This window comes from Lampris incognitus, chromosome 4 (genome assembly GCF_029633865.1).
Source record: "Lampris incognitus isolate fLamInc1 chromosome 4, fLamInc1.hap2, whole genome shotgun sequence".
Taxonomy (NCBI): Eukaryota; Metazoa; Chordata; class Actinopteri; order Lampriformes; family Lampridae; genus Lampris; species Lampris incognitus.
In genome coordinates, this window is record NC_079214.1 from 6741221 (window position 1) to 6813309 (window position 72089).

General features: G+C 45.7%; 1 protein-coding gene across 1 annotated transcript; it reads left to right on the top strand.

Annotated features, from left to right (window-relative positions):
- Positions 1 to 15405: 15405 nt before the first annotated feature.
- On the top strand, positions 15406 to 57364 carry nedd4a (NEDD4 E3 ubiquitin protein ligase a). Its single transcript, XM_056279435.1, has 29 exons — positions 15406 to 15674; positions 17502 to 17575; positions 19427 to 19505; positions 19957 to 19995; positions 20639 to 20692; positions 45515 to 45565; positions 46018 to 46079; positions 46248 to 46350; positions 47110 to 47273; positions 47711 to 47828; positions 48271 to 48435; positions 48805 to 48885; positions 49098 to 49217; positions 49708 to 49917; positions 50588 to 50665; positions 51725 to 51779; positions 51864 to 51922; positions 52070 to 52135; positions 52256 to 52485; positions 52934 to 53055; positions 53653 to 53723; positions 53844 to 53939; positions 54099 to 54172; positions 54258 to 54318; positions 54416 to 54475; positions 54579 to 54686; positions 54812 to 54908; positions 55864 to 55936; positions 56064 to 57364. The coding sequence occupies exons 1-29, from the start codon at positions 15630 to 15632 to the stop codon at positions 56164 to 56166; spliced, it is 2718 nt and encodes a 905-aa protein (XP_056135410.1). The 5' UTR covers positions 15406 to 15629; the 3' UTR covers positions 56167 to 57364.
- Positions 57365 to 72089: the final 14725 nt, after the last annotated feature.

Genomic DNA, 72089 nt, shown 5'->3' on the forward strand with positions numbered 1-72089 from the left:
TTTAATATTTTCCTTTAAGTTCGATTTAATCGTGATGCAAACAATTAGGGAAAAAAGGTTTCCAAAGAGGACCATGGATCATGTCATCCAATATTTGGAATTTCTATCCTGGTAAATAATTTGATGAGAATAATTTGCAGCATCTGTAGCACTTATAGCGTTATTTGCCTGTATTAATGTGTCTGTAACTCCTTCAGGTGGTATTTTACAGCGCAACGAGCTGGAGAAAGGGGCAAACTTGAAGGGGATTTAAATTTAAAGAATGCACTACTTTCCCCGTTATCATGAGTCATAAGTAGAAGAGACAGACTGACGAGGGGATTCTGCCGTCTAACAATTCAGCCAGGAATGAACACCAAAGGTGTCATTTAAACTGATATGTAGTACAGAGACACGCACAACCCCAACCAACACATAGTTATTAAAATAACAGGAATGTTGCCTACCAACACAGGGATCGCCGGTTTGAATCCCTGTGTTGCCTCCGGCTTGGTGGGGTGTCCCTACAGACGCAATGGGGCAGCGTCCGAGTGACGTCGCAGCATCACTGTCGCTATGGAGGCGTCACAGGAAGTCAGACATGCGGAGCACGTTGGACAGTACAGCATGGCTGTGTTTACAACACCAGCTCACGTATGTGCTGGCGGATATCTCATGATATTAAATTATGCAAAAAACGAAGAGCTTAATTCTAATGTAGTCTAGTGCAGTGGTTCTCAACCTTTTTGGGGTCTTGGACCCCCCTGCGTATTTTTGATCTACCCTGAGGACCCCTCCACCTGATCTTGGGGGAGGGGGGTTGCAATTTGATAGAAACAGTAGAAACTGCATTTTAAATTGCATTATAGCATTTATTCACTCTTTGAGGCAAAAATAAGAGCTTTCAGTTGTAACTTAGATATAGTTAACAAAACAGAATTCTTATGCAGTAACTTTCAGATATATGTAACAAAACAGAATATGTATTCAGTTACTTTCAGATATATGTAACAACACAGAATATGTATTCAGTAACTTTCAGATATATGTAACAAAACAGAATATGTATTCAGTAACTTTCAGATATATGTAACAAAACAGAATATGTATTCAGTAACTTTTAACAATGCAAACGGGAGCGAGATCTCTTATTAAAATCCAATAAATTACACTTGTGAAACAGATGTAATTAGAGAAAAAAGTCCTGTTACCCTTTATAGTTTAGGTAGATAAAGGTCTCAGTCACATCTGAGTAAAATAATCCTATTTCTATAAATGTCACAGGGTCTTTTTTTTTAAAGATATTTTATTTTCACGGACCCCTTGCAATTACACCACGGACCACTAGGGGTCCGCGGACCCCCGGTTGAGAAACACTGGTCTTGTGCATCCGATGTCTGACTTCCGTTTGCTGCGAAGCTTCCGCTTCCGCTCGGGAAGGGCTAAAAATGGCTCATGGACGCTGCCCCGTTGGCCGTGTCTGCAGGCGGGGAAGCCGGATGTGGGTAGGTGTCCTGGTCGCTGCACTAGCGCCTCCTCTGGTCGGTCGGGGCGCCTGTTCAGGGGGGAGCGGGAACTGGGGGGGGAATAGCGTGATCCTCCCACGCGCTACGTCCCCCTGGTGAAACTCCTCACTGTCAGGTGAGAAGAAGCGGCTGGCGACTCCACACGTAAGGGAGGAGGCATGTGGTAGTCTGCAGCCCTCCCCGGATCAGCAGAGGGGGTGGAGCAGAGACCGGCTCGGAAGAGTGGGGTAATTGGCCGGGTACGACTGGGGAGAAAAACAGGGGGGGGGGGGTAATAACAGGAACGTCAAGACAGTCCCATTGTGTTTTCTTCGTGACACGGTAGCAACGTAAATATCTTGATCAGCTTTTCTAACATTTACGGTAAATGGAGGGGCTAGTGTTATACATTTTTCAGTTTTTTTATTCTTTAAATAAAACTACACGAGAGGAGAGAAAGAAAAAAAGCCTAACCAGCTCATAAGATGGATGCACTAGATGGTCTCATGGCCTCACATGTACATTTGTGTGTTTTTTGCTTTTTAATTTCTTCAACGTTGACTTGACCCACTGCGTCTACTGGCAGCTGACTTTATGAATGAGTGACGGAGACGAGTGGAAGTTAAACTAAACCGCTGCTTTTACAGCCAGTCAGGTTTCATCCACAGTGTTGTCACCCTGTGACCCCAGATAGCAAATTTGCTGTGGCCCGGACCCGTCCCACACCCGACACTTCATCCGGCCCACATACCGCGTGGAATGACGGCACTTGGGCGGTCCGCTCCTGTTTGCCAGATCTGGGCCAGAACCAAGCCATAGCAATGTGTGCCACGTATTTGCCAAAGGTGGCCCATATTTGTTTTGTGATATTTGGGCCATATTCACCATTTACCACACGGGCCACTTCAGGGTCACATCCAGATCACATGCTGCCCAGAGCACCGCATCTTTGCCATAAAAGGCCCACATCTGATTTGGCACATTTGGGCCATATTTGTTGTTATACATGTGGGCCACTTCAGGCTGCCATCCAGTTTGTCAGGGCCAGAAGAAGGCCAGCAGTGCCGCATCACTGCCTGAAGTGGCCCACATCCGGATGCTATCTGGGACTAGACTGGAAATTCAAAAGGTACAATGTGCGCCTGATTAAATTGTCACTTTAAATGCTGTATTTACTTGCAGTGCTCGTCATACACCCGTTTTTTTTTTTTTTTAAAGCTTGTAAGCGATTTTAACTTTTGTTGTGCAGTATTTAAAGGTTTTGAGCCGAATTCATCGCTGGTGGTCATGTCAGGCATGTTACGCTACCTATTTATCGTATTTATTAGTTTTATTAATGACATGTTTCACCACCAGCAAGCAAATGTTTATCAACCAGTCAGCAGCTGAGTTGTGGACAGGAGGCGTCTGTCCGCCAGAAAACAAAACTCGGGGGACTGAAAGCGTCCTGTGTGGATCCACGTGTCCCTTGTGTTTATCGATGCACTTCCTTCTATAAGTGGTTTTCTATCCTTTGTAGAAGTCAATAAAAAGTATCATAGGGAAAAAGTGGGATGAAAGAATCGGACTTGGGGTGAAATCCGGCCATGTGGACCTGCGGGCAGCGGTGTCGTAGTGGGGGGGGGGACCTACCAGGGCCCAGAAGGGGGGAGGGCCTTGGGGAGCCTGGAATTAAAAGTGTTTTGGTTTGCAAATTTCTAACTAATTAGTGTCATAACTTCAGTTTAAATTTGGCGCAAGCCTGAGGCCCCTCTCACCCCTTACAAAAGGTGCAAAATGGTTTAGTCCGCCCCTCTCTCTCTCAATGCAGCTCATCTAGCCCTGTCGCGAGTGACTGCTGATACGAGCACAGAGTCACGTCTTTCCAAAGGAAAGCAAAATCTGGGCTCCGGTAAAGAAAAGAACAAAGGAAAGGGAGGGAAGGCAAAATGAGGGAGAACCACTGCTGAGTAATTTCTTCCAAAAGAAAGGAGCGCTAGGAGCTTTTAAAAGAAAGGTGGCTAGCTAACTCCTACTACCACAGCTAGGTAGCAGCTAGCTAGCTTACTCTTTACTCCTACTACCTCAACACAGTAGGCGTTAGCTAGCTAGCTAGTACTGGAACACATGCAGTGTCATACATTTATCAGCATTATAGCTACAAAGTCATATGAAATTACAAGGCAAAATGAGGGAGAACCACTGCTGAGTAATTTCTTCCAAAAGAAAGGAGAGCTAGGAGCTTTTAAAAGAAAGGTGGCTAGCTAACTCCTACTACCACAGCTAGGTAGCAGCTAGCTAGCTAACTCTTTACTCCTACTACCTCAACACAGTAGGCGTTAGCTAGCTAGCTAGTACTGGAACAGATGCAGTATCATACATTTATCAGCATTATAGCTACAAAGTCATATGAAATTACATCTATGGACATTACCTAGCTTAACATGGAACACATAATATTCAGTATGCTAGAACTCAAAAAAGTGATGCGTGAGAGACAAAAGAGGGAAGGGGCCCACAGAGACTGCTTATGTGTATGGCCCAGAATTTTGCGCTGCACCCCTGCCCGCGGGACACGGGAAAGGAGAGGGGGATGTAGAAGAGAGACGGCCAGTCACATGGCGGTCTGTTTCCTCTAGCTCGGAAGAAATGTAACTTGAGTTTTGAAATATGCAAAAGACTTGCTTATAGACAGCTTGCACTTCAGTTTAGCTTTTGGGGAAAAAAACTGTGTTGTTTCTTTGTCACTTGAAGGCATAAACCTTTATCTGAAAACTGGTGAGGATGACCAACAGAAATGCACTGATGTGGATGAATGAAACAGGGAGGGTTTCATCCCTTCAGCTACAGCTGCAGTCTTTTGGGGGGGGGGGTTGTTGTAGATAGGATCCTCTGTTTCTCTGATTAGCTTAGCACTCACAAACTATGCACTTCTCCCACAACGTAGCTCAGAAGTAGCAAAAAGGAGGAAAAGTGGAGAAAGATGTCAAGATCTTTATTAAATTATATGCAGAATATTAATATATCAACGATAAACACTCAAGGGGGGTCTGCAAACAAAAAAAGACAATCAAGAAGCTGTTGAAAGAGATTTTTCTCAGTCTTGTTAGAAACCTGACCTGTGAAAGCGGATTATTTAGCGTTAGCTTTCTGTAATTTAATCAAGGAACAAAGAAGTAAACTTACTAGTAAGTCGGCCGTCACGTTTCGGTTAGAATCTGTGATGCAGACCGTGTCTCTGTGTCTTTATGTCCTCGTGTCTTTATGTTCTGTGAATCTGTACAACGCTGACTCGTAATGGGTTTGGGTGACGGGTGTGGGATGAAGCTGAAGTCATTAAGAGCGGGCGAAGCCTTGTTTTTCCCCCGTGTGGAGGCCTGAACACTCGGAGGGATGTGGACTTGGTGTTTGGTGGACTTCACGGTTCGTTAGCTTCACCTGCCCGAACCTTGTGCCCATACCAGAGCAGCACACGCAGGATTTTAGATCCGACCAGTGGATTCCCTGTTGGACAGGATAAGGATTACATTTGCTGATTTGGGGCCGTGAGTTCTCTGGAGGATCGCGTGGAAACCTCTTTACTGTGATGCAAAGCGGGTCCCGACAGCCCTGCAGAACAATGCTAACCTGCAAACAGTCAGAAGTGTTTCGTTAAGTAATAATCTGATGCAGATCAAATGGATTAAACAGGGGTTAGGAGGCCCGAGGAGAAGCCTGCATTAAAAGCATTTAGGTCGCTCAGTGCTCTGGTGTCACTTCCTGTGTGTTAGTTTGGTTTTCTATCTTTTCCTTGTCCCTTTTCGGGTAGCGTGTCTTGTTTGTACGGAGGATCCGGTGAAATCCTCCGAGCCGTGAAAGGTCCAGCTGGGTTTTCACACCCTTACGCCCGGTAGCGGGTTTGTTTCCGGGCCAGCGTCACCAGGCGACACGGCTTTACCCGACGGACGCTCTGTGATGGATGGGGAATATTTAGGTGGAAGTCTGAATATCCGTCTCGTGACCCAAAAACCTGTTGTGGACTGTAACTCCGGCACACCCCGGACAGCCTCGGGTGAACTCAAACCTGCTGCACGCCACGCACGAGCCACCGCGCCGGTTCGGGAACGTGGAATCGTGACAGACGGGCGAGATCGTGTATGAAGGATGCACGGGTCATTGTGATGAATTATAATTCTCCGCTGTGGCGTCAGGTTGGCCGGCACCTGGCGCAGTCTGGAGGGAGGCGACACACACGAGCCTGACGGTGTGAGTCCTGCTGAGGTTTTGTGCAGAGTCCAGCGTGCAACAGACGTGAATGGACGGCTGCAGTTTGTGGTTCACTCGTCAGTTTTGGTGTTTTGTGTCTAACGGCTGAGATGCGGAGGAGAGGCCTCCGGAGGACGTGCTCCCTGTGTCCGTGCTCGTAGGCGACACGGTGGACTTACCGAACGAACCTCCAGGCCATAAGGGCTCTTTCTGTGTGTGTGTGTGTGTGTGTGCGTGCATCATTTTGTCTCTCGCTTTGTTTTTATTTTGGGGGATTTGTATTTGTAATTACAGAAAAATGATTTTATAATTGGAAGCTCTCGTTGATACTGATTTTTAAAGTGGTACTAAAAGCAATAAACTTTTTAACTACTTCAGGATCGTGGAGTCGGATGTTTCTTACCCGCTCAGCCACCGAGCAAAATACTGCCAAGGGTCAGCTGATATATTTTACCCGCTGTACCGGGGAATGAACGCCACGCATTTCCCTTTTCATGTCCCGTTTCAATTGCAAATAATGCATGCTCAATACTCATATATATATATATATATATATATATATATATATATATATATATATATATACACACACACACACACACATACACACACACACACACACACACATATATACATACATACATACATACATATATATACACACACACACACACACACATATATATATATATATATAATTATTATATTATACTAGAAGAGCCCCGCTACAATGTAGCGGTTTGGTTCTCCACCCGTCTAAATCTCCCTCCTCTTCATCCTGCCAGCTAACCGCCTTCCCCCTGCCCCTAAACCCCCCCCCCCACTCCAACTTCCTCCCCCCAAATTCTCAGAATCATCTGAAATGCCGAGAAAAGTTGTTTTTAAGCCATTTTTAGATAAATACATATTTTGCATATTTATGCATAATTATGCATAATTTTAATTTTCTGGGATTTTTCCCCTTACTCTCTGAGACAATACCTGCCACCTCCAAAAAGAATTAGGATCATAAGTGCTTTAGTTTTCGGTCCCGCTATCTACACTAACTAACACACACACACACACACACACACACACACACACACACACACACACACACACACACACACACACACACACACACACACACTAACACCACACACACACACATTACGAAAATATATGAGTAGATATCCATCCATTCATTACCCAAGCTGCTTATACCAACCGGGGTTGTGGGGATGCTGGAGCCTATCCCAGCAGTCATTGGGCGGCAGGCGGGGAGACACCGTGGACAGGCTGCCAGTCCATCACAGGGCCCAATACAATAATATAATATGATATAGGCCCTGTGATGGCCTGGCGGCCTGTCCGGGGTGTCTCCCCGCCTGCCGCCCAATGACTGCTGGGATAGGCTCCAGCATCCCTGCGACCCTGAGAGCAGCATAAGCGGCTTGGATAATGGATGGATGGACGGATGAATATGTAAATATGTTGAAAGTATACAGAAAAACTTGGATGGCTTAATTTCTTATGCAGCATAAAGACCCCTTCAAAGGTCAGCATCACTGTGGCTGTTCTAAGAATTCAAATGTCATTATGAAGGAGCAGGTGAGATGCCCCCCATGGTGCAGAAGAACACATGTCAACATGACTAGAGGTCAAACCTGCCATATGGCTGGACCACAGGTGGCCACTTTGTTACAGGGACAGTCAGTGGTAGTGTCTAAAACACGAATTCCTGGATATCAAATGCCCATCTGCAATTCTCTGTAGTGGTTCCAGTAATATGTGTTGTTAAAGTGTACTGAAGTAGCATGTCACATGACATGGTTAAGCTATGTTCGAGTAAAAAAAGTAAAGGTTATAAATGCGGTTGCAAGAGCAATACTTTCCACTTGTATCTTGGGAGGTCCATTCATTTCACTCATTCATCCTCAGCCGCTTCTCCGGGGTCGGGTCGCGGTGGCAGCAAGCTGAGTAGGGCACTCCAGACCTCCCTCTCCCCAGCAACGCCCTCCAGCTCCTCCTGGGGGATCCCAAGGCGTTCCCAGGCCAGACTGGACATGTAGTCCCTCCAGCGAGTTCTGGGTCTACCGCGGGGTCTCCTCCCAGTTGGCCGTGCCCAGAAAACCTCCAAAGGAAGGTGCCCAGGAGGCATCCTGATCAGATGCCCGAACCACATCAACCTGCTCCTTTCAACACGAAGGAGCAGCGGCTCTACTCCGTTCTCCCTCCGGATGTCCGAGCTCCTCACCCTGTCTCTAAGGCTGAGCCCAGACACCCTACAGAGGAAACTCATCTCAGCTGCTTTCACTACCCAACACTGATGAACATAGGTGAGGGACCTTGGGATGCTGAGAACTTAATTTAATGGTAAGTATACCCATTCTAATTATCTGTTAACTCCCCCTCCTCTTTCATCTGTTTCTATCTCCGGATGGATGTCTCTCATTTTTCCAAGACTCACTCTGTATTGACAGGCGAATTCACAAAGAATGGATTGCAGCCGCCGATAGCGCAATGAATTGCACATCACTTGCAACCGCTACCTGCCCCGTCTCAAGGTCCAATTCACAAAATATATTGTGCTAATGATATTACAGCACAAACACACCCATAAAGTTCTGCAGCTGAGAGTAATTTGCCCTTGTTTTGCATCCGATTACAATTATCCATGTGGCAAAGTATAAATGGTGGCTACCAAGAACACTGTAGGTAGGTTCAATGTCACCCCTGATGTCATCAATATAGCAAGAACAGTTAGACCTGGCAACCTGCACTGAAAAAGGGGCTCATCTCTGTTTGAACTTGGCAACAAAGACTAAGGCCAGCTGGGCTAGGGGTTAGAGTGCTACGCAAATATTCATAGAACTGGAGTTACTACATCCATCTCTATGTCGTACTTGTTCCATCCTCTAACGGGCTTCACTATTGAGTCACGCCTATGGCAAAGGCCATTAGGGATGAATATACTCCCAGCTTGACCCTACTGGAACTGGTCAGACACCCACCAACATAGCACCCCACACAGCAGCAGCCCAATGGTTGAGTACAGCCCCCTCTGAGGGTCTCGTACCACGCTGCCCCACCTGAGGGTCTCATACTAGACTGCAACGAACTGCCGAGAGCTTGACGCAGCCAACTTGTCAGCCGACTGAAGACGAGGCCCCCCTTGACCTTGCCCCAAGCACCGCATGGGATGCCGAGTCAGCAGTCATATCTCTGAGCTATGACTGCACAAAGGACAAAGTGGAGGACCAGGGAGCCGCCAAGCAGATTTCCCACTGATACGCGAGACAGTACATGTGGCGCAATGTGCAGTTTCCAGCGAGCTTCAGCTCAGCCAAAGTGGCTGTACTGATTGTTGTTCTTTGCACTGAACAGAGTGAAAAACAGAGCTAAGCATGAAACTTAATACGGGCCAAAGTCCAGAGAGAGGGCTATCCTTCAATTTTACAAGACTTCCAATGTCAGCTGGGCTCATGGCCTAACCGTGGTTTTAATAGGTGAAATTTGACCTCATGCGTCACTCATAATCCTTTTAGTTTACGCAGCAGCCTTCTTCTTCTTCTGTCAGCTTGTTCCCTGTTTCTCAGGGGTCGCCGCAGCGGTTAGTTTACGCAACAGTATTGTTATTAATTACTTATTGCTTTTTTTTTTGGTAAACAGGGGATGCTGCAGTGGGAGGTGGACCTTCCTCATTAGGGGCCGAACAGCAAAGCTGCGTAGGCACCCATTGCCATGTTTCTATCCCTTCTTCCTATTAAGCCCCTTCTTCCTCTGGCTGGGCTGTCTGTGGCAGCCCATATAGCCCTGTGGTCAAACCGTCTCAGATTTGGAACACTGACTGGGGACAGTCTCATGAGTCTTTTTCCAGTGGTTTTTTGGGGGGGGGGTGCTGACCATTAAAACCTCCTTAGTGTACTTTTAAACCTTTATTACCACTCTTAACTTACCTTGGTACAGTTCACCATGAGTTCAATTTTTCTCCTTTGACAACAGATGATGCTAGACAGTACCGTCCAGCCGGCCCGGCAGCATCCGATTCGGAGTCAGATGAAGAGTTTGACGTTGGCAGCAAATGAAGCATCACTGCATACCTGAGGGAGTACACTGGGAAAGGCCTTTTTACAACACTGTCTATGCGTACTAGTGATTCTTAAGATGCTAAATCGTAATGTGACGTTATAAAAAAAATAACGTGTAGTTACTTGTGAGGAATTCTGTTGTCAAGTTAAGGGTTACTGGGGTTCCTTTTGTGTCTTTCTCTTCACCATTTCACCTCCATCCAATGAGCTTTGTAATTGGGCTAAATTCTGGGTTGGCTGGGTTCTTCTCCCCCAGCACCTCGACGTGAAAGTCAAGAGGGTCAGCTTGCCAACAGCCGTGTCCTGCTTTGAGACTTTACACTTGCCTGGGCACTACACCTCCTCCAGCAAGTTCAAAATTGATCTCCAGCCAGCTGTGTCTACAGCTGACAGTGGCTTGGGACTTGTTTAGCCATTTAACCGTCTCAACTGGGTGTGTTTCTGGCTGCCAAGCAGCAAAGCTGCATAGCCACTTGTTGTGTTTCCACCTTTCTGCCCAGTGTCTTTCCACCTTTTGTACCCTGTTATTACTCATCATCTTTGTCTTCTTCTGGCATTCACAGAAGCTATCATGGATTTTTTTTAAAGCGTTCATCGGCTACAGTGAGGTCACATGTCAGCAAATCTTTGGCGAATTGTCGGGTCAACTTTTTGTGGGTGCTTACGGCAAATGGAAGATGTGGAATCACAATAATAAACAACGACGACAGAAATTCCTGGTTTAATCAGGAATCAGGAACACTTCATTTGTCGTTTCATTTCGTGTGCGCAAGTGCACACAAAATGAAACGAAACAAAGTTTCCCTCAGCCCGCAGCAGCGCAACACAAAGACGCACACCCAAAAACTACAACAACTACAAGAACACATATAACCAAACTAAAACATATATCCAAACCAAAAAAATATATATCTAAACAAAAAAAAAAAAATCACTGTCCAGGTGAACGAACGCCAGCCAGGATGACTGCATGGGCTAGCAGTTAGCTTAGCCTGCCATGTTTCCTCTTCGGGCGCAGCTCCGGGCAGGCCCGTGGTCCCTGGGCCCACCAGACGCAGCAGACCAGGCTCCCCCAGCCGATCCAACATCAGCTCGCCCTCGGTGTTATCGGAACTGCCGGTCTACATGGGCTAGCAGTTAGCTTAGCCTGCCATGTTTTCTCTTCGGGTGCAGCTCTGGGCAGGCCCGTGGTCCCTGGGCCCACCAGACGCGGCAGACCAGGCTCCCCCAGCCGATCGAACACCAGCTCGCCCTCGGTGTTATTGGAACTGCCGGTCTACATGGGCTAGCAGTTAGCTTAGCCTGCCATGTTTCCTCTTCGGGCGCAGCTCCGGGCAGGCCCGTGGTCCCTGGGCCCACCAGACGCAGCAGACCAGGCTCCCCCAGCCGATCCAACACCAGCTCGCCCTCGGTGTTATCGGAACTGCCGGTCTACATGGGCTAGCAGTTAGCTTAGCCTGCCCTCTTCCGCGTCCTGTCAGACCGCCCTCTGTGTTACCTCTTCGGGTGCAGCTCCGGGCAGGCCCGTGGTCCCTGGGCCCACAGGGAGCAGCAGACCAAGCTCTCCCAGCCATGAAATGAAGACAAATTCAGGCGCAGACGTGGACAAAGACGCTGCATGTACGGTACTGGGTGAGGCCGCTGCGAGCGTGAACTCGCGCCACCATCTTCTTAATGATTAATTTGTTAGGAATGTATTATCTGAATCGGGGTTATGCTGTTTTCAGCCAAACAGTGTTGTCAGTACACTGACTGATTGAAGGTGTGCAGCAATGCCACAGCCACTGTGACCATTGCCTGCTGGAGGAAGCCTGTCTTTTTCCTCCTGAGACAGCTCTCTGGGTAGTAGTACGGCCAGGAACAGCAACGACGGCATCCCCGTCCACGTCCACTCTACGCCGCAGAGGTCATCAGTGGATAACAGGGTAGATGATGCAAGTACGAACACGTAAAACGTAAATCTTATAAATACTTGTGTTGTCTCCTGACTAGACCCTTGCTTGTGTTGTATTACCTCTCGGATGTACATTAAATAGTGTAAATCTAGCAGGAGGAAAACGTGCAGAAGGTACCCGGGCTGCTGTTATGCTGGTTCCTGTATGTGTATTTTTTGCAATTAAAAAAAAGACAGTATGTAAAAACAAATTTTAAAAACAAAAAACAAAACTTGAGTCTATGGAGGAGAGGCTACACTTGGCGCCCAGGTTAAGGTTTGGGTTTGGGGTGTAGCCCCGCCTCGGTCTGCGGCCTGCAGCCGGGACCTATTCGCCTGCCACGCGGGAGGTTGATATACTGACCCGTAGGGTCCCGCAATGACATGTTGGAAGGCACCGCCTGCAGGACGTCTGGGTTGTTCGGTTGCCCTGGGTAAAAATACAAGTCAGCGTCGACCGCGTCCTCTACAGACCTGCTGGCCTCACAGGGAAACTGGTCTAATTGCCACCCATGCACAACAATGAATGTCAAACAGCTATACTGTCATAACTATATAGCAAGGTTGTTTTCTTTTGTGGTCAAATGCATAAGGTTTCGTATCGAAACACACTACATACCCGTTGTCATAAATTGCACGAGCTGCAAAGATTCACATTTTATCCATATCACTGTGTGGAATATCAGAGTCAGAATCAAGTATGTGTAGGCCTTCACATACTTGGCCTGCACACGCAAGGAATTTGACCCCGGTTCCTCCATCGCTCTCCATGTACTTAGACAGAATAGAAATACAGCTGAAACAAAGACAACAAGATAAACATAAACACTGACTGCTTAAGAGACGATAATCAAATGAGGTTGAACATGAACTGTTAGGGCTGTTGTACGTCAGCGAAGAAAAATCACATTTTTATTTTTTACATGCAACTGGATTTAGTGTTGTCTGAAACATGGGCGTGGGGTCACTGTGAAGCGGTCTGTCCTCGCCCAAATCCACCTCACCCCCGTCTGTCTGGCACCTAGGCCTCTTTCTGCAGGGACCTTTCGAGCAGGATTATGTATATCTATACAGATATATGTGTACAACTTTATATGGTCTTCAAAAACAGTTATTATGTGGGATTAGAATAAGAAGTCCCTGCACAGTGCTTTTCTTCTTCTTCTTCTTCTTCTTGAGCCCTGGGGGGGGGGGGGGTCCTACATGGTTGTTTTTAAAATTTGGTTGTTCGTGTGTCTTGTATACCTGTTCCACAAATCGTGAAAATCAGAGAATAAAGTTTTCAAAAAACAACAGGGGCTCGTCCTTCTTACTTTCATGGAAGCTTGTGATGGACAAAACTGATATAACCCCCCCCCCACCCCACCCCACCCCGGTACTGTCGTTAGGTGTCCAAGTCACGTAACTTCTGACGAGTGCTGATTCAGGTCTCTTTTTTTTTAATTTTTAAAGAACTTTATTAAAAAAAGTGTACAAAAATAGTACACAACAATGTCAGTCATCAATAGTCACATTATCAACTGTATACAACATCTACTCCTGTATTTTCACAGTGTGTGTCTGGTGTGTGTCTGTGTGAGAGTCTATAAAGGGCCAAACTAAAGCACTTGGGGCCTTGATTCTTTTTGGAGGTTATTGGGGATGATCAGGGGCACCCATAAAAAATAGCAGAACATTAAAATTATGCATAATTAATTATGCATAAATATGCAAAATATGCATTTTTCTAAAAATGGCTAAAACCCACTTTTCTCGGCATTTCAGGTGATTCTGAGCATCTTTGATTTTTTTCACCTATATAAAAAAAAATTCTGGGACTTAAATGTTTTGGCATTATGCAAAATATATGCATTTTTGCAAAAATGCACTTATGATCCTCATTTTTTTGGAGGTGGTAGGTATTGTTCCAGAGAGGATCAGAAAAATAGCAGAAAATTAAAATAATTATAATAATTGTGCAAAATAGGCATTTTCTAAAAATGGCTAAAAACCACTTTTCTCGGCATTTCAGGTGATTCTGAGCATTTGGGGGGAGGGAGTTGGAGTGGGGGGGGGTTTAGGGGCAGGGGGAAGGCGGTTAGCTGGCAGGATGAAGAGGAGGGAGATTTAGACGGGTGGAGAACCAAACCGCTACATTGTAGCGGGGTTCTTCTAGTTAACACATATAATATTATAAGCATTAACATAAACACGCCAGGGGGGATTGTATAAAGTAAAACAAATAAATGACATACTTAACTAAATATTTTGTAAATCATAAAGTGCTTATATGTTTTTACAGCTTTTTTTTTATTTTCACTATCAGATATTGACGAAATATATTGTTTGATATACGCACACAGCTCGGGAAAATTAGGTTTCTTGCTAGAGAATTTACATCTGCGAATATAACATTTGGTTAAGATGATTTTGCTGATTCAAGTCGTGACGACCAGCCTGCGTCTGAACTGTCACGACCACGACGTCGGGTTGACGACCGTACTCATTTAAATATAGTGTAGCGAATTCGGGGGGCAACCACAGGAACTGCCGCGGCCGGGACGCGAACTCGCATCGCCCGCACCGCGGGAGACATCGCTGACCGCTAGGCTACAGGGTCAGACCCTAATTCATACGCGTTACAATAGTAACCGTTAGACGTTTCACTTCCAAACGTCCATTATAAAGCTGAGCTCCCGTTCACTTTATGGTTCTTCCTGATGTGTTTTGCTTCTTTTATCTTACTGATGCCTCCCCCTCCTCTCTCTCCCCAATTGTGTCCGCAGAGACGCCTGACCAAGCCGGAGGTAACGCGGGGATTCGAACCGCCGACCCCGTGTCGGTGGGCAGCGGAATAGACGTTCTTACTGGTCGGTTCGGCGTTATGCCGATTTATGCTGTCCTGTCGAAAAATGATGCTGCCGTAAACGCTAATCGATAGCGGTCTAAACCAGTGTTTCTCAACCGGGGGTCCGCGGACCCCTAGTGGTCCGTGGTGTAATTGCAAGGGGGTCCGTGAAAATAAAATATCTTTTAAAAAAAGATCCTGCGACATTTATAGAAATAGGATTATTTTACTCAAATGTGACTGAGACCTTTATCTACCTAAACTATAAAGGGTAACAGGACTTTTTTCTCTAATTACATCTGTTTCACAAGTGTAATTTATTGTATTTTAATAAGAGATCTCGCTCCCGTTTGCATTGTTAAAAGTTACTGCATAAAAATTCTGTTGTTACATATATCTGAAAGTTACTGAATACATATTCTGTTTTGTTACATATATCTGAAAGTTACTGAATACATATTCTGTTTTGTTACATATATCTGAAAGTTACTGCATAAGAATTCTGTTGTGTTAACTATATCTAAGTTACAACTGAAAGCTCTTATTTTTGCCCCAAAGAGTGAATAAATGCTATAATGCAATTTAAAATGCAGTTTCTACTGTTTCTATCAAATTGCAACCCCCCTGCCCCAAGATCAGGTGGAGGGGTCCTCAGGGTAGATCAAAAATACGCAGGGGGGTCCAGGACCCCAAAAAGGTTGAGAACCACTGCTGTAAACCCCTTACCCAGACTGAGCATGCGCAGAAGCGCCGAGCGGCACGTCCTCGATAGGTAACGCATATCGTCAACACCGGTGGGCCGGAGCCCGGGGGAGTGGCAGCAGGAGGAGAGGAAGAGGGAGGACGATGACGGAGGAGGAGGAGGAGGAGGAGGATGACCGGAAGGAGTGACGACTTTAGTAAACTTCATTCTTAATTAAGATGCTACCTGGTCTGGATTAGTGCGGAGACGGTGCTGGCCTCGGAAACTCGCCGCTCGAGACGCTTTGATGGTCAAAGCGAACGTTTAACTCGTGAGCGGGTTCGGTCCAGTTGGCGTCTTCTTCGGTGCTTTTTTCTTCTTCTTCTTTTCCTTGTGGAGAAGTGAAGACATGGCCGGAGTTATCCCCGAGATCCGAGGACTTATAATGGACGAGGTGACGTTTCATGAGCTATTTCTTAGCGAAATGACAGCGATGGCTCGGACCGTCCCGGGTTCGGGTCGTGCTGTTGGTTCGGGCCTAGCCGCAGAGACGCGGGTTCGGAACTTGTGCTCGCGTTGTCTTAGACGCCGCGTTCTGTCCGTCGCAAGTGTCGGGTCAAAGATTAAAAACACAAACAGAAGAAACGGCCGGTCTCGGGGGGGGGGCTGCTTCGCGTTAGCTCGCTAGCATACTTAAGAGTACCGCTAACGCCTTCCGCGGCTAACCTAGCTAAGCTAAGCTAACCTAGTTTAGCCGCTAACGAAGCGGACGGCTGAGATTTTGCCCCGAGCTTGTTGATCGATTTATCGCCGTGTTTGACGTTAAAACGTGTGTTTTGTTTTGTTTTTAGCTGACCACAACCCTCGAGTTAACTTGTTAGAGTAATGGGCGTTCTGGCGACCCACCCGAACTGACCCGAACGGGGCTTTCAGAACATACAAGCTACGCTGCTGGTTCGCCCTCGTTTCCTGCAAATCAAAGATGAAAGACTTGGGGTTCGGACTTTAACTTTTTAGCGGTCGATGAAACAGGCCCGACCCAGGAGGCGTGGGTCCAATCCCGATCGGAACCTTTTGCTGCTTGTCTCCCGCCGCGCCCCGTGTTTTAAGCGTGTTTCTACTGTCCTTTAACAATAAATGCTAAAAAAAAAAAAAAAGGACAATAGCCTAAACTATAGATGCCCTCCAGCCACTTCATTCCAATTTGGGTCGGCGGGACTGTCAACCTGTCAATCCGTCAACCCGTCAACCTGTCAGAACCCCTGTCGTCGAGTCATGTGATGCGTTCTTGCGAAACGATAACGTGATTCATCAGTAAAGAATGAGGTCCTACGGACAATCGCCTTATGTAATGTTGACAGAAAGCCCAAAGGGGTGTCGATGTGACGTCACACGGGCAGACTGCTTTTGGGTTGCAGCCAGACAGCCAAACAAACAAACAAACACACACACACACTTAGACCAACCACAATTCAGTCCAAATGTAGGGCTAATTTCACTGTATTTATTTATTTGACCAAAAAAAATGAGTAATTGTGTGTTAACGACTAACGGGTTTTAATCCCCATGCATGTGGTGCAACAAGATTACGATATCAAATCAGGCTGTAATGGGTTTAATGGTAAGGACATTTGAAGAATGCTGTAATACATTATGTGACGACACTGTATAGAGTTTTATCACAGCTTTACAAATGAATCCCAAATCTATGAATCAAATCTTCCATCCATCCATTATCCGAACCGCTTATCCTGGTGTCACGGGAATGCTGGGGCCTATCCCGGGCAGCAGGCGGGGAGGCACCCTGGACAGGCCACCGGGCCATCACACAGGGCCGACACACACATACACACACGCACCTAGGGTAATTTAGTAATGCCGATTCACCTGACCCACATGTCTTTGGACTGTTGGTGGAAACCACAGCACCCGGAGGAAACCCATGCAGACATGGGGAGAACATGCAAACTCTACACAGAGGACGACCTGGTACGACCCCCAAGGTTGGACTACCCCGGGGCTCGAACCCAGGACCTTCTTGCTGTGAGGCGACCGCGCTAACCCAAACAAACAAACAAATCAAATCTTAATAAACAAAAAATGCAGCTTCTCATGCATGGAAGAGATGTGTTACTACAAATACATGTTTATGCAGCCTGTTGTGATCCATTTGCACAAGCTATTCTGTATTTTATCAGTTGCTTCAGTCCACTTTGTAAAGTTGTCATTTAGCAGTTACTGGTTGTGTGTGAGTAATGAGATGGTGTTTTTGATATTTCAGGAGGAATCCAGAATCCTGAGAGTGAAAGTCATTGCTGGAATTAGCCTGGCTAAAAAAGACATACTTGGAGCAAGGTAAGTTTGAGGCTGTTCATTACATATCCCTGGTATTGAGTCTCGTCACATTCAATTTAATCTCACAGCAAGTAGGGGACATCATGACAAACTTTGATTTTTGCCCATATAAATCAACCCTCTGCTGTACAGAGGTACTCTTTCGATACTGACCAGTTTCACCTGTCACTTCTTTAGTAAAACTGAACAGTGAAAAGTTATTGAACTCTCATTCTTTGTGTTTTTGCTTTTCTTTTTCTTTTTCCGATCTCAGGCACTGAACTTTTGAGCGTTGTGTGATATTAAACACCAAATTATTTTTTGGGATAACGAGCAGAAGAATTTTTAGAAATGCTGTCATCTCTGCTCTGCTGATGGGTGCATTTTGACTGAATTTGAACACATTTAATAGAAAATAGCTCAACGGTTAGAGCACACCTCATATCACTGTGTGCATGATATCACTGATTTGGCACTAAAGTTGCCTTATTACTGATTTACCTTACATAACACCGGTGACTCAACGTGTCTTGAATGAAGTTCATTGCTACAGTCTGTTTTGCCTGAGTTTTGTGAAGATAGGATAAAACCCAGAGACTTCGGTGTAGGATGTGGTTTTGTTGTTTTCTTCAGTGCCCCAAACCAGGCCTTCCCTCACTCTGAAAAGCTAAACTTAAGAGAACGGTAGTTTGCACTGAGCGTCGCCAGACCCAGCTGGATCATCTATAAGTATTTCCCCCAGTCTGATGAGACTTTTACAAAACCCTGATATACAGTCACCTCTAGCCGGCATTTGGAAATGAAAAATAATACCCGATACCTTTGTAGCTGCAAAGAGACTACAGTTGTTTTCTTCAGATATATAGAAGATGTCCATTTACAAAATGTTTCCTTGTTCCTGTCGACACTTAAATAAACGAACAAGCGAAGTAGTCCAGGCCAGTTTGCAGGAGTCGAGACAAGGGTACAACTGCTTTCCCTTAGAACATTTTGTTGACGTGGCCTTGATATGACACATGTGCCAAAGCCAGCATGTGGGATACAAACAGCACAACAGACTGCAGACTGAAAATCTGGTCTGCTGCTTGTGTTCCTTCTCCTTGTTTGTAGCTTGCATAAAGTAATGACTTCTAACTTTATGAGTTGGCTGTTGTAGACTTCAACACTTAAACTTAGAGTTACAAATTTTGCCTGTAAGTTTAAGTGAAAGTCTGTTTATATGAAATCAGAGGTTTCTGTTTAAGTGTTGGAGACTCAAACAGAAACCTCTGAGTCCATGTAAACAAGTTTCTGTGGTTTTTATGTGGAGGTGTGCATGTGTGCATTGTGAGGGCTGAGTGGTGAACTGTGCTGCTGCTCCGGTCAGGAGCAACACCGCCACCGCTCTGTTTCACTCTGTTAGAATGTGGGTGTCATCGGGGCGTCCGGGTAGCGTAGCGGTCTATTCCGTTTCCTACCAACGCGGGGATCGCCGGTTCGAATCCCCGTGTTACCGCCGGCTCAGTCGGGCGTCCCTACGGACACAATTGGCCGTGTCTGCGGGTGGGAAGCCGGATGTGGGTATGTGTCCTGGTCGCTGCACTACTGCAGCCCTGCCCGGATCGGCAGAGGGGGTGGAGCAGCGACCGGGGTGGCTCGGAAAATAGGGTGATTTGCCGAGTACAATTTGGGAGAAAAAGGGGGGGGGGCCACAAAAAAGAATGATGGGTGTCATTAGACAATGACAGCCATTCACATGTTGATTATTCAGGGCCTTCTCTAGTCTAGGTGGATATCGCTGTCAAATGTTGTATTTTGAAAAGATGTTTAAATCTGTTTTTTGTTTGTTTGTTTGTTTGTTTGTTTGTTTGTTTTGCTTTTTTCTGTGTTCAGTGATCCATACACAAGATTATCCCTCTATGACCCTGTTAATGGAGAGTTAACAAGCCTTCAGACTAAAACAATAAAAAAGGCAAGTAAAACTATCGTTGAATAAGCAAATCTAGTGGGCTTTGTACACCGCCTTGTCAAGGCGGGAACGTGGCACCATTAAGCCGCCTCGCCATTCTGTGTGAAAGGTACGAACACAGAATCGTAGTTGTGGCGTTGAGCCAACAGTGCAGGTAGTCATGGAGCCCGGTCTACCTTCGTCTGTATCACAGCGGCAGCCGGCAGGACGGGACAGCCAACGCTGTTGTGGAACGCCGGCACGCTGTGTAAAATCACACACCGAGGCGGCGTTATGCCACCTTTGCTTGGTTCATTGTGAAAAAACAAAGCCGTCGTAAAGACAAGTCTTGGTTATGGCGTGATTGCAGGATGTCTGTAGAAAAGTGCCTCAGGACTGTACTGTGTGTGTGCTTATTCAATGGCTCATGTTTTATCCCCCTCTTGTTTTTCTTTGTCGATCTTATAACCTGAAGACACTGGACCCGAAGTGGAACGAAGAGTTCTATTTCCGAGTAAGTAAAGAAATTATCTACAATGCTGTATTGAAAAAAGTGATGACTGCTTTAACAAAGTCCTGCTGGTAATCCACATTACTATGACCTGCAGGAAGGAAGATCTGAGATACGACCGATTGTGAGTCAGACACAGTAAAACCGCAGAAATAAATATACGTAGATATAGGTTGTAATTTATTTTCTGAATATATAGATTTCCCCCCCCCTCCTCTCTATGTGGAAGTTATAGATACTCCTTATTTTCTTTGGACTCTGTTGCTGAAGTAGTCTATACGTAACCCTGGTTGTGCGCTTCCAAAAAAATGTCGATCCCCATTGAGTCTTTTCCACAAAGTGTGTTGTAGTAGTTGTGGTCGTGGTCATGCAGTCCAATGTGATCCCAGTGGAGCGGTCAGGATGTGTTTAGTGGAACAGGATTTTGGGGAAATCAGTCATACTGTGACTCAGAATACTCCAGTTTATCCTTCATAAAAGACTGCAGGTCTAGCACTGAGTACCAGGAAACCGGAGTCATTAGTACTTCATCGAATCGGCCTGGTGTTTTCCTGAGGCCTTGGTGTGTCAATAGTCGGACACAATAGATCACGTTGAACTTCCTGATTCAGCTGCTTTGACTCCATAGAAATCCTTTGTCTTCCAGGTTGATCCCAGGAAGCATCGCTTGCTGCTGGAGGTGTTTGATGAGAACCGTCTGGTAGGTGTTTCAGATATGTTTAATTGTTTGTCAGTCGTACCTCGTAATTGGCCTGTAACCCAGGTATTGAACAGTATTCTCCTTTTCAATCGACCTAGTTGTTTTCTTGCTGCCAAATCTATAAATGAAGTGGAAGACAACCAATTCAACCAATCAGAATAAGGCTTCTTGGGGGCGTCCGGGTGGCGTAACGGTCTATTCCGTTGCCTACCAACACGAGGATCGGCGGTTTGAATCCCCGTGTTGCCTCCGGCTTGGTCGGGCGTCCCTACAGACACAATTGGCGGTGTCTGCGGGTGGGAAGCTGGATGTGGGTATGTGTCCTGGTCGCTGCACTAGTGCCTCCTCTGGTCGGTCGGAGGGCCTGTTCGGTTGGGGGGGGGGAACTGAGGGGAATAGCGTGATCCTCCCACATGCTACGTCCCCCTGGCGAAACTCCTCGCTGTCAGGTGAAAAGAAACAGCTGGTGACTCCACATGTGTCGGAGGAGGCATGTGGTAGTCTGCAGCCCTCCCCGGATTGGCAGAGGGGGTGGAGCAGTGACTGGGATGGCTTGGAAGAGTGGGGTAATTGGCCGGATACAATTGGGGAGAAGAAGGGAGAAAAAAAATCCCCCCCAAAAAAGAATAAGGCTTCCACTCTGTTTCCACATTGTACAATTCCTGTGCTTCCTGGTGCTCCCGGTGCCCCTTGCTGCCAATGCAACATTCTGAGCAGTTGGATAATCCGAAAAATTGGTGAAGGTGACTTAAGAGTAAAGACAACAGGCCGCTCTGGTGGCCAAGCGGAATAAACCGCCGTTCTTGCAACCCGCTCGTCATGTGGCTGGGAGGTTCGTATCCCAGACTCGCCATAACCGGTCACGGCCAGAGTGTCCACGGGGTAAGGCATTCATTAGGCCACCCTTACCCGAGGGATAGTGGGTGTAGATCGGTGTAGTGTTCGGGGACTCGTCGTTCTCCAGCGACCCCTCTGGCCCACCCGGGTGCCTGCAGTCAAGCAACTGAAAGCATTCTCCCTACGCCTCCTTCGCGGCCTGAAGGTGATGCAATCCATGCGAGGCTTCAGCGTGTAAAATAGCGAGAGCAGCTGACACGAGTTTGAAGGAAGCTGGTGTTACGCCTATCTCCTTCCTGTGGAAACGTGAGCCAGGGGAGTTATTCGACAAGAGTTCCGGCCATATGCCATTGGGTTAATCGGGTGGGATAAGGGGGAAAACTAGAAATAAATTTATGGAAAAAAAAGAGTAAAGACAACCTGAACATACTGCCCGTGAGCTGGGGAATTTGGTTTACCCCAGTGTCCTTGACCCAATGAAAATAGTGGTGAAAGGACTGGCAGTGTACCGAAATGATCAAGTGCACATGGAGAAATAGTGATTTGACATAATTATCTTAGACATGATTTATACCATGTAGTTTTAAGTCAAGTCACTTGCCTGCCTTATCAAAGACATGCATGTTAGCTTGACGCCAAGGCGGTAGGAAGAAGAAGTGGAGTTGGTCTGCGGGTGCTGCAGCGGCCCCTAGTCTATGATGGCTTAAATGAAGAAAACTAAATTTTGTCGTATGTACGTACAATGACAAATAATAACGTGTGTTGCTGATTCATTAAATGCCTATTCATTGAATGCTTATTTCATTTGAGTTTATGTCAGTTATACTTTCATCAGTTTAATCTTCCGTTTGATCAATTAATTAATTTTCGGCACCTGATAGTGCTCGTCATGGTGTTAAATCATCACACGGCAGTCAGTCTGGATAATTTGTGCAGGTTTAAGAGAAATACCAAAAAAATTTTAAGAATCAAAAAATGCTTTTAGTAATGAAAGCCATTCTTAATGAAAATACGCCCTCCTGGAGTCACTGAATAAACCTGCCTGTGTGTTATTAAACTGTAAACCAAGTCTCAAAAGTAACATGTCCAGTCCGCCTCAGGCCGTGTTTCACATTTCGGCTGATACGGAGTCCTCTCTGACAGACGCCGGGGCAGAAATGGCTTATCTTGCCTTCCAAAGATACAACCACCCTTATTATGCCACAACGTGTTTACGGTTGCTGTAAACCTCACGCCGAGAGCCACAGATGCGGGCAAAACATGCCTACGCCGATAACATCCTAATGATCATCCTCACACATGCAGAGACGGAGTTGAAAGGGTCAGCATTATCCCAGCACAGGTTCTGATGATCTTGTAGATGTTTTGAGCAGTTGGGTGTAATGCTGGATCCCGAGCGGTGTCCTGCCCATCTACTGAAGGTCCTGAGGCTCCCAGTGAGGCTGGGGCCTCGCTCCACCACTGGTACTGTGGGACACCTGTAGCTGGTTGTGCCTGCCATAGATATTATTACGGTAAAGCTATTCCTACCGAACATTAGTGGCATTCAGATCCTTATTTTTGTCTGTTTATGTAAAACAGATCAGAAAAAAAATCACTTAAAACCGATACAGATGGGCAGACATAAGCCTTTTAAGGTGTCTTTTTGGTGCCAAGTTTTATTAAGGCGATCCGTTTTCCATTATCCAAACCACCTCTCCTGCTCTCAGGGTCATGGGGATGCTGGAGCCTATCCCAGCAGTCACTGGGCGGCAGGCGGGGAGACATCTTGGACAGGCCTCCAGGACATCATGGGGCCGACACACACACCCAGACCCACACCTAGGGACAATTTAATACAGCTGATTCACCTGGCCTACATGCCTTTGGAGGTCAGGTGAATATAAAAATATATATATATATATTCAGGCTAATGGAAGTAAAAATGGGACTCGCATTACAGATGCTTTTAACCAGTCGAGGCCAGCTGATGCAAGTTACCCAGATTCAGACGAGCGGTACTAGAATCCAGATATCGTTTTCAACCATCCTGTCGGTGCCATAGTCCGTTTGTAATAAATACTCGTTTATTGTAGCGCTTCCACGATGCTAGTATTGATGTTTCTATGGTACAAATGAAAATACAAATCTTTTCTTTTAGCAGTGACTGCAGTCTGTTGTGTTGCCTTTTTCTTTAGTGAGGCTGTCCGTACCAGTCAGCCGTGGTGTAACCAGTCCGTGTGTGTGTTTAAACCAGACAGGACCAGTGATGGAGACGTGAGGGCAGCAGGTGCTGGCAGTCCACTAAAGCTTTTTTATGGACTTTCCATGCTCAGTGCGTTCCACCTGTTTTACGAACAAGAGTTATTCTTCTAGGACTTAAATAAATTGGCTTCAAAACTCGAGTTTACGAACAAATACCCAGTTTTTGGAAATATTGAACTGGTTCCAAGTCAGAACTGTTTTTCCATACGTAGCCCTTATTTTTGCCGGTTGATTTTCAGTTGTTTGGACCAGGAAGGGTGGCACGGTGGGGCAGTGGTCAGCGCGGTTGCCTCACAGCAAGAAGGTCCTGGGTTCAAGCCCCAGGGTAGTCCAACCTTGGGGGGTCGTCCCGGGTCGTCCTCTGTGTGGAGTTTGCATGTTCTCCCCATGTCTGTGTGGGTTTCCTCCGGGTGCTCCGGTTTCCTCCCACAGTCCAAAGACGTGCAGGTCAGGTGAATCGGCCGTACTAAATTGTCCCTAGGTGTGTATATGTGTTTGGGTGGGGGGGCCCTGGGATGGACTGGCAGCCTGTCCAGGGTGTCCCCCCACCTGCCAGCTAATGACTGCTGGGATAGGCTCCAGCATTCCCGTGACCCAGAGTGGGATAAGCGGTTTGGATAATGGGTGGCTGGATGGACCAGGAAGACGTAGCTTTGAACCAGACAGCTTGGGGAGAAATTGATGGTTGATTGTGATGTGGTTACACAAAATGGACTGAATATTGCCCAGGAGACACCGAGCTGCTTAAGTGTTTATGAGGAAGTCCATTTGCTGTCCAGCATTCTGAGAGATGAAGTTTCAGTCTGGCAGATTCGTAAATGTAAATGTGGGTAAATAGATTTTATTTATGTAGCACTTTTCTAGCTGCAACAGCCACTCGAAGCACTTTACAATCAATGAATGCCTCTCTCTCACACACACACACACACACACACACACACACACACACACACACACACACACACTCAGACACCGACGCAGTATCTGCCATGCAAAGTAACAACCAGCTCATCGGGGGTAGTTAGGGGTTCGGTGTCTTGCTCAAGGACACCTCGATATTTTTTGTAAGGAGGAGCCGAGGATCGAACCGGCAACCCTCCAGTTTCCAGACGACCTGCCCAACCCTCTGAGCCACTGTTGCCCCACAAACTCAGTGTAAATGATGATGACGGCTGATGGGATGCTGTCATATGAGAAGCTCTTTGGAATGCTTCATAATTCCCAAACCGTGACAGTCATGTGGTGCCAGACCTGCCATATTGTCCTTTATATTGATTAGCTTTTATTTTGTGTTTATCCTGTAAACCAGAGAAGCAAAACTACTGCCCATACTCAACACATGCATATGAAATATATTTTTTTCAATTTTCCCAAATAAGATGACAGTCACTAAGTGAAAAATCACAGCGGTTCGCAGAGTTTGCCGTCGTATGTCTCGGAGTTAAAACCAAAATCCTGGAAGCCTTGAGCAAAAATACCTGCATCGTTTTATTTGCTTTAAAATAAGTAGGGGCTGAAAAAGTAAAGGTACAAATCACAAAGTTAAGCTTTTAAGTATCTCATTAAAATTTATTGAAAATTTCAACTTGTCATATCCGCATCACAAAGTCGAGCAACGAAAGATGAATTGGTGTGAACGTTGGTAATCAATTAATAATTTTAGCTATTCATCAAAGAGAAATTTCATTTTCTGGTTAGAGCTTTCCAAATTCAACAATCTGCTCACCTTCCTCTGATTCCTATCATCAGAAAATGAATATTTTGGGGGGGGTTTTTGTCTGCTTGTCAGATTAAACATTTGAAGACGTTGCTTCAGGCTCCGGGGACTTGTGGATGCCGACTGTCATTTCTGACATTTTATACTATAAACGATTGATCACACAAATATGAAATAAGGAAAATAAGCATTAGTTGCATTTGAAACTAGTGACTTTTCATAAAAATGAATCCATATTGTAACCCGCCAAAAGTTACATCTATCCAACTGGACTGCGGTCGTAGGGTTCGAGTTCTGCTTGGGGACGTGGGAAGTATCGTGAGAGTCATGTTGAACTTCACGTGATATCTAAACATTGCCGTGTTTGCTTTGCTTAATCCAACTGTGGTTCATCACATTGAACTGTTTGGTCGTGTAAAGTATAATATTTATACTTAGTTTATAAGTATAAAGTCCTACATATCCTTCTGTGTGGACTCCAACATTCCCTGTGAAAACATTACAGTCTTCCCTCATAACAAACCATGGGCTTCTAAAGAACTCAGAAATGTCATAAACAAGAGGAAATGCATTTTTTACACAGGGACTAACCAGGAAAAGAAGGGAATTACCAAAGAAGTAAGGAGTGAGATAAGAAACGCTAGTAGGATCTATAAGGAGGGGATGGAACAGAAGAACAGCAGTGGTGGTCTGCAGGCAGCTTGGAGGGGGATTAAATCTGTCCTCAGTCACTCAGAGAAACAGTGACAGGAAACCTCTTAAAATTCAGGGAGTAAACGATACCGATCTCCTAGATATTTTTAACAAATGTTATTCCCGCTTTGAAAAAATGGCGACAGGCCCGGGCACAAGCCCATGAATACTGGGATGGCACCCAGCACTTTACCTGGGCCCCCGTCCATACGGTTAGTGGTTTTGTGAGGAAGGTCATCTGATGTGAAATTTTGCCAAATCATTATGCGGATTGACAAGACCGCCATCAGTGCTGTGCCCTCACAGGGTACCGATGGAAACTATCAGATCCGCTGTGGCGACCCCTGGGAAACCGGGAACAAGCAGAAAGAAGAAGGAAGATTCCCGCTTTGAAAAACACAACTTTTCTGAAAACATCTCTCTCCTTAGAGAGTCTGTCTCTTCTGACTGTCATATTGGCATCTGTCAGGAATGTGTTTGAGATCTTTTAAAATGGGTAAACATCAGGGAGGCCCCTGGTCCAGATCACATTTGTGGACCCACATTGCGATACTGTGCTGAGCAGCTTAGCAGTGTCCTCCATCCTATTATTATTATTGTTATTATTATTATTATTATTATATCTTCCAGATGTCGCTTGACTGTAACCAAATCCCTGCTATCAGCAAGTCCTCCACTGTGATACCTGTCCTCAAGAACACCAGTTGTAGGCAACTTAATGATTTTAGACCAGTTGTGCTATGATCATTGATAATGAAAGTCTTTGAGAATATTGTTAAAAACCTCGTTTTGTTAACGGTGGATGGAAAACTTGATCCACTGCAGTTTGCTTACCAGGCAAGGAGAGGTGTGGAGGATGCAAACTTTTTATACTTAATAACCTGTATAAGCGCTTATGAATGCTGCAAGCCCATGCCAGGCTTTTGTTTGCTGACTTTGATCAGCATTTTGATAGATAGGTGGCTATGTGGTTTTAATGTGCCTCACCAGCTTGTGTTATGGATCTTGGACTCCTTGACTGACAGTGAGCAGAAGGTGTCTGTTCTCAGACTCTAGCTAGTGATAGCCTATCACTAGAATGACCGGGATTTCACGCCTACCTAAAACCACCATGGGCAGCCAAAATGATGGCCGGTTTTTAAACTCCATATTCTGTCAAGATAAATACCCAACTGACATATTAATGCATTACATATGTTAGTATGTCTGTTAGGAAACAACTGACACCAAAATCAGCATTTTAACAACAAAAATACTATTTTTAAACAATTTAAACTTCAGAGAGGCATGGTCGGACTATAAAACGTGAAATGTAAAAAAAAGAACTGAAAATAAATATTGAAACGGTCCCAAATGACCGGAACTTAAAAACTACTAGAACGACCATGGAAACTCTACATTCTGTCAAGATAAATGCCCAGTTGAGATATTAATGCGTTACATGTTAGTATGTCTGTTATGAAACTAACTGACACCAAAATTAACATTTTAACAACTTTAATACTATTTTTCAAACAATTTCAAATGGCCACTGTCCAACGCCTGTAAATACTGCAACGTCTCGGTGGTAGTCATGGTGCGTCTGTAACGGTGTCTGTAACCAGACATGTTGGACATAATCAGAAATCAAGTTTAGACTATTTGTCTGCACTTGAGGGCGCTAGTGTGTTTCTACGACAGAGCAATGAACTTCACGAAGGAAATGACGCGACAACACACGTCATAAATACTGACGTGACACACACCATCCGCGCAAATTACGAGCGATAATTTTGACCATTCATGGTCGTTCTAGGTAGATCTTATAATTTTTTTGTGCAATTGATCTAAAACTCGTTTTAATGCAAATATATGCAATTATAGGAGCATTCAGGGAGTGGCAGGTCTGTATCTTTTCTTTTTTTTGTCATGAAGTTATTAAACTTTAAAAATTCAAATGGTCATAATGACCGTCTTGGTCATTCTAGTGCTATGTCCACAGGCTCGCCACAAGGATGCGTCCTTTCGCCCTTTCTTTTTATTATGTACACTGATGGATGCAGGAGCATTCAGGGGGGCAGCTATTTGGTCAAATTTTCTGACGACACTGCATCTCTGAGCCTCTCCGAGGTTCAGAATCAGTTCGCGGGAATGCTCTCATTGGTTTTATTTCTTGGTGTGAGGACAACTTCTTGGACTTAAATGTTTCTAAAGCCAAGGAACTGATTATTGATTTTAGGCTTAACAGATGCAGCCAAAGAGAGCATCACACATGGTGAACGTGTGGAAATGGTTACATCATACAAATATTTGGGCACTATTATCGATGAGCACCTTAAATTTGGTGTGAACACTGAGGCTATTGTGAAGCGGGGCAACAGAGAATTCACCTTCTCTGCAAACTGAATTCCTTTTCTGGTCAGTCATCCTCTGATGCTTTTATCAGTCTTTTATTGAGAGTCTTCTGAGTTTTTCTTTTGTCTGCTGGTTTCACAGCATCACGGCAAAAGAAAGAAACAGTCTTAAAATCTGTTCTAAGATCACTGGAGTGAAACAAAGAGATCTGAAGTCTTTTTGCAACCAACAAATCCTTCTAGAAAGCAGCAGGTATTTTGGCTTCTTCTGGACATGTTCTAGCAGGTGAATTTGCCATCAGGGCGTCGTTATGTTTTAGTTGCTTGTAAAACTAACCGCTATTCTAAATCACTCACCCCTCTGCAAACCCACTACTACATGCCCCGTAGTTTTACTATCTGATCGTTTTATTGTGTTTACCAAGTTCATCTAGTCTAGCAACATTATTAATTACTTATAGATCTTATATATTTTATTCCACGTTTAGCTCCCTGGAGTTTTATTATTTATTGTTTGTGTTATTTGTTTGTTTTCACGTTGCTGTGTTTTGTGTACAACAAGCTGCTCCAACCAAATTGCCTGTAGTGGGAATGACCAAGACGGTCATTTTGACTGTTTTGGATTTTCAAAGTTTAATAACTTTGTGAAAATATAAAAAGATACAGACCTGCCATTCCCTGAATGCTCCTATAAATATATTTCCATTAAAACGAGTTTTAGATCAATTGCACAAAAAAAGTTATGATAAGCTCTACCTAAAACGACCATGAACGGTCAAAATGACCGCTTGTAATTTGCGCGTGATCGTGTGTGTCATGTCAGTATTTATGACGTGTGTTGGTCGCGTCATTTCCTTCGTGAAGTTCGTTGCTGTGTCCTAGAAACACACTAGCGTTCTCCAGTGGAGAGAAATAGTCTTAACTTGATTTTTGATTATTGCCAACATGTCTGGGTACAGACGCTGTTACAGACGCACCATGACTACCACCGAGGCATTGCGGTATTTACAGGTGTTGGACAGCGGCCATTTTAAATTGTTTGAAAAATAGTATTAAAGTTGTTAAATGTTAATTTTGGTGTCAGTTAGTTTCCTAACAGACATACTAACATATGTAATGCATTAATATCTCAATTGGGTATTTATCTTGACAGAATATAGAGTTTAAAAACCGGCAGTCATTTTGACCGCCCATGGTCGTTTTAGGTAGGAGTGAAATCCCGGTCGTTCTGGTGTTAATAAAGTTGTTTGTATTGTATTGTATTTGTATTGTATGGTGTTGTTGTGTTGTATGGTAATCGCAAACCAAAACTCATTTCAAACAATACTCCTGCAAATGTTTCAGACCTCATTTTGTTAGAAGTGTTAGGTAGTAGGTTCTTGTTACCACTAATTTAGACAACAAAACTGTATGTCACTTTATGACAATATCTGAATTTCACCCCAAATCAATACCATTGAAAGACGATCAACAATGATATTGAATAATTGCCCAGCCCTATTTTAAAGACATTTTGCTGCACATCTTGTTGACCGCCACAGTTCTGATGTCCGGTAGAGACCCTGGCTTTTATTTCCGTGAAAGGCCACTCCCATCTGAGGACGCTAATGTCATAACATACGTCACCGGTGTCACCGGAGTTCAGTTTATTATAGACTTGCTACCCCTACCCCACGTGAGTTAGCATGCTTTGTATTTCTGTGTACGTAGTGCACATAATATTCTCACATCTTGTAGCCCCTGTTGATGTCACCGTTGAGTATTTTTGGCCTCGCCATCGCCATCAAAGTTGTCCATCCCCACTTTCGGACAGAGCGTTGATCGTTGACCAATCCGAGGGCTGGAGATGTTCTGAAGAATAAGGGGGTGGGGTTACGTCAGTGAGTCACCTCCACATCCTGGCTGAGCAACTCGGCATTACGTATGTCACTGAATCAGTGGGTTACAGACAGAGTAATGCCTTGGAATAGGTCAGCCTCACACAATAGGCCATCATAAATAGAGAGTACTGTCAGCAACGCAGGAGTGGAAATCAAACCGTCATCGAGCGTTACATGAGGTGTCGCATCACAGATGCCACAGCTTATCACATCATCTCTCAAAGCAATGGAAATTATAGCTCGATTTTTATTTTGGTGTATGTTATGTTTGATGGAAAAGATTTTCTTTTGTCACAGTAGGAGATGTTTTACGTTGTCCTTCTATTTCTTCTCAGTCGAAGGGTTCAGCTCTTGTCTTTCGCAACGTTAGATTCACGAACTTGCTGACTTTTGCTGTTTGTATAACAATCAGAAGTGTTCCTGTATATTTCTCAAGACTGTGCTGGTTTTACAGTATGGATGCTGTCAGGCAACTCGATCCTCAATTTGATGTTATGTCGAAACCCAATCCTCTTGATTTCCTGTAACTCAATACCAGTGGGTAAAAATATTTGTGAGGGCACAGAGCAGCAGAAACATTAGAAGCTGCAGCGGGAAGTCAAGTCTTGAGTGGGTGACCTGAAGCAAGCATTAGTGGTTTACTAGAGCTTCAGTCTAAGATGTAAAATAGAGGGCTGTGCTGCTTCGTAGTTGTCATTTGGGATTTTTTTTTCTTTTGGTTTTTCTAAAGGGCTAACCAAGAGTGCTTCAGGCGGAAAAGTCAGAGGGTGTTAGACACTATACTGGTTTGGCTAGAGTTCAGGAGGTACAGTTACAACAAGGCTGAGGCTGTACTCTAATGCATGTGTGTATGGGAGCAAGTGTCCTTTTAATATTCAGTGCAGGTTGTTGCTTACTGAGTGGAGTTTAGCTCTTTAAAGATAAGAATCTTGTTAAGTTTCTACAGTGGTGTATTTGGGTCATTCCTCCAAAGAAAACAACTGACCTCTACTGACTAATAGCAGAGATCAGCTGTGGCAGGAATGTAGGTTGTCACTGGAGCTATTTTGGAAATGTACAGCCTCTGATGATTGTAATCACAGCGCAGAAGTTGGAGCAATTGCTTTTCTACTTTTTTTTTTTAACAGGAGGTTGTATCATGCGACGCTTACTAGCATTGCAGGGATTAGAGAGTTAAACAAATGGCCAGCCGGCTACGTCTGCATTTTGCGTCGCGGAGAAGCAACACGTACCCTCTGTCAGACAGCCTGAGCAGCCATGGTGAGGAGAGTGGTGTCAGTGTGTCAGCTGGTAACCCGACAGAGAGCCTGGCACACAGTTCCGTCCAGATGAAGGTGACACCCTTGTCACCAGACTGCGGCCATTTACAGCAGTACTCTTCATTATTCATACCAAGGGTTAACGCTGGGGGATGTAGTAAGAAGAGCATTCTGCAGATCTCTCTGCAGCCTTGTGGTAAACTCAGTGGTGAGGTGGAAGGTAATACCGAAGATGGGGAGCCGGGGAGCTGTGAAGTGGGAGCAGGCAATGGCTTTGAAGGAGGCTCCTGCAGTAGCAGCATGGCCAGCGATGCAGGGTACTCGAGCAGCAACAGTATTTTTGAGCCTGAGGGCCCAGATCAGCAGAGGACAGCCCGGGAGAGGAGTCTACCCCGCCGAAAGACCAAGGTCCCTTTGAGGCGATGTTCCTCCCTGGTTCTATTTCCAAGGAGCCCCTGCAGCACCCCACCTGCCTCCCCAGTAAGTCCAGTGGCTGAACCTGCTCTCCCTACAGCAAGGAGCTCCCATCAGTCAGCTCTCCAGTCATCTAGCAGCGAGTACCCACAGGATAATGAGGTGGTCACCTGCAAAGGATCCAGCTCCACAGCATTCGGTGGCATCTGCCTGTTGAAGAGTAGCTGTTCACCAGCTGAATTCAGGGACACCAAACACATGGTGCATTTTAACGTTCCTTTATCAGATGAACCAAAATGTAAGGAGGACGGGAGTGAAGTACTGGAGCAGTCGTCTGTGTTGGACCGGTCCAACCGGCACTCCAGCAGTGTTCTGCTGCATTTTACTCATCAGAGACCAGTGGCAACTGGCAAAGGAGCCAAAGTTAGGACATCAGTAGGTGTTGAAGATCCTGAGGCCCTTTGTCCTGTCACACAACCTGAGGGTGAACATCATCCTCATGTAAAGTTGTATCGAAGTACTTCAGCTTGCTTGCTGTCCTCAGCCAAACCACCAACAGAAAAAAATCACAATACCAGCCAGCCAGGAAGTGGACAGGAAAGACCTGAAGAAAATCGATGTTATCGTGCCATACAAAGGAGCTTCTCCCTGGAGGTGCCCTACCCAAACACTGGAATTTTATGTCAGTTTTCGAACCCAATGGTAGCTAGCCCTTGCTCTCCGAAGGTGCACATTCATGTGTCCCCCGGCTCTCGGTCTAGGACGTCCAGTTCTGTTTCGGATGTACACAGCTGCCACAAACGGGATTGTGTTCCAAAGAACCCAGCTCGTAACACCAAGGTGAGTGATAAGTTTCATTACTGGATTCAAATGAACTGCTGCTCCCTGCAGAGCTAAGTCTAAGCAGGCTTGTGTGTATCAAGTTTCCAAGAAACAGAATATATGAGAACATATGAAGAATTGGTTTAAACCACAACTCCGGAGTCAGTGTTCTCAAATCTGCATTCTTATTGTGATATCATTTAAATGGTCAGGCTCACCAAGAGTCCACTATAGTGTAGCCGATCATTTTTCCCCCCAACCTTAATGTTTTATAACCATCTTTTGAATTATTTTGTTGTGTGTGACTCAGTTAAAATGAATTCTGATGTCATGCAGAGAATCCAGTAAAGCCAAACTGACTCAAGTGCTAGAATTGAAAAACTATCGTGGTGGTGGTATGAGTGCTGCAGGTGAAAGGTGTTGATCGTGGAGTTACAGGGGTTGTTGGTGAAAGGTTTATAAAAACTAATGGAAGAAGTTTTTAACGAAGTAAAGGCTTTACTGGTACAGAAGTGCGTAATTGTCAGACAAGTTTGTTTAAATATAATGTCACTATGGTGCTGCTGCTGTCCTTTACCGCTATCACCATTCAAATCTGTTGAGCTCTGTTTACTCCGTGTCAGCCATTGGACTCACTACAAGCTTCAGCTAAGTTCAGTAACTGAGGAGATGGCTACGGCTAAGTCATGCAATTAACGGGCACTATGTGGACAAACATTCACGAGTGTTGGGTTGCACTACAGTAATGCATTTACAGACTGGTGTCCAAGAAAACACTGAAAGTGAGGGAAAAGGAATCCTCCATTTGACTGGTGAGACCATGGAGATGTGTAGATGTGGATTCCCCCACATGCTTAATTTTAGAATAGTTCTCCATTTTTATTATTCTGTTAGCGCTTTGAGTAATCGTTTTAAGTATTTACCCGGGCTAATTTTAGCTGTGGGAAAAGCGGTGCCCCTTCCCGATATAAATAAAGTGCCTGTGAAATATTCCCTCTGACTCCAGATAGTCTGGTGGACCGTAGCACTGCCCAGTCCTGCCGACTCAAATTTAACAGGATGATACTAGCGCAGCAGCGCTCAGTCACGCCAGCCATCTGTGGACATGTGGAGGGGCCGGGTGGGAGTCTGATCCTTTCCCAGTAAAACGTGGTGTGTTCCCGTCCCCGCGGGTGCCCCTGCGAGGCAGTGTTTGTAAAGTATCACGTGTCGACCCCTGCATTTAGCAGGTTGTCAAGTAAGAGGGCCTGCACCAGTAACTAGCCCTTACCTTCAGAGATACAAGCTAGTGCGTTCACAGATCAAGACCCGAGGAATTTTTATTCTTTCTCAAGTTGTCTAGATGCTCATTTTTGTGACAAGTGAAAGCAATATCAAATGACTGTCTGCTGCTTATTGTAGATTCAGCATTGATTTTATTATTAACAGTTATCTCTGTGAAAAGCTTGGAGAATTCTTCACTTGCATCTTTCCTCGAGGTGTGCGTCATTGAAATCTCACACAACCTTGTTTCGATTCTGACGTACTACCACTTGGAAAGAGACCCCACATGAAATGACCGACAGCGTGACGTGATGCACTTTCAAAATATGAGACAGGAAATTGATAATTACCGAAACTACTTGTACACATTTTTGGTAGCCTCCTAAAAATGGAGATATTGCCTGAGACTTTTTCCCATAAGCCTCGGTTGTCTATTCTTCAATCCACGACCATCATTTGTTTGTCTCTTTGTTTGTCTTGCCACTGGTCCCAGCGCCTCAGATTTTTTGCAGTCTTAGATTAGACAATTTTCTGAATATTATTTGAAGTTTTAATAACCAGAAATACAAGACACTCACTTGTGCCACGAGTACCACACTTATTTGCTTTGGTGTAGAGATTCGTGTCACATCTGTCAAACCTCATCTTCATCATCATCGAACATCATCTTAACCATTTGTCAACTGTTGGTTTTACTTTTTTTTTTATGTCGCAGCAAGGCAAATTTAATAAACCATTTAAAACTGGACACTGATCAGGTTTTTACCAGTAAGGCCTGTGCTGAAAAGTTGGAACTGGTATATTTTTCTCAGAGCCACACTTGGGATTTTTTTCCCTTAGAGTAATGGAGTTTAAACCACACAAAACAAGCTATGTGCTGACTGTTTAGCTGGTCACACTGGGAAATGCTATGCCTTGTATTTCTATGATGTATCTGTAAATTTTGCTAAATTTATTGCATAAACAAGCAAAAGGTCCCTGTGCTAGTGATGCTTTATTAGATTTAGTAGAGAAATGGGCAAATGCAGAGAGGGAGGCACTTACACACAAGTAAAGAGACAAGACAGATGCAGAGTCGGAGCTCTTACATTTATCTTGCTCACTGAAATGTCTTTATAAACCAGCGGCCCTGTATGTTGTCAGCTATCTGTATTTCATCATATATACTCATGGCATTTCTAAATCTGTGTTTATTTCTCCATCACATAAATCTCAGCCATTGTTGCTGAGCTGGTGAGGAAAAGACCTGGTATTATGCCACCAGCTGCACAGGCAAGCAGCCATCACAAGCATTTCCAAACTGTTTTGTGAACGTTTCCAGCTGAGTTTCCCAGGTCGGAAATCTTGAGAGAATATTGGAATGTTTAAAAGGAATATTGAAAAGAAATCATGCAAGGCAAAATTCTCTGATTGGAAGGGGTGATGGGTCAGAACTAAAAGATAATGACTCAACCAAGACTGGAGGTTTCATGTACAACACAGGAAGACACCAAACCACAATCATGTCTTCTAATTTGATTCATAACCTTCGTTTATATGCCTTATTTTTCCCAACTGATGCTTTGCTGTTTTAGTAAATGAAATTGATATGTAAAAGTGAAAGTTTAAATCCTACTAATCTTCTGTCTCGTCCTACTTTGTAGTCCTCAGTACCATTAGTCCTTCCAGATTGTAGGTGTTCCCCCCCCCCCCAAACTTTTCTTCTTAATTGTACCTGGCCAATTACCCGACTCTTCTGAGCTGTCCCAGTCTCTGCTGCACCCCCTCTGCTGATCCGGGGAGGGCCGCAGACTACCACATGCTTCCTCCCATACATGTGGAGTCGCCAGCCACTTCTGTTCACCTGACAGGGAGGAGTTTCGTCAGGGGGACGTAGCGCATGGGAGGATTACACTATTCCCCCCCAGTTCCCCCTCCCTGCTGAACAGGCACCCCGACCAGCGACCAGGACACATACCCACTCCCGGCTTCCCACCCGCAGACACGGCCAATTGTGTCTGTAGGGACACCTGACCAAGCCGGAGGTAACACAAGGGTTTAAACCGGTGATCCCCATGTTAGTAGGCAACGGAATAGACCGCTACGCTACCCAGACGCCCTCGCATGAAGGTGTTCTTTATGACAAAATGGAGGCTGCCTTTGGTTTACTTAGATGGATTCGTGAAGGTGGAAAAGAAATGTGTGTATGGATTTATTTAAGTACTCTTGCGGTAGTCAAATAAAGATAGTTTTACCAGCTAAAACTTCAAATGTTATTGTCCCTGCAGGAGGCTGTGACATTAAGAATCTTCAAATGTTAATTTCATGATTTTTGGCACCTGTTGTTACCTGTAGTGCCCACATGACCTCACAGTTCTCAGCTCAGAGGTTAATAAACAACCACAGCCATCTTCACAGAAAGGAGGGGCAAATGGACCATTAATCTCTTGTACTGGTAAGCCAGTGTGATACTATTCAAACCTGATATTATGAATGTGTATCTTATCTGGATCAGGAAAAGCGTCAGTACACACTGCAAGCCTCACAATGACCACACCATCAGCTCTGACAGACATTCTCATGGTTTTGTTGTGGCACATGGCAGTTAGATCTAAGCCAGAGACGGCAGAGGTGTAAATGCAGTCTACACTGTGTTGATGTTAGTGAGCGTAGAAACATCACCCCTGCTACCAAACAGTCATACTGTACATGTTACTAGGGCTGCACAATTAATTATATATTTTTTTCAAAACTGTTTATTGGTTTTCCAGACAAATAACAGAAAATAGCAGTATACCAAGTTTCAGATCATGCTTCAAGTAATTACAAAACAGAGGATATGGGAAAGAAAAGAAACAACATCTGTATGAGAAAGTAAACAAAAGACAAAAAAAGGGAAAATCAAATGAACAAGCAAAATAAACAGATTGTTCACCTAGTATGAGAACTAAGACGTTATGTAGCTACATGGCAAATGTTAATAGTAAATATCAAAGTGTGTATACACATACACTTGCACATATGTGGAGTAAGCGACAGTAAAACAAAGTGAATCATTTCAATAAATTAGGTAGGGATATTGAAAATGGTCTGAGAGTTTGTCCCTTCAGGATGGTAGTAAAGGTTAGTTCATCAGCATATGCCAAAAAGGTGTCCCTTGTCTTCTTAAAACTAGTCATCATCGGCGGTCACTCAGGGTCAAGTATGACTGTCCTCCCTCTGGGTCCTCAGATGGACGTAGAGGCTGATGCTGGAGCCACATAATGGGAGGACGCCTGCACATGACAGCTTTTTACGTGGAGTGGCTGATGTGCCTGCAGCCACCACACAGTCCTTGGCAGGGGGTGGCCAGAGTCCAATGGCATGGAGAACCAAGACGATTGGGGACTGCCCTCTGTTGCAGCCTTCATCTGCCTTCACTGCCATTGTGATCTGAAGAAATCTTCCACCAGTTCCACCGTTGAGGTCTTTGTTGGATCGCACTTTGTCTGGAACCCCCCACCTTGACCTGTCCACCTTGGGTGACCCTACCAGGAGTCAAGCTCCGGACGTCATAGCTCTTGGGATCATTGGTACATACAAGCTTCTCCGACACGGCAAGGTGGCGTGCCAGGAGAAGTTAAAACTAGTAGACAATCCTCTCAGTGTACACCTATTTTTTCACATATTACCAAAGTAGAAGATATCTCTAATCCAAGAGTGACGGATTGGTGGAGTGGGGGATTTACACTTGACAAGAATCAGGCATCTAGCCAAAAGAGTTACAAACGCTATGAAGTTCTTCATATGATTTGATATTGCAGGTGTGAGGGTGACACCGATTAAGGCAGTCATTGCTGATGGTTTGATTGAGACAGAAATAACCTGTGAAATTGTATTGAATATTTCTAACCAAAGGTTATGTAAAGAGGGGCATGTTCAAAGCATATGGATATATGTAGGTGGCTGGAGATTGATGATGTCTGTCGCAGACAGGATCAGCATCCTCGTACTTTGTTGACAGTCTAACTTTAGCTAAGTGATAACGGTGAAGAATCTTACACTGTAGCAACCCGTACCTTGCAGAGATGGAGGAGTGAACCCACTGCAAACACTCATCCCATACATCATCTTCAATTTCAAAATGTAAATCATTCTCCCATAGCATTTTAGTAGTGTGCCGTGAGACGGGATGTAGTGAGTGGATGAGACGATACAAAACAGAGATTATGCCCTTCATAGTGGGTAGTGGGGTTAAAAGAAGATAAATCTTGCTTTTTAAGGTAACTTTATAAAATAAGAGTTATGCAGCACACTGTTGGTACCAAAAATGAAAGGAGAAAAAAAATTACTGCCCACTGGACCACAGCATTGGGGGTGACTGACTTTTTAATACTTGTGTTAACAAAGCCCATGGCTGAGGCCGGGTCATTGAATGTGTGCATTGATCCGCCTGGCAGGGTTATCTTCAGTACGGCTGGAAACAGAAGACCAAACTTAGTACCGGGACGGGAGTGGAGCTGCCACTTCACACCTGCAAAGGAAGCGCTATTCTTGGAGACAGAGGCAGTGTAGTCAGGCAGGATGAAACATTTTTTCCCTCTGTACAGGAGTGGGGAGGCCTGGGAGGCTTTGCCAGCACGTCACAAAATTTCATTGCGGTCATGGAAGTAGGGGATCCTGATGATGAAAGGACGAGCACTTCTCCCTCCTTGGGCTTCACACGGAGAGAGCGGTGGGCTCGGTCAAGTAACGGCGTCTCATCCAGCTTCAAAATGTCACTTAGCAGTTGTGCAACAAAGTCTGTGGGGCGAGGACCCTTCAAACATTCTGGAACACCAATCAGATGAATGTTATTTCTCGTTTTTTCTCGACCTTCCCTTAAGTCCTCACATTTGTCAGTCAGTAGTTTAATTAATCCTATATTAATTGCGATTTCGATATTGGCTTCCTCAATTAATTGATTGTGGCTGGGAGCGATTGTTGTCTGCTATGAAGAAAGTATTATTTTGATTTGTACATTTGAATATTTATTTATTTATAGGTTATGAAATACATTAGGAATGCTAAGGTAAATTTATGTTAATTTTAAATGCTCAAAGAAATTCTGTTCCCCGAAATGGATAAATAATTGTGATTGCATATTAAGCAAAATAATTGGGATTATCATTTTAGCCATAATCGTGTAGTCCTACCTGTTACTACTCACTCTGAAGTACTCCTTGAAGTACTTGGTCACTGAACCTGGCACAATCTGCTCCCACTTATGACCCCAGCTTTCCATCATGGAGGTTCTGGAAAAAATATCAGAAGCTGCTGCAAACATGATTGCAGGAAAACAAATTGCCTCTTGCCTCTGATTAAATTCATAAAAGATAACCACATGTCCAGATTCATCATATATTTGTAAGATGGACTCTCCACCTGCTTTGTATAGTTCACAGAGATGAGAAATTAAATCCGATTGCAATGTGTACACAATGCAGACAATGCGATTAAACATAGATATGAGATATTAAAGTAAAGTCTATCAGAGTATTTATTATTCAGGTACAGATCATGTTTTCTTTTCAACATTTTTTTTGATTGAAATTTTTAATGAAAGTTCCCTGGGTTGGGCAAACATATTCCACATGGTTATAAAAATACATCACACTGTAGTATCATGTAGAAATAATAACAATGACAATAATGACAGTCATAAAATAAGACAACCCTTCCCCCCACCCACTTGATTATCTCGAATAGGTATAATGCACAATGACTAGAAATAAAGAAATTAAACTTGAAATGTAGCTATTTCCATGAAGTCAGGTGTTGTTTTTTGTGTCAAGGGCAGAGTTAGAGTGCATGTCATTGTATGTTGTTTGGGCCTTATGAAAGTATGTCAAAAAGGGGTCCCCAGGTCTTACAGAATTTCATCTCGGAGCTACTGACTGAGAAGCGTATCATGTCCAAGTTACAGGGGGACATTATGTCTCGAAGCCAGTGACTATTTGTGGGCGGGGCAGCATCCTTTCATTTGAGCAGTATTGCATGTCTGGCCAAGAGTGAGGTAAAAGCAACAATACGGTGCTCTGCAGATGTCAGATGAGGATCGTCTCCGTCAGTAATGCCAAACAGAGCTGTCGGAGGGTCCGGGTCTAAATTTCACTTTAAGATGTTGGCTAGGCTATGAAAGGCGTCGTTCCAGCATCAGTGTTTTTACATTTCTTGTAAGTGGAGGTAATATCAGGATAGATGCTAGATAATTTAACCTTGGACATTTTGGGTCCTGTTAACTACCTTAAATTGCACTAGACAGTGTCTTGCACAAGGTGAGGATTTGTGTATTGATGTAAGGATGGAATCCCATTGGTCTGCAAGTAGTATATGCCCCAAATCATATTCCCAAGCTTTTTTAATCCTGTCCAGAGGTGGACATGTCAGCATGGGATTTTTTTTCTGTACAATGTTGATAGTGCACTTTCAAATAGAGGGTTAAAAGAAAGAAATGTATCAACAGGGTTAATGTCAGGTTCTTCAGGAAATCGTGGTAGGATAGAGCGCACATAGTGTTTGACCTGTAAATATAGAAAGAAATGTGTTTTGGGTAAATTGTATTTCTCTGACAGTTGGTTGAAAGAGATAAAACGGTTATCTTTGAACACCTTTTTCAACCATCTGATGCCTTTTCCTATGCCAGTTCGGAAATGTTGTCATGTCAAGATTGGATGAAAGATGGTTGGAAGCAACAGGATTCGGTAAAGAGAAGTCTCCGTAGCCAAATGTCCCCCTGAACTGAGCCCACACTTTCAGGGTATGGCACACAACCAGGTTGTCTATTGATTTAGTCAGAGTAGCTAAGTGGTGAACCAAGGAGTGCTGGAAGCGAAATATCCTGGCATGATTTTTAACTCCAGAGATGTCCATTCTGGGCTGTTGGGCTGAAGGTAGAAGTGATTCCAAAAGGCAAGACAATGAATGTTAGCAGCTCAGTAATGGTTAAGTCAAGTCAATTTTATTTGTATAGCCCAATATCACAAATTACAAATGTGCCTCAAGGGGCTTTACAGCAACACAACAACATCCTGTCCTTAGACCCTCGCATCAGATAAGGAGCAACTCCCTAAAAAAAAAAACCTTTAACAGAGAGAAAATAGTGGCGGATATTAGGGAGCCCCACCCCCCTGTCACTGTTGAGTCTCTGAAGTAGGATCTTGCTTACTTGTGGCTTCTTATTTTACCATATTTGAAGAAATAATCGAATCTAGTGTAACAAAAAGATTTGGCGATGAACACTGGTGCACACTGACATAAATATGTAAATTTTGGGAGTATATATTTATTTTTATAGAGCTTATTCATCCAGCAAGGGAAAATGTAAGAGGGGACCACTGAAGTAGCGATGTTTTAACCTGATTTAGTTCAGTCGTGAAATTTTCTTTAAGAGGATTTTGGAAATTTCTGTGTGGCTGCTTGGAATTGTATGTCATTGTAGTCTAGGTTGTAGTCTGTGCTTCTTTATTAATTGAGAACAGTTCACTTTTGTGCCAGTTTATCTTGTATCCCGATAGAAAACCAAACTGGTTGAGCAGAGAGAGTGCCGCAGGTAGAGAAGTTGTTGGGTCTGAAACATACAACAAAAGGTCATCTGCATATAAAGACACTTTATGTTCTATACCCCACTCCAAATACCGGAAATGTCTATGCTGTTACAAAGAGCAATTGCAAGCCATTCAGTAGCGAGGTTGGAGAAGATTGGATTTAGTGGGCAACCTTTATGGGTTCCACGGCGTAGGGCAAAAGGTTGGGAAACTGTACTGTTAGTTTGAACCGTTGCAGTGGGCGATGCATATGATAATTTAATCCAAGCTATAAATGACAACCCTAATCCAAATGTTTACTCACTTACTTACTTTAAACTGTAAATAAGTACTGCCATTTGACTCAAACTTTATTTCGGCATCTAAGGATACAACACACTCAGGGACTTTTTCAGAAGGTGAATAAAGTATGTCAAAAAGATATCAAACATTAGAAAAAAGTGGCAATTTTTAATGAAGCCTGTCTGATCAGTTGCTATTGTTTTGGGGAGAACTTCTTCATCTGTGCGCCAAAACCTTTGCTAGAATCTTAGCATCTGTGCTCAATAGTGAGATTGGCCTATACGCAGCACAAACTGCAGTCTCTCCCCTTCTTGGCTATGAGAATTATACATGCCTCATTTAGAGATGGAGGGAGTGAACCCAGTCAAAGGGATTCAGACAAAATGGTTGTTAATTGTGGGGAGAGGAGTGCAGAAAACCTCTTGAATTTGGAATTCAGCTGGAAATCCATCCAGCCCTGGTGATGTTCCAGATTGCATTGATGATATTGCTTGGGCTATTTGTGCTTGAGTTAGAGGCACTTCTAGCTTCTCCACCAAGTTTAGGGGAATAGCTGGGATGGGCAGTGGATCAAGAAAGGCTTTGATTGTCATTTCATTTCCATCAAATTGGGAGGAGTGTAGTTGGGAGTAAATTGTCCCTAGGTGTGAGTGTGTATGTGTGTGTGTGTGTGTGTGGGGGGGGGGGGCTGTGATAGCCTGGCGGCCTGCCCAGGGTGTCTCCCCGCCTGCCGCCCAGTGACTGCTGGGATAGACTCCAGCATCCCCGCGACCCTGAGAGCAGGATAAGTCAATTCAAGTCAAGTCGAGTAGCTTTTATTTGTCCCCAGAGGGGCAATTGTTGTGTAGCAGCGGCAACATTTAAACACACAAACACTCCACAGAACACATAAGGCAAATAGGCAAATAAATACGACATGTAGTGAGGGGAACAAAGCCAACGAAAAGCAATGCAACAGTAAATAAACAGTGTTAACAGTGTTTATCAAGGCGGAGCTGGTATTACCTCTTACTGTTGGAGTTTAGCAGTGAAATGGCTGAGGGAATGAAGGACTGTTTGTATCTATTGGTTCTGACTAAGCGGTTTGGATAATGGATGGATGGATGGATAGTTGGGAGTAAAAATCTTTAAATGTATTATTGATTTTAATGGAATCTGAAGTGACTTTCTGTATTTTTCTGTATCTTTCTGATTTTTCTTTGCCCTCTATCCTTTTAGTTGATTAGCTGATAGTTTCCCTTTTCAGCGTGTTCATAAAATGTACTTTTGCTTTTTAATAAAAGATTTTGTGTAAGGAGTAGTAAGGAGGTCACATTTTGTTTTGAGTGCTAGTCTTTTGTTACGTAGTTCTGGGGTTTGGGTTAGTGCATATTGTTTATCAATGGTTTTAGATGAGAGATCTAATCGTTCCTGTTGAGACTGTCTTTTCTTGTGTGCGGTGAATGAATGAATGAATTTGCCCTCTTAGATCGGCTTTGAGTGCATCCCAGACCAGAGACATCTGGAGTAGGAACGTAACAGTACTTCGCGAAACAGTAAATTCTCGATACAAATATGTAACAAATCAAATCATTGAGATGAAAAGTGAATCAGCAGGGGGCGCTATCTACTTTCGAGGTTGCTTGTTCAAAGTCATCACTCGGTCAGTAGTTGTATCAAGATGCAAAGACATGGCGGCTGCAGGTGGGACATTGTGAATTTCCACAGATCTTAGCTTCTGCCTGAAAACGTTGATATGCTGATACAAACATGTAAATTCCAAGCTAGGAACACAGGCTAGATGTAATATGAAAGTAGCACTGAGGGGCATCAGCTTCTTGTTTTTTACTAGCAATGTAAAAAACAACGAGCTGATGCCCCCTCGAGAAAATGGCCAGACCTCAATCTGAATGTGTGCAGCAAGCACATTTGGATTGAGGTCTGGCTATTTTCCTTAAGGATTCCTCTATTCATGGGTTAATTGGCAAACCAAGACGTTGACTCAGTCATCTCTCCGCCTAGACAATAAATAGTAGAGAAGGACATTTTCCATTGACAGTGACTGCTATTATTGTCATTTCCTACTAAAATAAAGAGTCAGTATACTGTATAGAGTGCGTTGAGTGGAGGGTCTCTTTATACTGTAACTATGTGTGTTGCGGTTTCTGAAGTGCTGCTCAGGTCTACAGATGAAGGTGTTACTGACTTTACTGCTGAGGCTGGAATGCATTTGATGAACAGCAGTGGATGTGTGCTGAGGACTAATCTTAAGAGGAAGGAGTCTTCTTCTTCTCCTTTCGATTTCTTCCCTGTTTCCCAGGGGTCGCCACAGCAGATTTGATAGTTTCCATTGGTACCCTGTGAGGGCACAGCACTGATGGCGGTCATTTTTGACCCGGGCCTTGACTGATCCAGTATGATCCGGTATGGTCTTGTCAATCCACATAATGATTTGGCAAAATGTTACATCGGATGCCGTTCTTGCCACAACCACTAACCCTATGGATGGGGGCACAGGTAAAGCGCTGGATGCCATCCCAGTATTCATGGACTTGCACCCATGCCTGTCACCAAATTAAGAGGAATTAAGAGGAAGGAGTATTTCAACAAAAAAATACCTTCATGATTTTAGCCAGCCGTGAATTTAGCCTCCAAATTGCTCTTAACATCCTTGATGAACTGGTGCCTTTTACTTCACTAAGAGGAGAGAAATAGATTTAAAGCTGGTTGAGACTAGACGGAGCTTGTCTTGTGACCTGGACTTGACTACTTGCCCTGGCACTATTGCGAGAAGACGAATGAGTGGTCCATCTATATTTGTTCACCTAAACGTTCTCCATATTACTGGTGACACAACCAGTTAGAATGCACGGCACACCGCCAGCGATGTCACAGTCCTGCACGTGATCCTTTTTCTAGTCAGTCTCTCCTGACACTTTCCACTCTCCTGTCGAATGAAGCAGACTCACCAGATGAAGACTTGGACAGGATGGTGTGTTTGTCTTAAGATCAGGCCTCTGTGGTCGAGGCAAACGCAAAATAATAAAAAGTTGACTGCGGAGTCAAATGCTGCGTCTGTTTAGAATCCCTCTCTAGCCACAGTACAAATATTACATTTGTAGTACATTACATATGCAAAAATACCCATTGAGATTACATGTAATACTTTAATCAGGTTGGCAGTGCAGCTTTTTGGGCTGTTTGGTGCATTTTTAGTTTTTTCTTTACTAGAGCGTGAGTGTCTGTAATAGGACCCAGTTCTCCCTCGGGATTAATGAAGGATTCTGATTCCGGTTCACCACAGCAATCACTTCCAATAACACCTCTTGTCGAACCTGTTCTGTGAGATTGGTCTGATAGAGGATCTGTGTTGTTCTCTATAAACAGCTGAAATAAAAATGTCACAAAAATATCGAGGCCATTCACGTGTGTGTGTGTATGTGTGTGTGTTTGTTTATTTAAGCAAACAACACTGGCAGCAGCCACGCCCTGTTAAAAGGGATTTTGATGATGATGACCAATGTATTCCACTTTGTTTTTGTCTTTCTCTGACAGACACGTGATGACTTCCTGGGCCAAGTGGACATACCTCTACATCAGATACCGGTGAGGCCTGGCACGTCTGCGGACGGTAGCTTGAAATACGTTACACGTGCCTTGTGTATGGGCGGTCCCCGAATGAAGAAATATGCCCCTTTACAACCCGTCGCCTTGTTTTCAAATCTCGGCAGCGGAATCGGACTTAGTCAACTTGTTCTTGCTGTCACATGATGGAGCTTGGGACACCGAGCAGCAGCCTCACCCGTGTCGACACGGGGACGTAAACATGTCCACCCTCACACCCGTGTCCGTTCCACCTCACTGTCCCTAGTTGTGGAAATACAACCCATCATGTTTATGTTGTGTTTTCGCTGCTCGCTCATCGTAGTGTGTGTTCACATGATGGTACTGTAACTGTAACTGTACGTGATATGTTGTACTGCCCGCCTGTCTTACTTCGTACCGTGTTTTAAAGAATGGAATCATTTACCGTCTGCCTCTCTTTTTTTTTATTCCAGACAGAAAATCCTAACACTGAGAGGCCGTACACATTCAAGGATTTTCTGCTTCACCCAAGAAGGTTGGCGTAATTTTCCGTTCATTGAATACTTTCTCTTGTTAGACGTCCCTTTTTTAGGAGAAATAACACAAAGACTCTGGATTCTTTCTTACTGAGCTTTCCCAGTGAAAAAGTATTGTTTATTAGAAACCTTTGACCCAGAAATGTCTCTTTGTCATTCTGATACAGCCACAAGTCCAGAGTCAAGGGTCACCTTCGTCTCAAAATGACCTACCTTCCCAAAGCCTCAGGCTCCGAGGAGGACACCGCAGATCAGACCGAGGACTCAGATGTAAGTCAACCCTGTCTTTTCCTGCTTTGAACCAGTTCAGTTCCTTCTCCTTATCTCCCTCTCTGTCACACAGTGTGAACTTTGGCTGTGAAATCAGTCTCTCAGCCGCTCTTTCGACTGCTTCTCTGTGACTCGGTGGGCACTTGTGCCGTCACGCTGCAGCATTTGTGAGCCGGGTGTACCACTGTGACCAGTCTGTGGGAAAAGAAGCCAGGCTTGCTAGAGCAGACCTGACTATTGTCACATCCAATAGTGTATATATGTGTGTGTGTATGTGTGTGTGTGTGTAAATATATATATATATATATATATATATATATATATATACACCCCCCACGGGCTACAAGTCGCACCAGAGTATAAGTCGCACTCGGCAAAAAAACGTGGAAAAAAAACATGTATAAGTAGCGTCAATGTGTAAGCCGCATTTATATGGTGGTAGAGTATTTTCAGTCAAGTCACAAGTTTAAAGGGTTCCATCTGGTGGCCTTAGTTAAAATGCAGCGTATTCGTCCAACAAAATTACTTGTATAAGTTGCTTCGGAATACAAGTCGCAGGACCAGCCAGACAAGTAAAATAACAGAGACTTGTAGTCTGGGATTTGCGGTATATACAATTATGCTTAAATGAGTCAAGGCCAGCCCACAGGGTTAGTCACCATGTTCGGTGGATCATTTTCTGCGTGCTTGTGAAGTCTCCTGAATACACAGTTGGCTTTGTGAATGTTGGGTTGTGTAAAGTATTTTCTTGTCACGCAGCCTGGTTGGGAGTTTCTGGAGGGTCAGGACATGTCGGGTCCCAGGCAGAACCAGCAGCTACCTGCCCTGCCTTCTGACTGGGAGGAAAGGCAGGACAACCTGGGAAGAACCTACTATGTCAACCATCGCAGCAGAACCACACAGTGGCACCGGCCCACAACACAGTAAGACTCCCAGTCCACAGCACCGGCCTCACTGCTGGACTCACTCGACGATTCATTTACCGAATCATTACCCTAACCCTAACCCCACGCATGAAACCCTAACCCTGACCCCACACATGAAAACCTAATCCTGACCCCACGCGTGAAAACCTAACCCTGACCCCACGCGTGAAAACCTAACCCTAACCCCACGCGTGAAACCCTAACCCTGACCCCACACGTGAAAACCTAATCCTGACCCCACGCATGAAAACCTAACCCTGACCCCACGCGTGAAAACCTAACCCTGACCCCCCACGCGTGAAAACCTAACCCTGACCCCCCACGCGTGAAAACCTAACCCTGACCCCCCACGCGTGAAAACCTATTGCTCTTTTAGTTAATGTGTGTGTGTGTTTGTGTGTGTGTGTGTGTGTGTGTGTGTGTTCCCTGCACAGAGACAATGAAGTGGCGACAGGACAAGGACAGACTGTCGATATGGAGGCCCAGCATGCTTTCATTTCTCGGAGACAGATCTCCGACCATGAGGACGGCGACAGGCGAGAGTCTCCCGAGGTAGTTCTTGTCTCGTTTGAGTTACACACCTCTCAAACCTCTCTGTTTTATTATTCTGGAGGTTTTGTATGACGTGTAAACAGGTTGAAGTGTTTGAGTGAACTGCTCCAAAAATGCACACCAATATAGAGATGCACATAAGTAACAAAGAGGTATATGAAAGCATGTCAGTAATGTCATCAATAACAAGATGAACAGAAAAATGCCTTTGCATCATCCCCAAGAAGTCAGATTGAAGCAGTCTGTGAAGCTAAACATATTTTGTATCATTATCAAACTTGTTTTTTTTTTTATTTCATTGCTCTAAGCTGCTGTAAAATATTAGAAATCGAATGATGTCAGTTTCAGTTTTTCAGCATAAATAAGTGGCAGCCATCAGTAAAGTGATGGAGTATTTGGATCTGTGTTTTGGGTGATGACTGTCTTCTGTCTTCTCCGTCAGAGCTGGGAGATCATAACCGAGGATGAGTCCACCTTGTACCACAGCAATAATCAGTCTTACACACCTCCGCCCCAGCCGCCTCTAGAGTTCCACTCCCTCTGTGAGGAGATGGGTCGCCTGCAAGCGTCAGGAGCCTCGCCTGTCAATCGACACACAACCCAGATGGTAAATACCTCAAACTGTGGAGGCCGGTTGGACTCGTAACAGCCCGGTTCCTCTTGAGCAGATTAGTCAACTTGAGGCATCAGTAAAATTAAGTCAAATCAAATTTATTTGTAGAGCACATTTAAGGACAACCCACGTTAATCCAGGTGCTGTCCAGACCAGAGCAGGTAGCTGAAACACAACTGAAAACAAGAAACACTGACTTAAGACAACAAGGCACATAGTTCGTAGGCACGAATAAACAACACACAGACATCGGCACAAGCCAGAAATCAACCTCATCAGGAGGATTGAAATGCTAGAGAATAAAAGTGAGTTTTGAGCAGTGCCTATTGAATTTTGGGTAACAGCTTGTTGCATTTCCTCCAGAATCACGCCAATAGATCAAGCCATTCCAGTCGCAGAGGAAATGCTCATACCTCAGTTGAGGAACATCCTGTTAATCCTACGGTATGTTGCCTACTGACACCAGCACCTCTGCTGTACAACAGAATGTTAAGTTTGGTGTGCGTCTGACCTCACAATACTCTTAGGCATCACAGCTCCCAGTACTTCCTGTGGTTAAGGAAGTGGGCTCATTGTGGTTAGACTATCCTGTTCCTTTAAGATCCATGAGGTATTCAGTATCGATTGTTGTATTTGCTGTTTGTATCATACGATAGGTGCTACCGACCTCAGCTGGGCTGCCTCCTGGTTGGGAGGAAAAGCAGGACAGCAAAGGAAGGCACTACTATGTCAACCACAACAGTCGAACCACGACGTGGACTCGACCCCTCATTCAGGTACAGTACACTCTCTCTGTACTTTACGGGGGAGCACATTGTGTGTTCACCAGGCTCCTTGACCACTGTGTTAGAAACGATTACATCCAGGGGGCACCCCAGTGACTCACCTGGTTAGAGTGGTACCACTCTAATATCACTATCCAGTAAAGGTGGAAAGTGCCCAAAAAAAAAAAAAAAAACGAATACATCTAGAATCATCAACAACTACTACTACTACTTTTGGCTGCTACCGTTGGGGGTCGCCACAGTGGATCACCTGTTTCCATCTCTTCCTGTCTTCTGCATCTTCCTTTGTCACACCAGCCACCTGCATGTCCTCCCTCACCACATCCATAAACCTCCTCTTTGGCCTTCCTCTTTCCCTCTTCCCTGGCAGCTCTATAGCTTAATTTTATATGAATTACAGTAGTAATCCTACCTCAGATCTGTCAGTTATGTACCTATTCCACCCGGTCTGGTGTTCATTCATCTTTCCCCCACTGGACAGATGACTTCTGAGGCAGCAGCGGCAAATGTTTTGTTCCAGAGCCCCGCCGTGCAGCACCCCTCGCCCATATCGCCAGAAGGCTCTCCTCAACACTCACCAGGCCCGGTGCCTAAATATGAATGTGGCTTTATGCCTGCTGGTTGGGAGGTACGCAGTGCTCCTAGTGGAAGACCCTTCTTCATCGACCACAACACAAAGACCACTACCTGGGTAAGAGAACCACAAGCTAGTGTTCTACAGGCAAACACGGGCCCCCCAAAACCGGTCGATCTGAACTTGAGTCCAAGTACTTTCTGATTTCCTAATACACCTGTTTTGTTGTTTATTTGGGCTTATTACTACTGTTCTCAGATATGATTCAGTTTTAAATTTGTCATACTTGGCTGAACTCAAGAGTGATGACCACATTAGCATATTCATTTAGGTCTGAACAAATCAAGACGTGTTGCTAGCTCAGCCTCGCAGTGTTCTGTTAACTTCACTTCAGATGTGGATGCATATCAGCCTGTTTCTCAGGCAGCGACTGTCTGTTTAGCCACAGAGTTGTGCCCCGGTTCTGGTTGGTGTTTAACTATTGTTTTTGTTAAGGTTTACTAGTCTTTCAGGTCTAGGTAGGAAAGTAAGAAGCCTTTAACTGGGGTTGGGCTCAGTTGTTAAGCCCATTACACCATCACAATGGTACTCCACAACAGTCCTCAACAAAATTATTTTACAACTATGCAGTAGTCATGTACAGTAGTCATCCACGTGTTTTCATACAGGAACATTTCACACATTCCTCTTCGGTACGACTGAAAAGCAACAGTAACATTCCTCACACCCTCAGTGTGGACGCTTCATTTTTGCATGACTCACATCCTGTTTGTGTGTCTGTGAGCAGGAAGACCCCAGGCTAAAGATTCCTGTGCACATGAGGAAGACGCCTTCACTCGACCCGGCCGATCTCGGCCCATTGCCGGTAAGTCCATCAGTGCATCTTTTACCAGAACGCTAAATCAATGGAGAAACACTAACTCTTCAAGTCAAGTGGGCTTTATTTGTCCCCAGAGGGGCAATTATTGTGTAGCAGCGGCAACATTTAAACACACAAACACTCCACAGAACACGCAAGGCAAATACACGGACCTGACGTCAAAAACTGGCACACTGTGACCTCAGTTACTGAAATACTACATACACTGTGTGCTTTACTGCATTAGTAAATACAGTGAGTTTGACAGTTATTATTACATTTTCTCCCCGGGTGTTTTCAATGTTTTTAAATTGTATTTCTTCATGTTTTTCTCATTTTAATATTATTGTGTTCATTTCTTTATTTGCACAGTTTTGGAGTTGCCAAAAAAATCATTCACTGCTTATTGTACTTGTACCTGTACTTCATGTACTTGTACATGTACATGAAGTATATGACAGCTAAACCTTTGAATCTTGACTCTAAATGCAGTTTGAAGTTAAAATTATATCATCCATGATGAAGAACACTGCAGTCCTATTACGCAGTTCATAAACGAGAAAAGAACCATGCCTTTGGGGCGTCTGGGTGGTGTGGCAATCTATTCCGTTGCCTACCAATACAGGGATCGCTGGTTCGAATCCCCATGTTGCCTCTGGCTTGGTCGGGCGTCCCTACAGACACAATTGGCCGTGTCTGCAAGTAGGAAGCCGGATGTGGGTATGTGTCCTGGTTGCTGCACTAGCGCCCTTTTGGTCGGTCGTGGCGCCTGTTCAGGGGGGAGGGGAAACTGGGGGGAATAGCATGATCCTCCCACGCTCTGCATCCCCCTGGTGAAACTCCTCACTGTCAGGTGAGAAGAAGCGGCTGGTGACTCTACATGTATTGGAGGAGGCATGTGGTAGTCTGCAGCCCTCCCCGGCTCAGCAGAGGGGGGTGGAGCAGCGACCGAGACGGCTTGAAAGAGTGGGGCAATTGGCCAAGTACAACTGGGGAGAAAATAAATTTTAAAAAAGAGAGAAAAGAACCATGTGTTTGTGTGTGAACCTGTTTTCTGTCCCCCAGCCTGGTTGGGAGGAGAGGGTCCACAGTGACGGCAGAATATTCTACATAGATCACAGTACGTATGACTTGGACTCAGAATACATCTCTGCAACATGAGTGGCATCCATTATTAATAAGCCTCCTGTACTGTATTTCATAGACACCAGGACCACACAATGGGAAGATCCCAGATTACAGAACTCGGCTATAACTGGACCAGTGAGTATGAGTTGTAATGGTTCGATAGCTCCGCTGTAACATGACAACAGTGTAAAAACCAACATGTTAAGTTTGCAGTAACGACCACGAGGTCATGAAGTCATGACTGATTTCTGATCATCACAACCTCTCCTCTCTGAACTGCAGGCCGTGCCTTATTCCAGAGATTATAAACAGAAGTATGAATACTTCCGGAAGAAACTAAAGAAACCAGTAAGAAAGGCTTTGACTCTGAATTTAAAGCTCAAATTTACACCTATATTTGATTTCACAGATAGGAGGCGTTGTTGTGTTGCGTGGCTGTTGATGTTCCTCTGATAATCCTCTGACCAGGCTGACATCCCCAACCGCTTTGAGATGAAGCTGAGGAGGAACGCCGTTCTGGAGGACTCGTACAGACGCATCCTGTCCGTCAAGAGAGCAGATTTCCTGAAAGCTCGGCTCTGGGTGGAGTTTGAAGGGGAGAATGGTCTGGACTACGGGGGCGTCGCCAGGGAGTGGTTCTTCCTCATCTCCAAAGAGATGTTCAACCCTTACTATGGACTGTTTGAGTACTCTGCCACGTGAGTCCACACGTCGTTGTTTTGTCGTCTTTTTGTTTGGCTTTTGTTTTGTTTTTAACCCCATCTGCCTGTTTTACATCACTCAGGCAATCTGCATACGCCATTACACACACCAGCCAAACTCTGCAAATCTGTTCAGCAGATGAAGGTGATGGACAAAATGTAGAACTCTGAAATGGAAAATGTTCAGAACCTGCTTTTTGGTGGTGGAATTAAAATGGGTTTACTGGGTGTGCTTGCTGACTAACCCGGCATGAATATTAAGCAACACGGATTTGAAGCAGTCGTGTTTTAAGCTTCTTCTTTTTTGGCGAGCTAGTTCAGAACCACAAAATGTCGTCATGTATTTGTGTCGGTTTTCAATTCAGCATCGAAAGCTCAAAGGAAGAGCTGACTGAAGTCAAAAGGTCTGGAGTTTGTCTTTTCTGAATACAATAATGTGTTGCAGGGATAACTACACGCTGCAGATCAATCCCAACTCGGGCTTATGCAACGAGGACCACCTGTCCTACTTCAAGTTCATCGGTCGTGTGGCCGGCATGGCGGTGTACCACGGCAAGCTGCTTGACGGTAAGGTGGTGCAGCTACATACACGCCCTGTTGATCTCGTCAAAACATCTTTTTTGTTGTTTTCATTCAAATATATTTGAAGAGTGGGGCGTCCGGGTAGCGTGGTGGTCTATTCTGTTGCCTACCAACACGGGGATCGCCGATTCGAATCTGGCTTGGTCAGGCATCCCTAAAGACACAATTGGCCATGTCTGCGGGTGGGAAGCCAGATGGGGGTATATGTCCTGGTCGCTGCACTAGCACCTCCTCTGGTTAGTCGGGGCGCCTGTTCGGGGGGGAGGGGGAACCGGGGCGAATAGCGTGATCCTCCCATGCGCTACGTCCCCCTGGTGAAACTCCTCACTGTCAGGTGAAAAGAAGCGGCTGGCGACTCCACATGTATGGGAGGAGGCATGTGGTAGTCTGCAGCCCTCCCCAGATCGGCAGAGGGGGTGGAGGAGAGACCGGGACAGCTCGGAAGAGCAGGGCAATTGGCCAGGTATAATTAGGGAGAAAAAGGGGCAGACTGAATGAATCTCTGATAACAGTGGGAAGGGCAGAAGGGTCCAGTTGAATCACAAGGTTTCCAAGATCCTGACCGATTTGTGTTTTCCAAAGCTTTCTTCATCCGGCCGTTCTATAAGATGATGCTCCAGAAGCCCATCACCCTCGGGGACATGGAGTCTGTGGTGAGTTCTGCGAGTTGAGCATCGTGAGATTGTTTCCGTCATTAATCAGCCGTTACAAACCACCTGTATTTTACCATAGGTCACCAAGTTATTAATACTCTTCAACTTCTGTCTTTCCAGGACAGTGAGTATTTCAACTCACTGATGTGGATTTTGGAGAATGACCCAACAGACCTGGATCTGAGGTTCACCATCGACGAAGAACTGTTTGGACAGGTTTGTTCGCCCACTGAGGAAAATGTTTGATTTGTGATCTTGGGCTATACAAATAAAATTGACTTGTTTGTTTCAACATGAGCCTTTTTTAAAACATCCTTGTACTTTAAGCCCAGTACTGAGTCATTATCGTTATCTTTTCCGGTGCTTTCTGTTTAGACGCACCAGCATGAACTGACTCCGGGCGGCATGGACATAGTTGTCACCGATGAGAACAAAAAGGAATACATCCAGTAAGCAGAGCACACTTCACTCTCCTCCTCCTTTAGATATCCGATATAAAGGTGTATGTGCTGATGTGTCTGGTTGGTTTCGCAGTCTTGTCATGCAGTGGAGGTTTGTGAACAGGATACTGAAGCAGATGACGGCATTTAAGGAGGTAAATAACTGCCTGGCTTTATGTTATCAACACATTAATGTGATGTAGCATTAGAAATGATGAAAATCGTGCTGTTTTCTTGTCCCTCTTGTCTCAGGGGTTCTTTGAGTTGATACCTCAGGACCTTATCAAAATCTTTGATGAAAACGAGCTGGAGGTAGGTTTCTAGTCATCCATTCTGAGACGCTGAATGAATGAGACGCTTCCCAGTGGGATAACAGAAGCTTATCTGTCTGTTTTGTTCTCCCGTTTCCCGTCAGCTGTTGATGTGCGGTCTGGGAGATGTGGATGTGAACGACTGGAGAGAGAACACCAAGTATAAGAACGGATACTGTGCCAACCAACCAGTCATCCAGTGGTTCTGGAAAGTAAGCTGGTTTTCCCCATCAGGCGATGATAAGCTAAGGAGAAGGAATCTAACGGGTTCCCAGAAAGCGCTGTAGGTCTTCCATTTGATTTTTAAATGGGTATGTTCTGCTTGTTTGTACTCTAGACTGTTCTGCTGATGGATGCAGAAAAGAGAATCCGGCTTCTGCAGTTCGTGACGGGCACATCCAGGGTACCCATGAACGGCTTTGCTGAACTCTATGGTGAGTCGCTCTGAGGGGTTTAAAGCTCATGGCAAGTTTGTTGTTGGCGTGCGGAGATGACCGCACGTGGGTTGTTGTAGTGTTTGATGTGACTTAGGTTTGGATCCAGATGCCCCGTCAGTCAGCTGCTACGATTGTTTCTCAGTCTCGTTTTAGTTTTGATGCCTCATATGACCGACATATTCAAATGAGACCATAAGCAAGAATATTAGATATTGCCACATGATGACTCCAAATGCTCATCTGAGTCGGATTCCCTGCAAAATCGGACAAAAATGGCGTAGGGCATACACAACCACAATGAGAGACACATTACCTTATGGTATCTTACAAACAGCTGTTTTTCCAAAACACCACTACATCTCTGTCTTCTTCTCTACAAAGCAGATGTACCAGACACCAGAAGGTGAACGGGATCTTTGAAACAAAGACAATGCTTATGAGAAAATTCTTCCACAAAACACTACCGTGTTTCTCCACAGAGAGGCAACAAAAATCCAAAACTCCTCACAGCAGCTTTAACCATCCATCCAGTATCCAAATCGCTCAGGGTCGCGGGGATGCTGGAGCCTATCCCAGCAGTCAGTCCTTCAGAGAATACTTATTCTCTTTAACAGTAAAAGCATCCGTAATCTGGTTTAGTACCTGCTGGGTGCTGTACTGGATTCTTTATGGTCCTCTTTGTGTCTTCAGACCTGACGACACATTTCGGCTGCAGTTATTAACCTGTACAGATTTGTGTCAGTTAAGTCCAGCGACTCTCATTCAGGTCCTCAGGTGCCAGCAGTGCTGCTGGTTTTCTGTTCCACCAGGAAGTTCATTGCATATTACGTTACATAGGATAGAAAATCAGCAGAACTGCTGGTACCTGAGGACCTGAATGAGAACCGCGGGTTTAAACTCTATAACAGGGTTCTTGTTTGCATTCATCCTGTCTCATGGTTTCTTATTTCAGGGTCCAACGGGCCTCAGCTGTTTACCATCGAGCAGTGGGGAACACGTGACAAACTGCCCCGAGCCCACACCTGGTGAGCATTTTACACAGTCTTCATCACTGGTTTTGTTTTCCTCGCTAGTTTTGCAAGAAGTCTTCCTATGTGATTTTTCCTGAATCCCTCTTTTTGTTCTCATGGTCTTTATTGTTGCTTCCTAAAGTTTCAATCGTCTGGATCTTCCCCCGTACGAGTCGTTTGAGGAGCTGAGGGAGAAACTTCACATTGCCATTGAGAATGCACAAGGCTTCGACGGAGTGGATTAAGAGCTGGATGTGGGTGGAGTTTGGTAAAGGTTAAATCTGTTCTGTCGCTGTCAATCTAAGGCGAAGCGGCGTGATGTGGTTTAGCTGCTGAGAGAGCAGCACTTTGTCAGAGCCTGGCGGTAACCAGCCAGAAAGACACTCCCGGCCTTTCCTCTGGACTCAGTCTGAACGCCTGAGATGGTCTGGAGGGATCACCACTTCTTCTGTCAGTCCTTTTATTTTGTGTTTTTGGAGTTTACAGATCAGGGCTCTTCATCTCACATCGTGCGGTCCTCTATGTGTTGACTCTGAAGGATGTTTCGGTCCACTTCAAGTGCTTTCATAATGAACCTGCTTAAATGTTCTGTGTTTTTTATTCTATATATGAGGAAGTATCTCTTGAAGGCTCCTTTAACGTGTGGGAATGCATCAAGCCTATCAGAACCAGTAGTCCATGTAAGATCACTTCATGTCCCTTGTTTCATTTGGGCTGAAAAGCGTCAGAATAAAGATGTAAAAGATTTTTTAATATCATTCTAGTTATCGTTGCCTAAGATTCTGTGTAGGAAAGGACTTCTACGTGAAACGGTGGCGTGTTTTAATGCTGGATGGTGGATTTCTTATTTCGCGACGAGTCGTGAAAACATGTTTACACTGCCGGCCATGTTTACAGGTCGTCGATGAAGAAAAACCGTATGATGGGCTTTCCCTCGCCTCTAAGGACACGTTCATTTTATACATACGCTTTTATAAAGTGAAGCACTTTGTTCTTGTAGATTATGAGTCTTACTTTGCCGGCGTGTCGACTTGAGACCGCTTCGTTAGTCCGGCGGTAACGCTGATCTGCTTCAGCCTGAAACGTTTCCCTGGAAACGAGCCCGTTCACCCCGCTCGTCGGCATCCAGATCGGACACAGAGGCCTTCAGTTTCAACCTGCCGTCAGGTTTCCGTTGCTTTGCATAAGAACCTTTTCAGTAACCAACGCTGTCTAATGAAGAATAACTTGATGAAGGACGCGTGATGATGGGTCACCTCCTGACTGCTGATGTTGTACACAAAATGTTGTCTTTACTGGAACTAACTATGACACCTATAAGTGCATTTTACTTCAACTAAAAATCGATTACGTTTAAGTTGTGAAATATGAGTTTCATGTTCTAATTGCATACCAAAGTGAACGAGAGTTTATTCAAAAAATAAAGAAGTTGTTAAACAGGTATTTCCAGTTTCCTCATTTGTTAAAATTACATTTTATTTTAACACAAGTCGGGGCGGCACAGCGGCGCGGTGGTTAGCGCGGTCGCCTCACAGCAAGAAGGTCCTGGGTTCAAGCCCCGAGGTAGTCCAACCTTGGGGGTCGTCCCGGGTCGTCCTCTGTGTGGAGTTTGCGTGTTCTCCCCGTGTCTGTGTGGGGGCTCCGGTTTCCTCCCACAGTCCAAAGACATGTAGGTCAGGTGGCTCGGCCGTACTACTTTGTCCCTAGGTGTGTGTGTGTGTGGGCCCTGTGTGACGGCCCGGTGGTCTGTCCAAGGTGTCTCCCTGCCTGCCACCCAATGGCTGCTGGGATTGGCTCCAGCATCCCCGCCACCCTGAGAGCAGGATGAGCGGTTTGGATGATGGATGGATGGATAACACAAGTCTTCCTGCTTCACCTCCAAACACGGAGGTCCCGTTCCCCAAACCTTTTCTCCTTTATTTTCTTCAGGTCACGTCATCCAGAGCAATATCTAAAAACAAGCAACATAATCATAATGAAGCCTATTTAATCATCAGACATGTGGGCAAATGCAGTGATGACGTAGCGAGGATTAATGTACCAACATCCCCACATCAGAAGCCGTAGGGGACGGTGAAATGCTTTTGCTTTCGGCTTGTAGGATTGGACCAATCCGGGAAAACCCGGTGCCGCTTCTGTAAAATGATCAGCGCCTGCTGAGGGACAAGGTGGACTCTCACTGCCGTGTGACGTGGAACGGGACTGCGAGCTGTCGTGGACTATAAAGGGAATACTGACAGTGTGGTGTGGAAGTGTCTGCATCTGTGCCAGATGAACTGAACACCGACGCATGCTTTGAGGACGTCACACCTGCAGCCGTCACCGAGTCCAGGACTCCTGCCCAATGGAAATGACTTGGGTAGACGTGCAAATCCTTCAAAAGGGATTAGTCCACGCAGGGATCCTGGTCCAGACGCTATGCTGAGCCGAGTTGTCGAGGTGCAGGCCAGCTGACGGGTGTCCTCGCAGACATCTTCAACTTCTCCCCGTTCCAGTCTGCAGTCCCCCACACCACACCATCGTCCCTGTCCTGAGGAAGCCGAAGGTGCTCTGCCTGAGTGACTCCCACCCGGTAACACTCGCACCAGCGTTCCCCCAAGCGCTTCGAGCAGGTAGTCCAAACCCTCATCACCTGACTGCAGCCTGACACCCTGGACCCACTGCAGTTCACCTGGAGTCGGTCCCCCGGGCACTGCCGCTGCCCACTGCTCCTACACAACTAGCCAGCTAGCAGATGACACTGCTATCTTTCTGAAAGACACAATAACAAATGAAAACAAGTAAGGTGAGATTGGACAACCTTGTTTAAGACCTCTTGAGGTCAAACCTTGGAGAAGTACCATTTCTGGGTTTAACAGAATAATTAAGAGCTACTATATAATTTTGGGCACGGTGGCGCAGTGGTTAGCGCGGTCGCCTCACAGCAAGAAGGTCCCGGGTTCGAGCTCCAGGGCAGTCCAAACTTGGGGGTCGTCCTCTGGGTGGAGTTTGCATGTTCCTCCCCATGTCTCCTCCACAGTCCAAAGACATGTAGGTCAGGTGAATCGGCCTTACTAAATTGTCCCTGGGTGGGTGGGCGGGCCCTGTGATGGCCTGGCAGCCTGTCCAGGGTGTCTCCCGGCCTGCCGCCCAGTGACTGCTGGGATAGGCCGCAGCATCCCCACGACCCTGAGAGCAGGATAAGCGGTTTGGGTGATGGATGGATGGATGGATGGATGGATGGATGGATGGATGGATATCTGAATCATTGCCAGCAGCGCCTGCCATGCTGCATGGTTGTGCATTTAACAAAAGAACCTGAACTTGCTGCTAGTTTGCACTGTAATAACACTGTTGGATGATATTAAACCACCATCCTCATTTCCTGAGTTTCGCGCAACTGAATGCAGAACAGGGCTGCTGTTGGCTCTTACAACCCCCTGGCTCGACTTGCAGAATTTGAAATTGTGGACATTTTGTAAAACTGGGCGGACGTTTTGAGAAGCTTTTTTTAAATGTCTCCTTGAAAGACTTTTTTAATTTCGTCACATTATCACTCTAATCTGTCATAACCAAACAAACAGATCTGCAGTGAGATAACTGACAACAGCGACGAAGAGACCGTTTTATCTTCCCCTCATTTAAAATTAGTTTTCAAATGTATCTGGTCCCCTACATGGCACATCTCAGATTAGTAGTTTTGGACTTGACAGCAGTCCAGAAAGGTCTAAATGACACTTTTTATTGTTTTTCAACTTTAAATTACTTTAGTTGAATCATATTTTAACTATTGATAGATAGATAGATAGATAGATAGATAGATAGATAGATGGATAGATGGATGGATGGGAGATAGATAGATAGATAGATAGATAGATAGATAGATAGATGGATGGGGAGATAGATAGATGGATGGTAGATACATAGATGAATAGATAGATAGATAGATGAATAGATAGATAGATAGATAGATAGATAGATAGATAGATAGATAGATAGATGAATAGATAGATAGATAGATAGATAGATAGATAGATAGATAGATAGATAGATAGATAGATAGATAGATAGATAGATGGATGGGGAGATAAGTACACAGATGAAGCTTTTAGCTAAGAGCTAATTCTTTTAAAGATAGCGTGTTATAAGTCATGTGAGTACAGATGTGCTGTGGTCACGTTTCCTCTGGTCATATTTCTGGTCATGTTTCTGGTCATGTTTCTGGTCATGTCCTCTGGTCGTGTTTCTGGTCATGTTTCCGGTCATGTCCTCTGGTCATGTTTCTGGTCATGTCCTCTGGTCATGTTTCTGGTCATATTTCTGGTCATATTTCTGGTCATGTTTCTGGTCATGTCCTCTGGTCATGTTTCCGGTCATGTCCTCTGGTCATGTTTCTGGTCATGTCCTCTGGTCATATTTCTGGTCATGTTTCTGGTCATGTCCTCTGGTCGTGTTTCTGGTCGTGTTTCTGGTCATGTTTCCGGTCATGTCCTCTGGTCATATTTCCGGTCATGTTTCCGGTCATGTCCTCTGGTCATGTTTCCGGTCATATTTCCGGTCATGTTTCTGGTCATGTCCTCTGGTCATGTTTCTGGTCATGTTTCTGGTCATATTTCTGGTCATGTTTCTGGTCATATTTCTGGTCATGTCCTCTGGTCATATTCTGGTCATGTTTCTGGTCATGTTTCTGGTCATGTTTCTGGTCATGTCCTCTGGTCATGTTTCCGGTCATGTTTCCGGTCATGTTTCTAGTCATGTCCTCTGGTCATATTTCTGGTCGTGTTTCTGGTCGTGTTTCTGGTCGTGTTTCTGGTCATGTTTCCGGTCATGTTTCCGGTCATGTTTCTGGTCATGTCCTCTGGTCATGTTTCTGGTCATGTTTCTGGTCATGTCCTCTGGTCGTGTTTCTGGTCGTGTTTCTGGTCATGTTTCCGGTCATGTTTCTGGTCATGTCCTCTGGTCATGTTTCTGGTCATGTTTCCGGTCATGTTTCTGGTCATGTTTCCGGTCATGTCCTGTGGTCATGTCTCTGGTCATGTTTCCGGTCATGTTTCTGGTCATGTCCTGTGGTCATGTTTCTGGTCATGTTTCTGGTCGTGTTTCTGGTCATGTCCTGTGGTCATGTTTCTGGTCATGTTTCCGGTCATGTTTCTGGTCATGTCCTGTGGTCATGTTTCTGGTCGTGTTTCTGGTCGTGTTTCTGGTCATGTTTCCGGTCATGTTTCCGGTCATGTTTCTGGTCATGTCCTCTGATCATGTTTCTGGTCATGTCCTCTGGTCATGTTTCTGGTCATGTCCTCTGGTCATGTTTCTGGTCATGTTTCCGGTCATGTTTCTGGTCATGTTTCTGGTCATGTCCTGTGGTCATGTCCTGTGGTCATGTTTCTGGTCATATTTCTGGTCATGTTTCTGGTCACATTTCCTGTCATATTTTGGTCATATTTGTGGTCATGTTTCTGGTCATGTTTCTGGTCATATTTGTGGTCATGTTTCTGGTCATATTTCTGGTCATATTTCTGGTCATGTTTCTGGTCACATTTCCTGTCATATTTTGGTCATATTTGTGGTCATGTTTCTGGTCATGTCCTCTGGTCGTGTTTCTGGTCGTGTTTCTGGTCATGTTTCCGGTCATGTTTCTGGTCATGTCCTCTGGTCATGTTTCTGGTCATGTTTCCGGTCATGTTTCTGGTCATGTTTCCGGTCATGTCCTGTGGTCATGTCTCTGGTCATGTTTCCGGTCATGTTTCTGGTCATGTCCTGTGGTCATGTTTCTGGTCATGTTTCTGGTCATGTTTCTGGTCATGTCCTGTGGTCATGTTTCTGGTCATGTTTCCGGTCATGTTTCTGGTCATGTCCTGTGGTTATGTTTCTGGTCGTGTTTCTGGTCGTGTTTCTGGTCATGTTTCCGGTCATGTTTCTGGTCATGTCCTCTGGTCATGTTTCTGGTCATGTCCTCTGGTCATGTTTCTGGTCATGTCCTCTGGTCATGTTTCTGGTCATGTTTCCGGTCATGTTTCTGGTCATGTTTCTGGTCATGTCCTGTGGTCGTGTTTCTGGTCATGTTTCCGGTCATGTCCTCTGGTCATGTTTCTGGTCATGTCCTCTGGTCATATTTCTGGTCATGTTTCTGGTCATGTTTCTGGTCATGTCCTCTGGTCATGTTTCTGGTCATGTCCTCTGGTCATGTTTCTGGTCATGTCCTCTGGTCATATTTCTGGTCATGTTTCTGGTCATGTCCTCTGGTCGTGTTTCTGGTCGTGTTTCTGGTCATGTTTCCGGTCATGTCCTCTGGTCATATTTCCGGTCATGTTTCCGGTCATGTCCTCTGGTCATGTTTCCGGTCATATTTCCGGTCATGTTTCTGGTCATGTCCTCTGGTCATGTTTCTGGTCATGTTTCTGGTCATATTTCTGGTAATGTTTCTGGTCATATTTCTGGTCATGTCCTCTGGTCATGTTTCTGGTCATGTTTCTGGTCATGTCCTCTGGTCATGTTTCCGGTCATGTTTCCGGTCATGTTTCTAGTCATGTCCTCTGGTCATATTTCTGGTCATGTTTCTGGTCGTGTTTCTGGTCGTGTTTCTGGTCATGTTTCCGGTCATGTTTCCGGTCATGTTTCTGGTCATGTCCTCTGGTCATGTTTCTGGTCATGTTTCTGGTCATGTCCTCTGGTCGTGTTTCTGGTCGTGTTTCTGGTCATGTTTCCGGTCATGTTTCTGGTCATGTCCTCTGGTCATGTTTCTGGTCATGTTTCCGGTCATGTTTCTGGTCATGTTTCCGGTCATGTCCTGTGGTCATGTCTCTGGTCATGTTTCCGGTCATGTTTCTGGTCATGTCCTGTGGTCATGTTTCTGGTCATGTTTCTGGTCGTGTTTCTGGTCGTGTTTCTGGTCATGTTTCCGGTCATGTTTCCGGTCATGTTTCTGGTCATGTCCTCTGGTCATGTTTCTGGTCATGTTTCTGGTCATGTCCTCTGGTCGTGTTTCTGGTCGTGTTTCTGGTCATGTTTCCGGTCATGTTTCTGGTCATGTCCTCTGGTCATGTTTCTGGTCATGTTTCCGGTCATGTTTCTGGTCATGTTTCCGGTCATGTCCTGTGGTCATGTCTCTGGTCATGTTTCCGGTCATGTTTCTGGTCATGTCCTGTGGTCATGTTTCTGGTCATGTTTCTGGTCGTGTTTCTGGTCATGTCCTGTGGTCATGTTTCTGGTCATGTTTCCGGTCATGTTTCTGGTCATGTCCTGTGGTCATGTTTCTGGTCGTGTTTCTGGTCGTGTTTCTGGTCATGTTTCCGGTCATGTTTCCGGTCATGTTTCTGGTCATGTCCTCTGATCATGTTTCTGGTCATGTCCTCTGGTCATGTTTCTGGTCATGTCCTCTGGTCATGTTTCTGGTGATGTTTCCGGTCATGTTTCTGGTCATGTTTCTGGTCATGTCCTGTGGTCATGTCCTGTGGTCATGTTTCTGGTCATATTTCTGGTCATGTTTCTGGTCACATTTCCTGTCATATTTTGGTCATATTTGTGGTCATGTTTCTGGTCATGTTTCTGGTCATATTTGTGGTCATGTTTCTGGTCATATTTCTGGTCATATTTCTGGTCATGTTTCTGGTCACATTTCCTGTCATATTTTGGTCATATTTGTGGTCATGTTTCTGGTCATGTCCTCTGGTCGTGTTTCTGGTCGTGTTTCTGGTCATGTTTCCGGTCATGTTTCTGGTCATGTCCTCTGGTCATGTTTCTGGTCATGTTTCCGGTCATGTTTCTGGTCATGTTTCCGGTCATGTCCTGTGGTCATGTCTCTGGTCATGTTTCCGGTCATGTTTCTGGTCATGTCCTGTGGTCATGTTTCTGGTCATGTTTCTGGTCGTGTTTCTGGTCATGTCCTGTGGTCATGTTTCTGGTCATGTTTCCGGTCATGTTTCTGGTCATGTCCTGTGGTCATGTTTCTGGTCGTGTTTCTGGTCGTGTTTCTGGTCATGTTTCCGGTCATGTTTCTGGTCATGTCCTCTGGTCATGTTTCTGGTCATGTCCTCTGGTCATGTTTCTGGTCATGTCCTCTGGTCATGTTTCTGGTCATGTTTCCGGTCATGTTTCTGGTCATGTTTCTGGTCATGTCCTGTGGTCGTGTTTCTGGTCGTGTTTCTGGTCATGTTTCTGGTCACATTTCCTGTCATATTTTGGTCATATTTGTGGTCATGTTTCTGGTCATGTTTCCGGTCATGTTTCTGGTCATGTTTCTGGTCATGTCCTGTGGTCATGTCCTGTGGTCATGTTTCTGGTCATATTTCTGGTCATGTTTCTGGTCACATTTCCTGTCATATTTTGGTCATATTTGTGGTCATGTTTCTGGTCATGTTTCTGGTCATATTTGTGGTCATGTTTCTGGTCATATTTCTGGTCATATTTCTGGTCATGTTTCTGGTCATGTTTCTGGTCATAATATTTCTGGTCATATTATTTCTGGTCATAGTGACTTGCAGTATTGGACTTGTCTGGTCATCTCCCGGCTGGACTACGGCAACTCCCTCCTTGCTGGCACCCCGGCATCGGCCATCAGACCTCTGGAGCTTGTTCAGAAAGCTGCAGCTCGTCTGGTGTTCAACCGCCCTAAGTTCTCCCACACAGCTCCCCTTCTCATGTCCCTACACTGGCTCCCAGTAGCTGCTCGCACCCAGTTTAAGACTCTGGTGCTAGCTTACAGGGCAGTGAAAGGAACAGCTCCTTCCTATCTCCAGGCTATGGTCAAGCCCTACACCCCCGCCCCACCACTTTGCTCTGCTGCCTCAGGACGCCTGGTTGTCCCGTCGCTCAGAGGCTCCTGCTGCCGATCGACCCGGTCCCGGCTCGGTTCTGTCCTGGCCCCACAGTGGTGGAATGAACTCCCCACTGATGTCAGAACAGCGGAGTCGCTGCCCATCTTTCGGCGCAGGTTGAAAACTCACCTCTTTAAGAACTACTACCCTGTTACTTGTTCTTACCACTTATTGTGCTCACTCATTTAAAAATAAAAATCTCTTTCTTGCACTTTTACTTTAGCACTGGTTTTGCTCTTAGATGCTTGTTTAGATGCACTTATGACCTCTGATGACTAGTAGTTCTCCTGATCTCCTACGTTAAACGATGCACTTATTGTAAGTCGCTTTGGATAAAAGTGTCGGCTAAATGACTGATGTAATGTGATGTGATGTCTGGAGTGTTGTGAGCCTGGTGTTGCGGGTTGAGCCTGGTGTTAAAGTGACCCGTCTCTAGTGGGCATTATAACATCTGTCAGCATGCTCATTAATACGACACGTTTCACACGCAAACAGCTCAAAGTGCTTCTCATAAAGACGACACTACCGCGTCAGGCAGAAGATAAGCAGAACTTAACCGATTCACGGAATGAGACAACTTTTAAAGTAGAAATAAAAAGATAAAAACGCTGGAGTAGAGTAAAAACGGGGTAAAGTGCAGGATCAGAGTTTGGTGTCCGTGGGCTGGAGACTCAGTCTGAGTCAACGGTGCGCACAGAAGCTTTTATCTACGTTTTAAAAGTGGTCATTCAGCGTCTTCTGTCCCCCAGCTAACAGCAGCGCTATCACCACGAGCTGCCAGCCGTGTCCTGGTGGGTCAATATTTGTCTTCTGACGGGTTTTCCTGGATCCAGTTGTAACATGTGATCTTTGTTGTTGTTTCTTTACCCCACAATACAGACGATATCGCGTTAAAAGGGCATTTCCATTGTGAATGAAGGAGAGGCCCTTCAGCATGATTCAGCTAAATAACAACCTCCGTCCTGTTGTTACCCCAACCCCCTCCCCCACGGTCCACAGTGACGGCTAAATACCCCCACCTCACACACACACACACACACACACACACACACACACAGGGGTCAGCAAAGAGGTCACACACAATTCCAGCCGGCCTCTCGGGCCCCGTGGGGTCAGCGGGGATGGGCTCCGCGGTGGCCAGATGACCCGGGGGCCTTCCACCGGTGGCGGAGGGAGCCCGAAGGTGGCAGATCCGTTTTGCTGGCGGCCCTTCCAACATTCATAACCTGATAATGACTTTTACTGCATTGATCCGGCCCCGGAGCCTGACCCCGGCTCATCTGGGGCCGGATCATCCGTCCTCCCGCCAACGCCGTCTTATCAGCAGACGACAAGACGGAATTCCTGATTAAAGGCCTCGGATTGTGGCCTCCAGCCAGGGACAACAGATCATCGTTATCAAGGCAGAGCGTTGGTTAACTTTCCCATGTTATGTAACACGCCGGCCCACAGCCAGCCAAACAAAGTTCAGCTGAACTCTGACTTCTGTGCGGGCTGGTTTCTCTCTCAGAGATGCTAAAAGATGAATGTTGACCGGCCGTTTGCCAAAGTGAGTGCATGTATCGACATTTGGATGTCACGTATGACTCTTATTGTATAATACTCATCATAGACACTTATCATGCATGGTAATATCATCAACATACATGAGATATATATATATATAATCAACATACATGATATATATATATATCATCAACATACATGAGATATATATATATATATCACGTAATATCATCAGCATACATGGTTCAGTGTTAGCAGAACACTCAATACCTTCCTGTTGACGTCTACACCTTTTTCGTGGGTCAAGGTACACAACGTCTTTTGTGTGTGGGGTTTTTTTTTTTGGGTGGTGTTTTGTGTCTTTGCATCCCAGCTGGGCTGCGATCTGGATGCTGAACGGGGGTTGAGAGACGGGGGAGGGAGGTCAAACTCTCCCCACAACAAGAGATGGACATCAGATCGATAACTGCATTTACCCAGCAGCTGTCCGGCTCCCATCGATGCCTCACGCCAACTTTTTTTTGGGGGGGTGGGGGTGGGTGGGGTGGGGTGGGGTTGTTTTTTCTGACCTGCGTTGGCCGTCTGTGACATGAGCGTCACCGTCACCAGGCGGCCGTACGCCGGAGAGGACTCGGGTGGTTTTCTGTTCATTAGCGAAAAAGTGAAAATGTGTCGATGACTGAAATCCACACAAACACACCAGCGCCCCTCATCCCGCAGAGCACGGGTCGAGTCACACAACACAACACAACGCAGTAAAGGACGGCTCAACAACGGCTTTTACTCCTCGTGTTGCCGCCATTTCACCAACAAACAAACCAACAAAAGGCACAAAAAGGTTTGCGTCATTTGCGTTTAGGTTTCCTTGCAGTAGACAAACCTTCTTTTGGGAAGATGGTTTCTCTGAGGCTCTGCTCCCCCGCTGATCCGTCTCTCACTCCCTCATCTGTTCTTCACAGAGGGAAACTTCCCAGTATGTGGTGGTGTGGTGTACCGGTGCACCAGTATGACTGTGCTGGTGGGGGTACTGGTCCAGAATGGGAGGTGTCTGTTTGTCTGTGAATGGAGCCGAAGACACGATCCAACTGGTTTCTGCTTTGGCTGAGAAATTATAAAACATATTTTATCCATGCAGCCAGCCATCCATCCATCCATCCATCCATCCAGCCAGCCATCCATCCATCCATCCATCCATCCATCCATCCATCCATGCAGCCATCCATCCATGCAGCCATCCATCCATGCAGCCAGCCATCCATCCATCCATCCATCCATCCATCCAGCCATCCATCCATGCAGCCAGCCATCCATCCATGCAGCCATCATCCATGCAGCCTGCCATCCATCCATCCATCCATCCATCCATCCATCCATGCAGCCAGCCATCCATCCATGCAGCCATCCATCCATCCATCCATCCATCCATCCATCCATCCATCCATCCATGCAGCCAGCCATCCATCCATGCAGCCAGCCAGCCATCCATCCATGCAGCCAGCCATCCATCCATCCAGCCATCCAGCCATCCATCCATGCAGCCATCCATCCATGCAGCCATCCATCCATCCATCCATCTATCCATCCATCCATCCACCCAGCCATCCATGCAGCCATCCATCCAGCCAGCCAGCCATCCATCCATCCATTCATCCAGCCATCCATCCATCCATCCATGCAGCCATCCATCCATCATCCATCCAGCCATCCATCCATTCATCCAGCCATCCATCCAGCCATCCATGCAGCCATCCATCCAGCCAGCCAGCCATCCATCCATCCATTCATCCAGCCATCCATCCATCCATCCATGCAGCCATCCATCCATACATCCATGCAGCCATCCATCCATCATCCATCCAGCCATCCATCCATTCATCCAGCCATCCATCCATCCATCCATGCAGCCATCCATCCATTCATCCATCCATCCATGCAGCCATCCATCCATCCATGCAGCCAGCCATCCATCCATCCAGCCATCCATGCAGCCATCCAGCCAGCCAGCCATCCATCCATCCATCCATCCATCCATCCATGCAGCCATCCATCCATCCATCCATGCAGCCAGCCATCCATCCATCCAGCCATCCATGCAGCCATCCATCCATCCAGCCAGCCAGCCATCCATCCATCCAGCCAGCCATCCATCCATCCATCCATCCATCCAGCCATCCATCCATCCATCCATCCATCCAGCCATCCATCCATCCATCCATCCATCCAGCCATCCATCCATCCATCCAGCCATCCATTCATCCATGCGCCATCCATCCATCCAGCCATTCATCCATCCATCCATCCATCCATCCATCCATCCAGCCAGCCAGCCATCCATCCAGCCATCCATCCATCCATCCATCCATCCAGCCATCCATCCATCCATCCATCCAGCCAGCCATCCATCCATCCATGCAGCCATCCATCCATCCATCCATCCATCCATCCACTATCCAAGCCGCTTATCCTAATTGGGGTCGTGGGGATGCTGGAGCCTATCCCAGCAGTCATTGGGTGGCAGGTGGGGAGACACCCTGGACAGAACATCACAGGGCCAACACACACACACACACACACACACACACACACACACACACACACACACACACACACACACACACACACCTAGAGAATGAAGCATATAAATATATAAATAAATAAACAAACCACATCTTAATGAGAAATAAATCCTACAGTGCTCCGGCCTGTGTATCAGATGCTGGCGAAGAGGTAACACGGTTGGCACTGCAGTATATGTGTACTATAAAGTACTCATGGAGGTACTATGCAGAATTACTTACATGCCTTTTCACATGCCGAAGATAAACATCATACTTCCTGTTTTCATCCATCACACGGAGACGCCTGCAGTTCATATTTGGCTGCCGGTGCATCACAGCCTTCATGTTTCAGTGGAGTTTGGTTCTCCGCCGTTTGTGCGATCTGGAGTCGGTTCACCAAAAAAAACAAAACAAACAAAAAAAGCAAAAACAAAACTCTTTATACACATCATATTCAGTCTGCAACGTTTAGCTTTAAACATACTCCACATCTGAACACCATGAAAACTGCTGAGCGGATAAACAGGAAGAGTCCCAAACTCCACTGTTGGGTTGGTGCAGATTACACCCGGCGTTTCACCGACTGACCGTCTCAGACAAAACATTTGGCAGTTCGGCAGTTTAGTCTGTCTGTCATTGTTAAGCCTGGACCAGGTTTCTGTCTGAGACCGGATGAAGACGCATCCCTCCTCCTCCTCCAGCTTCACCACATCACGTCTGTGTGAACCCCAGCGGAGTTTAAAATGGGACGTTCGACTTCTTCACCGGTTATCTCGTGGGCCTCCATTTCCCTTCTCATGTGGCTGAGGCCCTGGTGCTGGTCCTGGCCCTGGTTCTGAACCTGGTCCTGGTTCTGAACCTGGTCCTGATCCTGGTTCTGAACCTGGTCCTGGTTCTGAACCTGGTCCTGATCCTGGTTCTGAACCTGATCCTGGTCCTGGTCCTGATCCTGGTCCTGTGACCCAGAACCGTCAGTCAGAAGCGGTTCAGTATAGTCTGTCTGTCATTGTTAAGCCTGGACGAGGTTTCTGTCTGAGACCGGATGAAGACGCATCCCTCCTCAGCTCAGCTTCACCACATCACATCTGTGTGAACCCCAGCGGAGTTTAAAATGGGACGTTCGACTTCTTCACCGGTTATCTCGTGGTCCTCCATTTCCCTTCTCATCTGGCTGAGGCCCTGGTGCTGGTCCTGGCCCTGGTTCTGAACCTGGTCCTGGTTCTGAACCTGGTCCTGATCCTGGTTCTGAACCTGATCCTGGTCCTGGTCCTGATCCTGGTCCTGTGACCCAGAACCGTCAGTCAGAAGCGGTTCAGTATAGTCTGTCTGTCATTGTTAAGCCTGGACGAGGTTTCTGTCTGAGACCGGATGAAGACGCATCCCTCCTCCTCCTCCAGCTTCACCACATCACGCCTGTGTGAACCCCAGCGGAGTTTAAAATGGGATGGTCGACTTCTTCACCGGTTATCTCGTGGGCCTCCATTTCCCTTCTCATCTGGCTGAGGCCCTGGTGCTGGTCCTGGCCCTGGTTCTGAACCTGGTCCTGGTTCTGAACCTGGTCCTGATCCTGGTTCTGAACCTGATCCTGGTCCTGGTCCTGATCCTGGTCCTGTGACCCAGAACCGTCAGTCAGAAGCGGTTCAGTATAGTCTGTCTGTCATTGTTAAGCCTGGACGAGGTTTCTGTCTGAGACCGGATGAAGACGCATCCCTCCTCCTCCTCCAGCTTCACCACATCACGCCTGTGTGAACCCCAGCGGAGTTTAAAATGGGATGGTCGACTTCTTCACCGGTTATCTCGTGGTCCTCCATCTCCCTTCTCATCTGGCTGAGGCCCTGGTGCTGGTCCTGGCCCTGGTTCTGAACCTGGTCCTGGTTCTGAACCTGGTCCTGATCCTGGTTCTGAACCTGGTCCTGGTTCTGAACCTGGTCCTGATCCTGGTTCTGAACCTGATCCTGGTCCTGATCCTGGTCCTGTGACCCAGAACCGTCAGTCAGAAGCGGTTCAGTTTAGTCTGTCTGTCATTGTTAAGCCTGGACGAGGTTTCTGTCTGAGACCGGATGAAGACGCATCCCTCCTCCTCCTCCAGCTTCACCACATCACGCCTGTGTGAACCCCAGCGGAGTTTAAAATGGGACGTTCGACTTCTTCACCGGTTATCTCGTGGGCCTCCATTTCCCTTCTCATCTGGCTGAGGCCCTGGTGCTGGTCCTGGCCCTGGTTCTGAACCTGGTCCTGGTTCTGAACCTGGTCCTGATCCTGGTTCTGAACCTGGTCCTGATCCTGATCCTGGTCCTGTGACCCAGAACCGTCAGTCAGAAGCGGTTCAGTATAGTCTGTCTGTCATTGTTAAGCCTGGACCAGGTTTCTGTCTGAGACCGGATGAAGACGCATCCCTCCTCCTCCTCCAGCTTCACCACATCACGCCTGTGTGAACCCCAGCGGAGTTTAAAATGGGATGGTCGACTTCTTCACCGGTTATCTCGTGGTCCTCCATTTCCCTTCTCATCTGGCTGAGGCCCTGGTGCTGGTCCTGGCCCTGGTTCTGAACCTGGTCCTGGTTCTGAACCTGGTCCTGATCCTGGTCCTGGTTCTGAACCTGGTCCTGATCCTGGTTCTGAACCTGGTCCTGATCCTGGTCCTGTGACCCAGAACCGTCAGTCAGAAGCGGTTCAGTTTAGTCTGTCTGTCATTGTTAAGCATGGACGAGGTTTCTGTCTGAGACCGGATGAAGACGCATCCCTCCTCCTCCTCCAGCTTCACCACATCACGCCTGTGTGAACCCCAACAGAGTTTAAAATGGGATGTTCGACTTCTTCACCGGTTATCTCGTGGGCCTCCATTTCCCTTCTCATCTGGCTGAGGCCCTGGTCCTGGCCCTGGTTCTGAACCTGGTCCTGATCCTGGTTCTGAACCTGGTCCTGATCCTGGTCCTGTGACCCAGAACCGTCAGTCAGAAGCGGTCCAGTCCAGGTTTGTCATGCAGGTCAGCTCCTGTGTCACAGCTATTTTCCTGTCCCTAAGAGGCGAATCAGAGACGGGCAAGTCTGACATCTGAAAAACAGATGAAGACACGTGACTGGCTGCCAATTCCCCCTCACACCAGATCCAAGACTCGAGGTTCAGAGCGAGTTCATGGCCCATTAGTACAGGCAGTGATGGGAAAAAAGATGTGTAGCTGAGATAAAAAGGGCGGTCGTACATGTAATATAAAAATTAAGAATTGGACCCAGTGACAGTGGTTCTCAATCAGGTCCTCAGGTTCCTCCAAGTACAAGCTGGGTTTCTATGTCACCAGGTCCCTTCGTCTGT

Bases quoted from the DNA above. Each gene is read 5' to 3' on its own strand.
- nedd4a (XM_056279435.1), top strand. From the start codon at position 15,630: ATGGCCGGAGTTATCCCCGAGATCCGAGGACTTATAATGGACGAG. The intron at 17,576-19,426 runs GTAAGTTTGAGG...TTCTGTGTTCAG, and splicing joins AAAGACATACTTGGAGCAAG to TGATCCATACACAAGATTAT. The intron at 54,687-54,811 runs GTAAGCTGGTTT...TTTGTACTCTAG, and splicing joins TCATCCAGTGGTTCTGGAAA to ACTGTTCTGCTGATGGATGC.